General features: G+C 36.9%; 2 protein-coding genes and 1 long non-coding RNA gene across 3 annotated transcripts; all 3 read right to left on the reverse strand.

Annotated features, from left to right (window-relative positions):
• Nucleotides 1-15,665: 15,665 nt before the first annotated feature.
• On the reverse strand, nucleotides 15,666-39,044 carry LOC140819191 (uncharacterized). Its single transcript, XM_073179200.1, is given in 14 exon segments — nucleotides 15,666-16,342; nucleotides 16,550-16,633; nucleotides 17,154-17,224; nucleotides 17,311-17,495; nucleotides 18,606-18,679; nucleotides 18,792-18,891; nucleotides 19,865-19,994; nucleotides 19,997-20,017; nucleotides 20,020-20,029; nucleotides 20,120-20,149; nucleotides 20,151-20,252; nucleotides 36,597-36,868; nucleotides 37,034-37,192; nucleotides 38,828-39,044. Coding segments are annotated over 14 exon segments (1,545 nt in total). The 3' UTR covers nucleotides 15,666-16,252.
• A 1,514-nt stretch (nucleotides 39,045-40,558) lies between these two features.
• Nucleotides 40,559-54,567, reverse strand: LOC140820272 (uncharacterized). The gene is made up of 3 exons (XR_012115397.1): nucleotides 54,385-54,567; nucleotides 54,102-54,260; nucleotides 40,559-40,617 (listed from the first exon to the last, which is right to left on the reverse strand). It is a non-coding gene; the product is annotated as an uncharacterized lncRNA (long non-coding RNA).
• A 1,282-nt stretch (nucleotides 54,568-55,849) lies between these two features.
• Nucleotides 55,850-59,086, reverse strand: LOC140820316 (serine/threonine-protein phosphatase PP2A-2 catalytic subunit). Its single transcript, XM_073180664.1, has 6 exons — nucleotides 58,446-59,086; nucleotides 57,635-57,749; nucleotides 57,027-57,135; nucleotides 56,861-56,938; nucleotides 56,402-56,593; nucleotides 55,850-56,311 (listed from the first exon to the last, which is right to left on the reverse strand). The coding sequence occupies exons 1-6, from the start codon at nucleotides 58,696-58,698 to the stop codon at nucleotides 56,138-56,140; spliced, it is 921 nt and encodes a 306-aa protein (XP_073036765.1). The 5' UTR covers nucleotides 58,699-59,086; the 3' UTR covers nucleotides 55,850-56,137.
• Nucleotides 59,087-72,089: the final 13,003 nt, after the last annotated feature.

A 72,089-nucleotide genomic window follows, 5' to 3' on the forward strand; every position in this document is an offset into this window, starting at 1 on the left:
CTTTTTAGGATCAGAAACTTTGATTTTCCGTCCATCAGCTGATAGGAGAGTCTGCTCTCCTCTACATCAAAAGTTTTCACATCAGAGATACTGGTCAGACCATCAGTTGGCAGTTGAAAGATGTTGCTGAAGGAGTCTTCTTCTATTACCAACAACTGATTATTGACGGTGGTAGTGATATTGCTGTCAGCGGAAATAAATCCATTTGCATAGATATTCTGAATCTCTTTTGGATAGATTTCTTTGGAAGAGAGTCCGAGAAAAGTCTTCAGTCCAGCAGCCTCCAATTTTAGGAACATATTCTTGATATACTCATCTTGGAATGACAAGACTGAATCAAAATCAATTGTCATAGCGTTCAACATGTATGATGGAATTTGATTTTCCATTGTTGAGGGATTGGTTATCTGCGAGAGAGAAAGCTATGTGTATTGATTTGCTCTGTAAACTGAATTGCGCGTAAAGTAAAACTGAAATGAGGCGGGATCAAGTACATATGTATGTGACTTTTCAAATCTTTGGACACATGTCAGTTCAGGATAATTTGAATAAATTCGTGTGTACGTGTGATGAAAACGTGTGTAGAATTTAAATGGACTATGTGGGGCCATGTTTTAAAACACTGTTCATTGAAAGACATGCATTAAATGCGTAATTATCAGTCACATAACTTATTATGGAATATGTATCGATTAATTAGTTAACTTATTGGAGATATCAGTTATGTCATCAACTGAGTGATCAGTTGAAGGCTGAGTCATTTCAGTTGAAGACCAACTGACTATTTTCTTCTCAGTTAACCGTTTATGATCGATATTCCCCCTTAATAAATGCATATTAATAAAATAAAGGGTAAGAGAAGCTTCATATGAATAAGTCAAAGGCTTTCAGTTGACTAGAGTCTCTTCGTCTTCCTCTATTTCTTCAATATCTGTTTTTATATAAATAATACCATTGTCATTAGATGATAACATACAATAATTAAACACAGATGGATAGAGCAAGCAGTTCCAACGTTCTTCTTCCTACATTAACACCTCGCAGTTTGGATAGATTGAAGAAAGATATCGAAGAACTCGTCTTTACAAACGTCATGTCCACTTGGACCAAGATACACGAGCTTCAGACCATTCAACGTGATGGATTAGTTGCTACTGATAAGCAGAGAGCAACTGCAAGAAAGTACAAGAGGCGTCTTGAAGTCATCCATACTTCAGAACTTGGCACTGATGAAATTCTTATTCAGCTGATGCTTATGAAGGAGTGGAATGTGCTTGAAAAGATTTCTTCTTCAGAACGTTTCAGAAGATTTAACTGTCATGAATTGTCTAATAGGTTGTCCCTTTGGCAAGATGCCACTGAAAGGGAACTGAATCGTGTAATCTGGATGAGATTTTATCAATAGATATTTCGATTCATTGTTATTTCCTTATCTACATATTAACTGATATCAGTTGACAAATAGTTAACTTACTGATAGCGACTAACTAAATGGTTATTAAATGATAAATGACTAACTAAATTAAAATTAACAACAACAGACATAAAAACATTAACATTGATACAATTAAGACAAATCAATAAACCAAGAATATTACGAAAATGGAAAAACTTAGTCTCTGGTAGAGGTTTGGTGAAGATGTCAGCTGCTTGTTATTCAGTTGATATGTATTCCAGCCTTATTGCTTTCTTCAAAGCATGAAGTGATGTCTGACATCGATATTCTTGGTCCTAGAGTGAAGAACTGAATTGTAAGTTATTACAATCGTGCTTGTATTATCACAAAATATTGATGATTCTTTAGCAATGACTCCATAGTCCTTCAGTTGTTGCTGGATCCAGATCAGTTGTGGACAGCAGCTTCCGACAGCAAGGTATTCTGCTTCAGTTTTGGAAGTTTCTATGGATGTTTGCTTCTTGCTGAACCATGAAATCAGTATGTCTCCTAGAAACTGACATGATCTACTGGTGTTTTTACAATCTAGCTTACATTCTGCATAATCTGCATCTGAATATCTAACTAAATTGAAAGAAGAATCCTTAGAATACCATAAGCCCATATTTTGTGTGCCTTTAAAATATTTTAAAATGCGTTTGGCAGCTGAAAATGCGATTGCTTAGGATCTGCCTGAAATCTAGCACACATACAAACAGCAAATACAATATCAGGACGAGTAGCAGCTAAATACAATAATGAACCTATTAAACCTCTGTAAAGTGTCGTCTCAACTGATATTCCCCCTTGATAATTGTCTAGTTTGATTGATGAACTCATGGGAGTACTTGCAGCTGAACATGTTTCCATGCCAAGTTTCTTAAGCAATCCCTTTGTATATTTAGTCTGACTGATAAAAATACCAGTTTCTAGTTGCTTCACTTGCGGACCGAGAAAAAATGTCAGTTCACCCATCATACTCATCTCGAATATTTCCTGCATTAACTTAGCAAATTTCTCTTATAATTTGGGGTTAGTTGACCCAAAAATAATATCATCAACATGTATTTGCACAAGTAAAATGTGATCATTTTTTGAAAAGGTACATATTCTTATCAACTGATCCAACAGTAAAATCATGATCAGTTAGGAATTTTGAAGAGTTTCACACCAAGCTCTTGGAGCTTGTTTAAGACCATATAAGGCTTTGTTCAAATGATAAACATGATCAGAAGATAGTGATTAACAAAACCTGGTGGTTGTTCAACATATACTTCTTCCTGTAACTGATCGTTCAGAAATGCACTCTTCACGTCCATCTGGTTGAATTTAAAATTCATGAATGAAGCATAAGTAAGGAACATTCTGAGTGCTTCCAGTCTCGCAACCGGTGCATAAGTTTCATCGTAATCTATTTCTTCTTCTTGCCTATATCCATGTGCTACAAGTCTCGCTTTGTTGCGCACAACTGAACCATCTTCATTCAGTTTGTTTCTATATACCTACTTTGTACCTATAATGATTTTAGAAACTGGTCTTGGAACTAAATTCCAGACATTGTTATGGGTAAACTGATTTAGCTCTTCTTGCAAGGAATTTATCCAGTTAGGATCAGCAAGAGCTTCATCAGTTTTATTAGGTTCTAGTAGGGAAACAAAAGTTGAATGAATAAATAAATTAAACATTTGATTCCGATTTCTTACCGGATCAGATGGATTACCTATCACAAATTCTAGTGGATGTGATTTCTTCCATCTGTACTCAGCATTTGTTTCATCCAACTCAGCAACTGCTTAGGTTGACAACTGAATATTTTCTTCAGTTTTAGTTGTTGCTGTATTAGTTGGTAATTGAGTATAATCATTTTACTCCACCAACTGATTATCGGTAACAGTTTATTGTTCAACTGATTGATCCAACACTTCTGGTTCTGGTATTTGAAGGATATTTCGATTGATGTTATTCTCTTCTTCATTATCATCCTGCAAACTGATATCTGTAAAGCGATCAACTAGCTCAACTAGATCAGTTGGCTTATAAGTTAGCACAATAGACTCATCCACATTCAAAGTGCATTTGTTAAAAACTCTGTAAGCTTTGCTAACTGATGAATACCTAAGAAATATTCCCTCTGCCGATTTAGCAACAAAAGCTTTTAAATGATTTTTGTCATTATCAAGAATAAAACATATGCAGCCGAATATTTTGAAATAAGAAAGCACGCTTTTGCGTCCATGCCAGATATCATACGGTGTTTTCAAATGACTCTTATTAATCATTGATCTGTTCTAAGTGTAACATACAGTGTTTACTGATTCTGCCCAAAACCTCTGAGAAATACCAGAATCAGCAAGCATTGTTCTAGCAGCTTCTTTAAGGGTCTGATTTCTTCTCTCAGCTACACCATCTTGCTAAGGATTTCTTGCTGCTGAGAGCTCATGGTTGATCCCAGTATTTTCTAAAAATTGTGAAATATTTTGATTGATGAATTCAGCCCGTCGATCAGACCTTATTAGATCAATCCCAACTGATTTTTCATTTAATAATCTTTTGAAAAGCTTAATCAATTGTGCAGCAGTTTGATCTTTGGATTTAAGAAAGATAACCCAAGTAAATCTTGACAAATCATCTACGAATACTAAGGTTTATTTCATTCCCCTAAGCTCATGACTGGTTTAGGACAAAAAATATCCATATGTAGCAGTTCTAAGCATCGGGAAGATGATTTGCAACCCTTGTTTTTAAATGAAAATCTTACTTGCTTACCAAACTGACATGCTGAACAAATTTTATCTTTTGAAAAATCTATTTTGGGCAAACTAGTTACAAGATCATGGTTCAACCTCTTATGCCACAACCATTTTTTAGAAGATTTGGAGGCTACAAAACAAACTGGTGCATAAGGTTAATCAGTCCAACTGACTTTGTAGATATTCCCACAACGATTACTAGTTAGGATGAACTCATCAGTTGAGTCTATAACTGAGGAAGTGTGTCTGTCGTACTGAATCGAGAATTTATTGTCGCATAACTGACTGTTACTAATCAAGTTATACTAAAAAATTCTCAACTAGTAAAACATCATCGATAGTAAAATTTTCATGTTTAAGCTTAACCTTACCCATAGTTTTACCTTAGGAGTTGTCTCCAAAACTGATGTTTGGAGCAGTGTATTTGATCAATTGAGATAACAAACTTGCATCCCCTGTCATATGACGTGAGCTTCCACTGTCTAGAAACCAGGTAGATTCTTTGTTTGTACCTGTCACCTGCAATCACACACAATATCGATCTTGGTACCCACATCTATTTGGGTCCTAAACTGATTAGTCCTTTAGGAACCTAGACTTGGACCAGTCTAACTGACTTTCCAGTTGTTGTATTCCAAATATTTCTTCTTGGCTTGTGCGTGCTTGATGTGTAATGTGCAGATAGCAATATTAGCTTTAGCCTTGTTCAACTAATTGTTCCGCCGATATCTTTTCTGAACTGGCTTGATGTTATAGTAATTGGAGTAGCCATTAGAATAGTTCAGGTATTTATTGCTAAACCTTTTTTATGACTGGCTTTGTGGGTCAGTTAAAATTTTTGGGCTATAACCAATACCATACCTTCTAACCTTGTTCTTATTTTCAATAGGCTGTAAAACTTGTTTTCTTGCTCTGGTTATTCTTCTACCACAACTGATTTTACAAAGTGAATATATTTCCCTTTGTTCATGATCAGTTTTGGCTGAGTTTCACCGGTGAAAGTTTTATTTTAGTTGCTGAACCATAAACCATTTTATCAGTAACTGATTTTTTCTTATGTTGTATTTTAGCTAGTGCAACAGATGATTTGTTCCATGCCTTAATAAGCTCAGTTTGATTTGAATTCTCAAGCATCAACTGTTGAATCATAGATTGATTCTTGCTTCTTTCATCATTCATCTAAGCAATCTCCCGTTTAAGACTCAACAGATCAACTGATTCATCAGTTTTGGTTGTATTGTCTTTGAGATCAGTTTGCTTTGCTCTGGCCTTTTCAAAAGATAAGGGAAGCTTGTGATATTCGTTGACCATGTCATGAAGTGTAGAAATAAGTTCATCTCGTGTAAAGTCAGTTGAACTAAAGTCAAATACCTGTTGACTGGTTGACTCCAGTTCTGTGTCATAAGTCATTAGACACTTGACCTCTTCATCATCATCATTGGAGCAGCTCAAGCTTTCAGATTCTGAATCACTGTCACATTCTACCCATTTGGACTTGCTTTCCTCTGCTAGAAGCACCTCATGCTTCTTTTTGTATGATTTCTTGTCATCCTTATTTCTTCTTTTGTGCTCATAAGATTTTTTTCCCTTTTCAGTTGAGCCTCAACTGTCCTTCTTTGGCTTAGGACAGTCAGTAATAAAATGACCAGTTTTTCCACAGTTGTAGCAAGCATTGGGTTCTTCCTTGGATTTATTTCTTTGATATTGTCTTTGGAAGTTTCCTTGATTTCTTCTCATAAATCTTCCAAACGTTTTGACGAATAATGACATAATATCATTACTTAACTGATCAGCAGATTTGTTAACTGCACTAGTTGGTTCCAGTTTGACAGTAGTTAGGGCAGTTGCAGCAGCTGGTGTAGAAGGTTCTCCTTCTCTGGTTTGCAACTCAAACTTGTAGGCTTTTAAATCAGCAAATAAATCATGAAGTTCGAACTTGTTCAAGTCCTTTGATTCTCGCATTGACATGGTCTTAACGTCCCATTCCTTGGGAAGACCTCTGACTACTTTCAGTGCTACCTCTTTATTTGAATATATCTTTCCGAGTGCATTCAGCTCGTTTACTATGCTGCTGATCCTTTCATCATATTAATGCATGGATTCTCCAATCTTCATCTTGATATTGTCAAACTTTTGAACAACAACAGATAGCTTATTCTCCTTGGTTTGCTCATTGCCTTCGCAGAGCTGAATCGGTTTCTTCCAAATTTCGTTTGCAGTTTTTCACATTTTATCTTGCTGAAAGTGACTTTATCCAGTGACGTTGTCTAAGTTGGATTTTCTCTTGTCTTCAGCCGTCCATTCATCTAGAGATTTTTCAATGCGGTGTGGAGCCCCATCAGTCATGGCAACAGCAGTGCTTGCCTTCAATATTTTCATGGGTCCGTCTATAATTACGTACCACATGTCATCATCTTGAACAGCTAGATGAGCCCTGAATTCTAATTTTCCAATTAACGAAATCTTCTCTGGAGAACATTGGAATTTTGTTGAATGAAGACATGGTAATCGGTTTGTATATTGGAATATTCAGGGACAAGATTCAACTGCTCTAATACCACTTGATAAGATTGATTAAAGGTGAAAGAGTGTTTAGAGGGGGTGGGGGGGGGGGGTGGGGTGGGTTAAATAAATACTAACAATTTTCACAAATTTTATCTTTTTTTGAGTCAGTTTAGTGATAAACTGATACTCGGAAATCTTGTCAGTTGATATCAATCAGTTAACAATAAAAGTGCGGAAATAAACTGATTGATATATAGAATAAAAACTGAAATGAGAAGACACAAGTTTTTATGGATGTTCAGAGATTTCAAACACTCCTACGTCACCTCTTCTATCACAAAGATATGATATTCACTAAAAGACTTTGATCAATACAAGCAGTTGTATAAACCCACTTCAGTTTTGGACTTAACAATTTCAAACTAAAACTCTTAGTTACAAAATACTTTACAGTCAACTGGACTGAAATAACTTAGCACAAATGATCTCTTCAAGATCAAGTATTATAACAATAACCGTTTGTTCTTGTAAGCTCGAATTATATCCTTGAATGCTATGAATGTATATAATTAGAGTGAGCAAAGATTTTAGGAGAGTAACAGTATATCAATCGGATTGATTCAGATTCGGAGTTGAGATTCAGAGTGTTTTTTCTCAGCTGCTCTTATCTGCTATTTATAGGCTTTGCCTCCAATGGTAATATTAAATCCGATTAGAAACTTTCTATCCGTTGTTTGCCACATCAACATTCTTCTGACGATCGTACACTGCAACTTTTCTGACATGCGGCTATCCCACTACTTGTTGCAGTCAGCTTTTGTGTAGTTGTTGGTTGAACGTCCTTTTCCTTAACTGATGACGTGTATGGCTGAAAGATCAGCTGATAGAATATACCTGACAAGCTTACAACTGATTGTAGTAAATGATCAGTTCCAACTGATAAGTCAGTTGTCTGCGTAGTTTATTTTGCTAGTAGTAACTGATCAGTCTGTTGTCTTTGAGAAAAATGCGCAATAATATTCAGTATGGACAATCGATAGTTTGCATATTTTAGATCAGTTTCTATCAGTCTTCTTGATTAGTTAGTTCAATCTATTAAACGCTCATTTTTTCAAACTTCCGAAATTCAATTTTTAACAACCCATATTAGAAAATAGGTCCTTAATGTCTCAAACATATTGCAAAGTGATCCTTTTATTTTTGAAAATTGTCAAATGGACCTCAAACCTTTTGAATTAATGCAATTTAGTCCCCAATAATTCGAATCATGTCCAATCTACCCTCAATAATTTCAAAAATTGCTAATTAGTCCCTTAAATTCCTAAATTGACATCATTCATTCCCTAAATTCTCAATCCTCCTCGGTTTAATCCTAGCATGCAGGCTTATTAATTCGAGCAATAAAATGATATAATATGCTTAGATAGCCCGAATACCTGTAATAAGCGTAGTGTCAGGCTCTGCTTGCTCAGCATGCATCATAATGTCAGGCTCTGCTTGCTCAGCATGCATCATATAGCCCTTCCAGTCACGGGCTGCTTCTGTCTCGAGCAATCAATAGCCTTATGCCCGTCTCCTCCGCATCTGAAGCACTCGTAGGTGCCTCACATGCACTTGCCAGAGTGTTGGCGATTGAATTCCTTGCAAAGCGATTGCATTCCTTGCAGAACTGTATCTCGTCAGTTTTTGGGACAGCTGCTCTCTGTGGATGTCCTTGTGGTTTCTGTTGTCCTTGCCGCCTCGATGGTACCGAAAACGGCTTCTTACTCTGCTGTTGTTGCTGTGGTGGGGGATTCTTCATTTGCATCTCCCATTCAATATCTTTCAGTGATTGCTCCACTCTGAAGGACATCGTAATAGCATCATTATAATTCACAGGGTCTCCCAACAGAACATCCCATGCACAGTAGGCCTAAGACCATCCAGATAGTGTCTTAGCTTCTCAGTAGCATCATTAGCGATTAGGTGCACAAAAAGACAACCCCTATCGAACTCTTGATAAATTCCACAACAGGCATGTCCCCCTGTCGGAGACTCATGAACTCTCGTTTCAGCCTGGACCTCACGTCAGTAGTGAAGTACTTCTCATAGAACATCCGCTTGAAGTCCTCCCATGTGAGGGTATTCAGATTCACCTCTCTCTCAGCTCCTTCCCACCACAGACATGCATCATCCTTCAAAAAATAAATGACGAATCGAACCCTGTTAGCATCCACCATGTTCATATAATGGAAGATCACCTCCAACGACCTAATCCATCCCTCAGCATGAATGTATCGGTAGTACCAGAAAAATCCTTCGGATCCATCCTCCAAAAATGCATGTAAATATCATCTGACAATCCCGAGCACCATTCCCAGCATGCTGCTCCAATAAACGAGCCATCCCCCCGAGAACCCCTGAAGCAGCATCCGGGGGTAGTTGAGGCATCTCCTCGCACCTCTCTTCCCACCTCTCATACTTAGTACTCATGGAAATAACACGTCTGGGAGGCATTACTGTACACGACGTCCAAACCACGTAACCAACATACATTTAAATTTAAAAATATGTCTAGCCTCTTAATTCACATATCATAGAAGCATTTATAACTCAGCATATAAATCTTAAAGCAGTAAAACTCACAGACTTGATATGTGACTTCTCGAGCTTCTCGGAGAGGCAGTAACACAACACTCTCGGGATCCTTGGCTCTGATACCAATTGAAACGTTCCTTACTTTTAACTTTAAATTTAAATAAATACTAGGAATTTTTTTTAATAAAAATTTTCTTCTAACTTCAAAACATTTCAACATAAGAACCGATGATTTAAAAACTCAAATGCATAAAAATCCATAAATTGTCAACCACAAAATCGTACGTCGATTTTTTTAAACTAATCCAAAACTAAATTTCAAAATAAAGCATAAAATCTTTAAATAAATACTTCTCAAAATCTTTACTTTAAAATTTTAAATCTTAAGCTAATGTGGAAAATAAAAGTCCATCGGGAGTGTATTGTCGGACCCGATCCACTCAATCGTTAGCACTTCCCTCAAAATCATCATTGCCTTCGACCATACAAACCTAGTAAGTCTAATGAATCAGCACGTTCTAACCAGACGTAACAAATAATATATTTACATGCACATGTAGATTTAAAATAAATCTTTTAATAAAATATGCTGGTGTAAAAATTCGTAATCATATGTCATATCATAAATCACTACATTGTATAGTTTTTCATCATCCTATATCATTTTTGGGTGAAGTTTGATATTTGAAAGTAACTATCATATATCATATCATCATGGTTGACTGATCTGTCTAGCTATACCAAGTATCTGGGCACGGGGCGTCAGCAACTGTCGTCACTGGGTCGTGGCCAAATATGGAAATACGATCGTCGGGCTCTCTCTGGGGCCTTTTCCCGTAAATGGGCTTCCTCTGTGACATTTTTCCTCACGATATCTCTATTATATATTTGGTGTCACAGTCAATTCATATCCTTTAAAATATTTTTCCTTTCCTTTTATTTATAAAATATCGTGTCCTTCAAAAATAGCATTTTTCGGTAAAATCTTACAGCTTTTGCATATATCATAAAAATATCATATTTTCATCATAAGCATTTTAAAAAATCATTTAGCATGTATTATGATTCCTCGGACACTGCCAGACCTTTCGAACTACCCGGGACGTAAAATGACCATTATACCCTTGGACCTTGAACTTCTCAATTTTGAATTTTTCTTACTTTTTTCTTGACTCGAACCTATCCCATAGCATCATATATTCTTATTTTTGACTTCTAATATTTTCTTATACGTAAACCCGAGCCTTCCGATTTATTGACTTAATGGCTAAATAGTGAAACGTTTTAAACCTGAAATAATTCAAAACTCAATATTTTGTTCCCAAATTTTAATCATACTTCATCCCTAAAATACCCCCGTGAACCACGAACCAACCCCCGTGGAGCACGGTTCGAGCCCATTATTTCTCCCAAGCCATTTTCGAACCCTAACCCTCTTCCTAAGCCACGATTTCCCAATTACTCGAGCCACCCTCGTCCAGACCTTGACTAGACCCTAGCGTACCTTCCTGGATCACCCTGGACCCCTCTGCACCAGCCACTGGCCCCGCTCGTGCAGCCCGCAGCCTAGCGCACCGGCACGCACGAGGGCGCCTAGCATTTGCGGCCGCTCCTTCGAACCCACGGGGCCAGCCACTCTCCTACACTTCCTAGCCCCTGGATGCAGCCCTTGCAGGGTCATGACAGCGCCACCCCGAGTCCTTGCCCAACTGCGCCCCTAGACAATCCACTATGACCCAAGAAAACCCTAGGTTCATCCTCCCTTATCCATGCACAATTCCAACCCTCGTTTCGTACCTAAACAACTTCGTTCCCATTCCTTAAACATATTTTAATGGCAGCGTACCCTTTGGAATCCATAACATTACTTATATGATCTTAGAATCGTCACAACTTTGAAAAATAAACATCTAATCGTTAAATTATTATATCTAAATAATTTTCATGCTAGAAAACATAAATCATGCATAATACGATTTGAATGGTGCAAAAATTAAGCGTAGAAGTGTGCCTTTGCGTTTAGAACGCTCGAATAAGTCATGGATTAGGTTGAAAAGAGGAACGAACAGACAACGAACAAACTTGGATTCTTACTCTCGAAGTTTCGAAAATTTTGTGTGTGTGGTGTGTGTAATTTTCGGCCAATAGGAATCTTAGGAGCCTAGGATTTTATTTTATTATTTATTATTTTAGGTGGTTTAAAAGTCTAGAGTTTACAGTTTTTAGGACTAGCTTTGAAAATAATTAGGCACATTAATCCTAGATAAATTAGGTCCAATAAGGATCGTTAAAATATGAAATAAAAGTTTACGAAAATCGTTATAAAAAATAATAACTTTAGGGTCCATAAAAGTCTTTTGTTTGATTAAAATCGGCTTCTCGGATAAAATAAGGTCCGACTCGTCAAATAACTTAGACCCCAACATTTTTAAAAAAAAAATCATCTTATTTTATTTAGCCTTAAAAATATTTAATGAAAAATATTTTTGTAAGGTCCAAGTGCAATAACGTAATTCAACTGCAAGCAAATCTAGGAAAATGAAAAATGACTAATTAAATCATTTAAACTAAATGAATTAATTGTGATAGGCATGTTTAAAATATGGTTTTCTACTAGAATGCATAAAATAGTGTTTTTAAAGGTTATTTGAGACGCGATCAAGGAACGGAAATCGAGGGCCATAAAGAGAAAATATTTTTATTAAATGATTAATTTTAATATTTTAAAATACGACTCAGCGCGTAAAAACATCTCAAAAAAACCTTATTTTTGAAATTCCCATATAAAATATATTTATTAAATGATTATTTTTAATAATTTAATATATGGTATATTTTATATGGGAATTTCAAAAATAAGGTTTTTTTGAGATGTTTTTACGCGCTGAGTCGTATTTTAAACTGGTAATCGATTTTTGATGAAAATAGGAACTTTTTGGGGAGTTGGGTGATATTTTCAAAAATTATCCTAAATGAAATAATTTTCCTACATTCTAATGGGTCCAATGGGCCTATTATACCTAGGTTATTGGTCTTAGACTCCTACCCAATTGTTTATATCAAATTTGGATCTCATAAACCCTAATTTCTACACCATATCTCACGCCTACAAGCTCCAAAGACTCCTGTGGTTTTTCCATCAGCACACACAGCCACACACACACAAATTTTAAAGACCATTCACGTGAATTGAAGAGAAACTTCAGCAAGGTCTTCTCCCCCGTCTCTCCGCCAGGGGCGTCAAGGATTCTTTTTCATGTGTGAAACACGCAAAGGCATGCCTTAATCTTCCTCCACTCATCGATCATACCATATTATATGTATTTAACATGATTGCATTAAAAATATGATATACTTTCTTACATTTTCGTTTTTATGGCATATAAATAGAAAACCATATGGTTTTTCTTGCACAAATCTTCATGTTAATGATGCAAAAAAAATGGGCTGCCACGGTAGGGACATTGAAAGGGACATATTTCAGTAGGTTTAAAGCCCCTAGGTGTCAGCTAAAGGCTGGAACAAGTGAGGATAAGGGCTGCACGTTTATTTGGTTTTAAAGAAGCTAGGGTTTCAGTTTTGGGGTTATGGAAGGGTGCAGTTGCTAGCTACTGTAGGGTCATGTCCAGGGGTTCTAAAGGGGTCTAGTCATGGTCCTAGATTGGCTAAGGGAAGGTTGGTGCAAAGGCTAGGGCTGTGGATGATAAGGGTGGTCGTGCGCATCTTGTAAGTGACGGGTTTGTGGTTGTACTTGCATGGCTAGGTAGGGCTGGTCCAATAGCTTGTTAAGGGATTGAGTATGGTCTTAGAAAGGCTGCATAGGGTCTCGTTGGGTCATTCAAGAGCTAGGGTCGAAGGGTTTGAAGATGGCTTAGGGCTAGGGTTTTCGTACAAGGGCAAGGAAAAATTTAGTAGGTTGTCTAGGCTTTTCAAAGGGTTCTAAATGGCTTGATTCGGGTTGCATATGATATGGTTAGGTGTTAATAAGCTATGGTTAAAATGTTTGGTTAAGTTTTGAGTTGATTTGGGTTAAAACCGGGACATTGGTTCAAGTTTTAAAAAGAATTGAAAAATTAGTCGAAGAGCTTAAGTTTACGTCTAAGAAATGTTTATGGGTGTATTTTAAGGTGTTATGGCAAGTTTGAATGGATTTGGGTCGTCGTTTTAAGGTCCAAGGGTAAATTGGGAAAGCTATGGTTTCAGGGGCAAAACGGTCATTTTAAACCTGAAAAATGTTAGACGTCCTGAAAATGCCCTGAATGCTGTAATGAATGTTAAAATGTTTATTTTAAAAGATTATGGGATTTTATTATGAAAAACGATAATGTAAAAAGATGTGTTGCATGCTTGATTTAAAGGAAAAATGATATATATGCATGAATTTTTATAAGTGACGAATATAATAAAAGGTTATAGGAAGTGACTTGATTGTGACTAATACGAAAGGAAATGATGATATGTAAGGTCAATACTCAATTGACGGGTAAGAGTGTCGATGATGTCCCTTCCGCCTGATACCATGGTTATACGTAGATAAATCCATCGATCAAAAGCTGAAACGAAAGTAACAAGTAATGCTCTGAACTCAATAAAAGGGAAACATATGCGTATATGATGAAAGGAAAAAGGATATTATGAAAAGAAAGAAGTTTAAAGTTTATGCATGTTCATGAAAAGTTATTTTATTAAAAGAATCTTTCGTTGTTTCTTTCAAATGTATATGTATTACATGTTATCATGGTTAAGGTTTGTTGAGTCAATATATTCACTATTTGTGGATGATACAGGTGAGCATGATTTTATTGATGATGGAAGACTTAATGATTGAACTAGCTGGGCTGATGGTGCACATAACCCGAGGACCTTTGCTAGTTTTCCCCATTAGTATGATTTTAAAGATTTTATGACTATTATGCTTTTGAGTGGTTTTTTAGAGAATTTAAGATATTTACGCTACATTTGAAAAATGCTAACTTTAGGTTTGGTTTGACGATTTTACGTTTTGCACCGCGTTCTCATGGATATTCAAATAATATGTTGATTGATTTATTTTAAATGGTACAAAATATATTTATAAGCATAGTATAATTCGGCCGAAGCTTGAAAGTATTTTAAAAAAAAATTCTAGTATATTTTAAAGTAAAACGAGTAGTAGATGTTTCAATTTTCATCTTCATCGTCCACGGTCTCTTTTTCTCGGTCTAATATCGAATATCTGGACAGAAACCTTAATTTTATGAAATCATGCAATTTAAACATTTAATCATATAAAATATATCATTTAAGAATTTAAAATCAGTTAAATAAAAAATTTAAATAATTTGCAAGCATACGGTTTACGTGGACTTTTTTTTTTGGACGTTACATAACCTTGAAAAGAAAACACAAACTGCTTATTCTATGTCGCGATAAGTGCTACAACAAAGTTCTTCCAAAACCAATGTATTCATTTTGAGCTCGAGTTTTAAATCGACAGTGGTGAACACATATTCAATATTTCGTGCTTCATTCCTCATGAGAGGAAAGTGGAGTTCTAGGTAGAGAACCATCCACAGTATCGAAAGGAGTTCGATTGTATCGGAGTTAAAGAGATGTGGTCCCTCGTCAAACAAAATCTATTAAATATGTTCCATCATCAAGATGTCATCAGAAAAAAGAGAGTTTTAATTTGATTAAGTCCTTGTATGATTGTAATATTTTATTTTCTTTCAATGAGTTTGCTTGATATTTGGGTATGGTTTCGTAGACATAGGTTTTTTGAACTACGTTGAAATCATAATGTCATAGTGTTCTTTATTTTATTGTAATAACCATTTATAAAGAACAAGTCAGTAATACCGTAAAATAACTCATTTTCATAATAAATAAATGATAGCATGTTATATATTGAAATTAATTTTAATCAGTAGAAATGCAATGAGTACAAGTTGGTAAAAGAACTAAATAATATAAATTAGTAGACTAAGACGGTAATTAATCAACAGCGAGATAAGATTAAAAAAAATGTTATTCCTATTTATGTTCACTCCTTCAACCCCAGCATGAGGTGCACACCTTTTTCAATATATAAAAACTGCAAAATCACAAGGCACCATAAGGCCAAAATATTCCATTTTCTCCGTCATTTCTCATCACGAGACACAAGTATTGAGTGAAATCTGATAGCTTTATATTTCAAACAAGAATGTTCGTTGGATATGCAACTCGGGTGTTTACAGTTGCATCAACTAGAAAATCTAGAGGTGGTAATAACAAAATAAAAATAAAATCTAGAAGTTGTGTGCCAAGTGATTCATCGAGCCATTCTTGGTCATCGCCATGCGTCCCTTATCAGGCAGAAATAACATCCTCGTCCATACAGCTGAGCAGAGGCTGATAACCTGAAAATATTTCTAAAATTCCACATTTCCCATCACATTCCCTAGACTCACAGAGAATATGGAATGCTAAAACGTTATTGCTATATTATTTTATTGCAAACCTATAATCAAGATCCAACTGTAACCAGTAACCACAAGCAGCGCATCATTGAAACAGCAGTGGACTATATCTAAACCTACTCACTAAGATGGGATGACTTGCTATATTGGACAATTAGTCGGCTACAACAGACGATTCATTTGTAATTACTCTCGTATAATTGTAGAATTGTAAAAATGTCAGGGGTACAAACAAAAGCGCACAACTACTAGTTGGTCACATTTAAGGGAAAATATCGAAGTGTGTAATATGGTTCCATCTATCCTTCTCTCGACCTTCTTCCCCTCTTCTCCTGCTATGCTTTTCCTTCTAAATTCTTTTCTTCTCTCCATTTCTGTTCCATTCTTTAAAATATTCTGGCTTTAGAAGAGTGTGATTATGATCTGATATCGTGAATCCTACAATGGTGGCACAAGTTTGAATTATAACTGATGGAATAAAGTACCTTGAATGTGAGTTTCAGGCATCATATGCAGACTTGGGATCAGGTGCTGTGGTGATTGTTTCAAGTTTTTTGTTGTACTGTGAATGGTGTCTCGCATGACACTTTTGCAAGTGTAGCATCTAATTTCTCTCCAATTAAAGTGATCCATGCCTGAAATTCATCAAGGATGAGACATAAAATGCCATCAGTTCACAGATTGAAACTAAGGAAGAAAACAAAGGCAAGTTGTATGAATCAAAGCAATAAATTCCTGGGAAAGAGATGCATTCAAATATACAAAAAATTTGGAAGGAAATATAGATTAAAATACTTAATGTGGCAATCAACAGAAATAGGCGTTTATTACAAGAAAGAAACCTGGTCTGATGTAGTGAATCCCCGGATTGTGTCACCTCCAACTACTGCAAGTCCTCTGTCTCCGAGAGGTTGCAAGATAACCGCCTAACAGCATAACAATTTTTCAAGACATTATTTCCGTAAAACTGGATCTTATACAGGAAAGAATATTGTGCTCATCCACGAACTAATGTAATGGATTACATAATAATGAAGTTAATATTGACTGTGCAAGCATTCTGAATAGACAACCTAGCGAACAGTAGGGAAAAAAACTTGGGGATGGTTTACAGAAGATGGGAGACTGGTCAAGGGAGAGGCAGGGTGGTCGGCCCCTTCATGCACAATATTTCAACAATATATAACATCCCATGTTAAAAATCCTGGCCCCCCTCTCTATGGTTTCTTGGATAAAACACACACAAGCATCGGTACAAAATTGATAGGGCACAGAAATGGGTTGTGCTTTACTGCTGAATAATCATTTTATAAAGGTTGATTATTTGCTAAAACCATATAAAGAGTTGATTATTTGTTAAGACCATATTAAAAGTTGATACTAAATAACACATATTTATTGACTTTATAGAAGGGCTGATGGGTTTCTACTTAAAAACATTGTCACCTGCGTGTTTGAAGGTAGAAACGGAAGCTCAGATTTCCCAGGATATAGAGATAAGTTGGCCAAGTAACTTTCTGAAATGTACAATAAATGTGTCATTTCAAAACTAAATCAACCAAAACCTGTAGAAAGCTAAGGTGTTTAAATGTAAAGATCTCACGTGTTCCAGATCTCACAGCAGCACTATAAAGTGATCCTTGCATCAATATCTCCGCATCTACAACTATGGCTTCACTTCCATTTGCGTAATTTCTTTCAGCAAACCCTATTTGCAAAATGAAGATGCCATCATATATGACAACTAATGACCTGCAGCATGTAACATCTGATAGAGAATCCCACGCCCTGATAATGATGTAAGAAGCTATCACATCAATCTTATTTTCTGAAAATGGCAAACAATAATTATTTCAGCTCTAAGGTAAACTTAACTGTTTATGATTAGATTCTATTTTACATCTATGAAAGATGAAATATATCATCTCTATGTCTTAATAGTAATCTAATTTTCAATGTTCCATAGGTTCTTAGTTAACTGAGGCAAACATATTTTCCTATCAAAGAATGTAAACATAAAGATGATAATTCTCACAATTTATGTACAATTAAAAAATACAAATGTTTCATATAGCAATATAAGATGTAAACCATCAGAAAACTTTAGCAAAAATCAAGAAAACAAAGTGTGATGACAGAGAATACGGCTTTTTGACGTATAAATTGTAAAGTTCAAAAGTATCAAACTGCTTATCAACTTCAAATTTTGGTTCTCCAAGAAAACCAAATATGTTAATATAGTTAATAGCCAAGAATCAGATCGGCAGCGCAAAACTTATGTACTCTATATCCAATCTAGTTCAGCAACAAAACATCACTTTGCTGGCATGTTTTTAATGAATTGATAGAGTAAAGTAGAAAACTATTAAGTACAATTTTAAAAATAAATAATAATAATAATACTAATAATAAAGTACTAACATCGTAAAAACAGAAGACGTAGTTTTTGAGGAAAAAATTTCCTTTGAAGAGCAAAATGATGGAATGATGTTTCAAAGAGGGCACGGAATGGTAAATAATGCTTGAAATACTTTTTTGTTTTTTTTATAAATCACAATATTTTCAAATCCAACCATCTTTAAAAGAAAAGATTCCAACGAGTTAAATGAAATCCCATCAAATTCAAATTCCATTTTGCCAAACTAATATACTGGTAATTTGTTCCAGATTTCCTCAAGTCCCACCAAATCCTAGGTTGCCAAACAAAGGATAAGTATTTTAACTGTTTATCAACTAAATATCAATTAAAGTGCTCTTAGGTTTCCAAACAGATAGATCACCAAGTATCTGGCAAAAATTAATCAAGCAAAACTTTCATTAAACATTTACTTAAAAAGGCTGAAAGTTGTTACAGAACATATCCTTGTGGAAGTTTACTAGTTGCTTAAAGATCAATACCAGAGTAACTCAGAAACAACAGAATCAGGAAGGTGATTCGACATTCTTCGGCACTCTACCCCATCAGGATTTACCTAAAATCGAAATATCATGACAGAAATGTGCTTCATTCATTCAAACTTAAAACTGAAAGACAAATCCTGATAAAAGTGTATAAACAACATCATGCATAAAATGTTTCCTTACCACAGCTATATATTTTGGACGAATTGAGAGCCATACGAGACCATTCAAAATACTGGTCACGGCCAAACCTAGTGCCAGAAGATCTGCTCTAGATTGCGAACTGCAAGATACAGAAAAAACGGCTACAAGCCATATCTACAACATTCATACTTAATCTGTAATAGATGATTCAGAGATGTAGGTGTCAAACTTTGTACTGTATGTCAAATTTTACATTACTGCAGGTACTCGAGAGGGAAATTCGCCACCATCTATTTCTTTACAACCTTGGTTCTTCCATATACCCATCTTTTTTTTAATATTCATTTTGCATATACTTGTTTCTGAAATTTAAGTTGAAAATATATCAGCATTTAGTAAAATCCCATGCACATTTTCCTGAGTACGATTGGAAATACCATGCTCATTCTATGATAAATTCTGACCATTAGAAACTGTCTTAAACCTCTGCAAACGTCATTAGTAAAAAGCATTTAATTTCCAAAAGAAAAGCTGAAATTTTCAAATTGAAGAACTTGTCATGTACTCCTTATCACTTGGTGGGAACTAAAACCTTTTAGGAGGCACTAGGCAGAAACTTAGGCAATAGCTGGGTGCATTATTTCAAAGTGTTTCCATTCTCCCAAAACAAAATCAAACATATACCTAAATACATTTTTTTAAACATTTTCCTGAAACATGCATGCCATGCTGATATTAACATAAATTTTTCGGAAATATTTCATATAATATTTCTGGCGTGGCTGGACTTGCTCTCCCCAAATGATGACGGGTTCATGCCTTCAAAGTCTAACTTAATTGATTTACAAAAATATTCCCCAAGTACACCTAATTTTGGCCGCAAATCCTAGCTCTAATCCTATTCCCATTAACAAGTTTGTGAATCTCATCCTTGACCTCAACCATCAGGCTCAATCTTATTCATCTTAAAATATCACTAATCAAATCCCACAACTGCGCCAATTCCCAACAAAACTAAGAAGAAAAACACTTACTACCTTCCCACTACACTTCTTAGAAAGAAATAATAGCCGAAAGCTAAGTATACTTAATCTGATGAGTTAATGTACTACCTGCTGGCATCAGCAACAGGAGCAATGTCAGATACAGTTCGATTAAAAAGAACGGCCAATATAGATACGCCACCAACGTATATCGGCAAGCTCCGCACAAGGTCGTCGTTTTTTGACACCCAGTCGGCACCCATTCCCTCTTTGGCTTCGGCCTCTATACCCACCCTGCTGCTTTTTTACAAAAGAATTGCGATAAAATTTCAAAAATCATTCTATTAGCTCAAATTTGGAAACAAATAAATAGCGGAAATGTACCTGTGGACTGAGGGAAGCCATGGTTGAGCGGCGGCGAGCTGTGAAAACGGCGTCGTAGTAGGTTCGCCGGAGTAACCGAACGGAAGAGAATCCCGCTTCCATTAGAGAGATTATATATACGCCACTTGTATTTCTTTGGCCGAATGGTTTATCTAGTCTGAGGTCGAGTTGGTTAAAAGCTTAATTAGCCTAACATTGTATCTTAAATATTTTGATCGGGGCTTTTTTTTTTTATTTTGTAGTCCCTTGAAGTCTTGATTTTCTTTTCAATTCACCCACGTCTTGTAGGACAGATGATGTCTTGATCAGGACAGACGAGTCAGGAAACAACTAATTTTTATTAAAGGATTTGCACACCGTGCTGTGTAAGTTTTTTTAATATTGTGGACTAACATAAATTTACAATTATCGAAAACAAGTATATTGAGTATTGTAATTTAAAAAAAAAAAAATGTTTTTGAAATTTAAAATATAACAAAAAGTTTGCTGTAATTTAAAAAAATAATTAAAAAATGTTTTGAATTTAAAAAAAATTAAAAAAAGAATTTGCACATGAGGGCAAATTGGAAACAAATAAACCATGGAGATCAAATTTTTGTCTTATAACGATTCTAATATATATAGATATCATGTTTGAGCTTTGAGGGTACGATTTTGCCTTTAAATACGTATGATTTTGCTTTAAAATGTATGGATTTGAAGGTATTGAAGAAGCACAACATAGATGGATTCGAGGGCTAGTCCGTAAAGTGAATGGATCATTGATAGCTGTTAATACAATGGGTAAGTTATACATGATATCGAATAGTGAAGAGATTAAGCCAAAGACATGTGTTTTTTGCAATACGTTTGAAAGATGATGATGATGATTCAACAGTACATGTGATTCAAACTGACGATAATTTTATATGCGTTGATGTCCTGATATAGTTATTTGGTATTGGTGTTGGTGTTGGTGACGTGTGGTTCAGTCACATATAGTACCGATATTATTGTCAAAATATCGTTATCAAATATTGGGTATACACAAATATAATATTAATTAAGCTAAAATACTACATAAATTTTATTATAATGTGAATATCACGAAAAAACTGAAAAAATAAGTCATGGATGAGCTAAAGAACGAACACCAATAAATCAAACATTTGTTCATGGTGCATTGGGTATTATTGATACCACAATTAAACTATTTTGTATCCCAAATGAAGACATGAATACTGCATAGTAGCATCATTCGTACTGCTTATAACATAAAAGAACGAAGACCAATAACTCATATATGTGTTCAGATACCGTGAATTGGATAGATGAGATCTTATCTCTGTAGGCAGTATTATAACTTCATTTCAATGGGTAAGATCTTGCCACACATACAATTTCAAAAAAAAAAAGTGGGTCCTATATATGCATGAGTAAATCTTGGTCATTCATCTTATCATGGGGACAATGCACATATGGGTAGGATGAAACAAACCCGTGAATTGGGTAGTTTTGATACCAAAATTTATTTATTTTGTACCCAAAATAAAGACACGAGTACCACATAGTATGACCATCTGTACATCACGATCTTGGTTCGTTCTCACATGTTTATTAGTAGTTGCATTGTTACGTAGTACAATTATGGCAAAATGTGGTACAATTAAGCCTATTTGCAGTACCGATATAGTTAAAAATTTGGTATCATCTATATGTATAAACATCATGGTTTTTGCTTGTTCATATATGTTAGTACCAGTTATATTGTTATATAGTGCTATTGTGAGAAAATATGGTAAAATTAGGCCTATTTTCAATATTTACAGTTTGGTATCCTTTACATATACCAAACATATATGTAACATCATGATCTTGGTTTGTTCACATATGTTGGTAGCAGTTGCATTGTCACACAGTACTATTATAGAAAGACAAAAACTTGTGTGAGACGGTCTTACGAGTCGTATTTGTGAGACAGATCTTTTATTTGGGTAATCCATGAAAAAGTATTACTTTTTAAGCTAAGAATATTAATTTTTATTGTGAATATGTGTAGGGTTGACCCGTCTCACATATTAAGATCCGTGAGACGATCACACATGAGACCCACTCTTATAGAAAAATGTGGTACAATAAGACCTATTCTAATAATCAATATAGTTAAAATTTGGTATTGTCTATATATATTGGTAACATCATGGTCCGTTCACATAAGTTCAATATCAATTGCATTGTACGTAGTAATGTTGTGACAAAATGTGGTACAATTAGGCTTATTTGCGGTACCAATATAGTTAATAGACAGAGAAACTCGTCATCAACCATAATATCATATCGATTCAACCAAATATCTAAACAATTCAACCAAAAAAATAATATTAATTCCAGTAATATAAAGCATCTATTCAACAAAAGACAAAAACTTGTGTGAGACGGTCTTACGGGTCATATTTGTGAGACGGATCCCTTATTTGGGTTATCCATGAAAAATTATTATTTTTTATGCCAAGAGTACTACTTTTTATTGTGAATATGGGTAGAGTTGACCCGTCTCACAAATTAAGATCCGTGAGACGGTCTCACATGAGACTCACTCTCAACAAAAATACAGTAGAAATTCCACCAATTCCACCTAAACTTGCCTCATATCAGAATTTTATCTCTCCAAATCCATTTTCAATAACCCATATTCGTCACTTAGAATGGTTGCAGAATGTGTGCCTTCATGCTGTTTATTTTTCAATAATTCTGATAGTTTCATTTAAAAGGGTCGTCACGGAAGGGCCACAAGAAGTTTGGCTCAGCACTTTAGAAGACGAAACCCTCTGTTGGAAATGAGAGATATCTCCAAAGCCTCTTAAACTTGTCGGACCTATGATATAATTCTTCTACTGTCGATGGTAAAAGAGATTCGTCGGAGTTGCATGCCAAAAGAAAGTGAAGGACTGAGTGCTCGTCGCTTTTCTAGAAGCTATAGTTTGTGATAATGGTGCAACTCAATTTTTTTTTTTTTAAAATCATAAAACTGCTCAAGCACCACGTTTCGATTACTCTATCCAGCAGAAATAATTATTGCACTTAACAATCTCTTTCTTAATAATTGCACTTCTTCGAATTAATGAAAATCGAACTCATGACCTTAGCTCTGATATCAATTGTAGGACCAAGTGCTTATCGCTTTACCAAGAGCTATATCTGGCGGTAACAGTTCAATTAAATCATTTTAAACTTAACAACAGCTAAATATCACATTTTACTTGCTCTACTCAATAAAGATAATCATTGCACTCAATAAAAAGAATAGATGGAGAAGAGAACATAGACGTTGATGGTAAGAGTGGAAGGAAAACGATGATTTTGGGTGGTTAATTAGTGTAAAATGTAAAATGGTTAATAAAAAAATAAAAACTTAAGGGCTTAATGTACCGTTTAACCTCGACGAATGAGCTCTCGAATCTATCTATGTTTGAGTGTGTCTTATGTGAGACCGTCTCATGGATCTTAATATGTGAGACGGGTCAACCCTATCAATGTTTACACTAAAAAGTAATACTCTTAGCATAAAAAGTAATATTTTTTCATGGATGGCCCAAATAAAAAATCCGTCCCACAAAATAAGACATGTAAGACCGTCTCACACAAGTTTTTACCTCTATGTTTTGCTTCTACAATTTATTCAAATCAATACATAGCAAAATCAAACAATCGAGCTCAAACATGACATATACAGAAAATTAGAGAAATCGAAGAGAATAGAAACTCAACTTATTAAAAGACAAATCATTAATATTGAGCTAAAATTTTAAAAAAATAAAAATTTTAGATCGAGATGACGCACCAAATGCATATTATTGTCAAATCCTCAACAACCAACCTTCAAAAAAAAATTCAAAATAAAAATGTCTATGTTGAAAATGTGAAAAATATTTGTGTTGAAAATTATAATGTTGAATGTGAAAATTAGGTGTTGAATATTGAAAATTAGTGTGTAATGATGTATGTAATGATAAATTTATTTTTGATTATTTGTAAAGAAATTCTATAAATAGGCTCACCATTTGTGAAGAAATCACAATTGAGTAGAGAGAAAAATTTTATAAAGTGTGTAGTTTGGTAAATTTTGAGAGATTTTTACTTTTTACCATAAATTTTTACTTTTTCATAACATGTTATCAGCACGAAGCTCTAAAAGTCCTCCATATTTTTTCAAGCTCCAAAACAGAAGAAAAAAGTAACAAAAATAATAATATTTATTTTACTGTTATTTATTTATTGTGTATATATCTAATATATAATATAATGTAATTATATAATAAAGATTAGAAATAATAAAAATAAATTTTTCAAAAACTTGTTATAAATCATGGGAGGATGTTAAGACGACATCTCACACTCTCGGTAAGTGATACGACAAGTATAAAAGCCTATAAGGTTTTTAAACAAAATAATTTATGATACCTCATTATAATAATATGATATGATATACATAATTAGTTGAACATGACTGTAAGTTTAAAAAAATCAATTCAGAACTCTCTATTATCTTGCAACTAGAGTTTACAAGCCTTATATAGAGAAACCTATGTAACAAACGTAGATAACATCTCCCTAAACGATATAACCACTTCCTAAATAATAGGAATGATTGTTACAGAGATCTTAGACTAAATCTACACATAGAACTGTAACAAATAAAGAGAAACACATGTAAATAATGTAAATAATTAAAATAAATAAATTATCTCGTCTCATTTAATTAAAATAAACATGTAAATAATTTTAACTTTAAAATAACGGCGGAAGCAAATATTGTTTTCAACCAACAATTAAAAAAATAATCCAACGTAAACATAAATTTAAAAATAATCCAACGTATTAAAACTGAGTTTGAATAATAAAATGTGCGTAAACTAAATCATGAGGTCCTCGGGTTTACTACTGCTGTCCCAAGATCGCTCACTGGTCTCCGCCCGCGGTCTCGACCTCATCAATACCTACAACAATCAAGTCTAGTGAGTCTAAAGACTCAACATGTATATATCATGAATAACAAGTAATATATATATATATATATATATATATATATATATCATAAAATCGCATGCAACTTAAAAAATAAAGTATCGTAAAGCGTACGGTGAAAATCGTATCATGAATAATTATAACTACGTGCATATCTGAAATTTCATACGTAAAAGCTTTGCTCAATAGAGCTTTGTCATAACATATCATAATTTTTCTGGTAGAGATAATGTTTCTAAGCAAGTGGCACATAACATAGCGTAAGCGCCTGATCAGACTAAACCACAGTATACTGGGCGGTAGAGATCAATCACAGTCCTTGGACTAGATGTCCGTACCCATACATAATCGTAAACTGAGAACTCCTCGGTTGCGCCTACCGACTTCCAAACCCATAAGCATAAGGTGGCCACAAGACATATAGCATATATATCAAAAATAAACATTTTATATTTTTATGCACGTAATATAATTATAACCTTATTTTTACCGGATGAGTTGAATCGTTCCCAAACTTGCTGCGACTTACTTCTAATATGTGACACATGTAATAAATCTTAACTTGACAAAAATTTAACAATAGAACCAAAAAGAGACGATTCAGACCAACAACTTGATTTTTAACCATGGCTTCGTACCAACCCGAACCAACATTAAACAGACGTTTAACCATGATTAAAAATACCCCAAACATACTGTAAAATATGCATAATAATTGTAAAACACGAAAATAGGTGAAAGGAATCCAAAAACATAAAACACTCTTTCGAGAGTCATTTTGGCACATTTCACCGTAAATTCTCGTACGACCTCTAAACTCGACCAAATCACAAACGGCCAAAAACATGACCTTCCTAACTCATTTAGGTACTGTCCAGTCCAAGGCCATGGGCTAAAAGCCAACCAAGAACTCAAACCACACCAAAAACCGAAGGTGAAAGTTGCTGTCAAAAAAACCAGCAGTGGCAACTTGGGTGTTTGTGATGTAAACTCTAAAATAATTACCATGGGCTTGAACCACCGCCCAAGGAGTCTTACCGACATCCTAAGGCATGGCTTGGACCGTGGCTAAGGGCTAAAAGTCAACCACAAACCAAGCAAACAATTAGGACACTCACAGCTCCCTACCGAGAGCCTCACTTGCTGTGTAGTGTGCTGTAATGAATTATTTTACTGCCTTGTCTCGCTCCAAGGGCCATTTTATCAACCACGGCTCGATCTAGACATGATAAAGTGTGGTATGAACCATGGTTATGGGCTGGGAGCCAACCATCATCCATACAACACACCAAAACCGAAGTATACTCACACAGCAAAAGAAGATAGCCGAATTGAACTTGTATTGTTTTGGTAAAATTTTTATGGATCTGTGAACCCAGCTTTAAAAAAATGATTTGATCACATCCTAGACATATTAAGGAAGGGTTCGAACCATGGCTACGGTCCTAGGACAGCCAAGGTTCGAACTCCCCACTTAAACAACTCAATGACAGCAACCAAGGTTCATTTCTGCACATAAGAAGAACTTGTTGTCATTTCTTTGTTCTTGGGTGTATGGACCGAAACAATTGTGCCAAAAACACTCTAACACATTCTACTTAACGCCTAGAAGCATCCATGGAAGCCTGGAACCGAATATCATCTTGTACCCAACAAAATTACAGTAGCCGTGAAGCACCATAAAAAAACGAAAAGTTGTACAGCTTTCTTTCAAATGTTTTGCTGTCAAATTGTGTTGTGTCACTTCATATATGAACATATACTGATTTAAAATATCTACTATGACTTGATTGAAGAGCAAAGGAGTAATATATACACGCCTGGAATTTGTTTTGACAAAAACAAATCAAAACGACAATACGACGCGACGGAACGAAGTTGTTTTCTCTTCTTTGATTCAGCTGCTGATCTCGATTTTTAAGCTGCTGTTTACTCTAATATTTTCGAATGGTGAGGGTGTGGGTTTGCTAGACACTGAATAGTTGTGTTATAAGAGGTGTTAAATGGATATTGAATTGCATTTAGTTGAGAGTTACAAGTGCAGAATTTGAATGGAGTTTGAATTGCTCTTCATCCCCTTGCTGCCGTTGTTTTTCACGATTTTTCTCAGCTGATTCTTTCTGATTTTTCGAGTATCTGATTGTAGGACATGTGGGTAAGGAAGAGGAATGTCATAGGTGGTGTTAAAAGGTCATAATATACATTAAAATGGGAGTTACAAGTGAAGGAGTGGATTAGTTTTGAATTATTCTTCTTCTCCTTCTAGCTGCCGTTGGGTTTTCTTCTTATTCCTACTGTAATTGCACGTTACTTTGGTTAGATAATGGTTTGAGGAAAATGATGTGGATTATGGTATTTGAATTTACTACTACTTAGGGAATAAAAAATGGGGAAATGAATACACCATGAAGTGCAATTAGAGATGGTTTGAATTGAGGGTTACCAAACCTTTGAAATATTTAAGAATGTTGGACCAAAATTATTACTAATTTGCATAATACATTTTTATTTAATCTTGCATTTTAATTGTTTAAGATTTTAAACCTCCCTTATATATATTTTAATGCATTAACAAATTTGTTTAGTTTAGAATCTTGCTTAGAATATTGTATGCCATACGTGACTTCAAATTTAAATATTTAAATGCTATGTTTGATTTCTTGAATATTTTATACCTAGATTTATTCATCCTCATTTGTTTACCCCTTTTAATTTAAGCTTTAATTAAATATTGAATCTAATAGAATTTATTTACTAATTTGACTCACATTAATTTAATAAATCCTAAAACATTCTTTTTCTTCAAATTAAATTATTTCTTGACTTAAATTAAATTTAGGAATATTTGTTTTATTATTAATCTTATCTCAAATCTCCAAACTCCGGTCCGGCCTCGCGTATTTATCCTGAAAAGATAAAACTAAACCTCTACCTTTAAAATAAATAATCATGACTTAAAATTTATTAAAATAATTCAAACACTTCATATTTATATAAAATATTCATTTTTAATTTAAATAGTAGCAATTATGCATGGTTTATACGAAATCTGATTTTTCGGGTTCTACAACTCTACTCCCCTTAAAAGAAATTTTGTCCTCGAAATTAAAACTTACCGAATAACTCAGGATAACGACTCCTCATCTCCGGCTCAGATTCCCACGTAGCTTCCTCCTCCGAATGATTGAGCCACTTGACTTTCACTAGTCTGACCATTTTGTTCCGAAGCTTTTTCTCTTGTCTGTCTAAAATATGCACTGGTATTTCCTCATAAGACAAGTTCGGAGTGAGCTGCAACGGTTCGAAGTTCAAGACATGCGATGGATTCGCCACATACTTCCTCAACATAGAGACATGAAACACATTGTGTACTCCTGCCAGATTCGGCGGAAGAGCAACACAATAAGCTAATGTTCCAACTCTGTCGAGGATCCCAAATTGTCCAATGAATCTCGGACTGAGCTTTCCTTTCTTTCCGAACCGCATGACACATTTCATCGGTGCAATCTTCACGAAAACATGGTCACCAACAGCAAACTCCAGATCTCTCCTTCTCTAATTCGCATAACTTTTCTGTCTACTCTGAGCGGTCCTCATCCTGTCACGGATCTTGAATAATACATCAGCAGCCTGCTGCACAATTTCCGGACCCAACTCTGATCTCTCCCCTACTTCATCCCAATGAATAGGAGATCTACACTTGCGACCGTACAATGCTTCGTATGGAGCCATACCGATAGACGACTGAAAACTGTTGTTATAGGTAAACTCCACCAACGGTAGCTTTGATTCCCAACTCCCGAAGAAATCGAGAACACATGCACGAAGAAGATCCTCCAAAATCTGGATAACTCTCTCGGACTGACCATCTGTCTGTGGGTGAAAAGCTGTGTTAAACAACAACTTCGTACCCATAGCTGAATGTAGACTTTTTTAAAATGAGGAAGTGAATCTAGGATCTCGGTCAGACACTATAGAAACGGGAATACCATGAAGTCTAACGATCTCCCAGATATATAACTCTGCATACTGGATCATGGAGAAAGTAGTCTTAATAGGCAAGAAATGAGCTGATTTCGTAAAACGATCAACAATAACCCATATAGCATTCGACCCTCTAACTGACTTCGGCAAACCGACAACAAAGTCTATGGTGACATTCTCCCACTTCCACTCGAGAATAGGAAGTGGCTTGAGCAAACCTGCTGGTCTCTGATGTTCCGCTTTCACTAGCTGACACGTCAGACACTCGGATACAAATCGTCTGATATCCCTCTTCATTCCTGGCCACCAATATAATAACTGCAGGTCTTTGTACATCTTCGTACTCCCTGGATGTATGGAGTACGGCGACATATGGGCCTCAGATAAGATATCTGATCGAATAGAATCGCTGCTAGGAACTCATATTCTGTCTCGATATCTCACAATACCGTCTCTAACTGTGTACAAAATACTGTTCTTGGCCTCATCTCTCTGTCTCCACTTTGCCAACTGCTCGTCTGCTAACTGTCCACTGCAAATACGGTCTAGAAGAGAAGACTGAATCGTCAAAGTAGATAGACGAGGAACTCTACCTCGAGAATACGTCTCTAGATGAAACCTCTGCATCTCAAACTGAAGGGGTCTCGAAATCACCAAATGAGCCATCCCTGCTACCTTCCTGCTCAACGCATCCACAACTACATTAGCTTTGCCAGGATGATAGCTAATGTCACAGTCATAGTCCTTCACTAACTCCAACCAACGCCTCTGCCGCATATTCAACTCTTTCTGTGTAAAGAAGTATTTGAGACTTTTGTGGTCGGTGAAGATTTGACACTTCTCTCCGTACAAATAGTGCCTCCAAATCTTCAATGCAAATACTACGGCTGCCAACTCTAGATCATGGATAGGATAATTCTTCTCATGAATCTTCAACTGACGAGAAGCATATGCTATCACCTTCCCATGCTGCATCACTACCGCGCCTAACCCGAGTTTTGAAGCATCGGTATACAGAAAAAAATCTCCGGGTCCTGAAGGCATGGCCAATACCGGCGCCGAAATAAGAGCTTGATTCAATGTATCGAAGCTCTTCTGACATTCCTCGCTCCACACGTACTTAACATTCTTCTTCGTCAATGATGTGAGTGGAACTGCGATGGAGGAGAATCCCCGAATAAACTTCGATAGTATCCTGCTAGTCCAAGGAAACTACGGATCTCTGATGCATTTTGCGGCACAACCCAATCTCTGACTGCTGCAACTTTTTCCGGGTCTGCCTCAATGCCACTGCTAGACACGACGTGGCCTAAGAACGCCACCTTCTCTAACCAAAACTCGCACTTGCTGAACTTCGCGAATAGCTTGTGTTTTTGTAGGGTCTGAAATACTGTGGTCAGATGTCTGCTGCGATCCTCTTCATTCTTTGAGTAGACAAGGATGTCGTCTATGAATACTATCACAAACTGATCAAGATACGGCTGAAATACGTGATTCATGAGATCCATGAAGATCGCTGGCGCATTCGTCAAACCGAACGGCATCACCAGAAACTCGAAGTGGCCATATCGAGTCCTGAAAGCAGTCTTGCAAACATCGGCGTCTTTCACCCGTAACTGATGATACCCAGAACGCAGATCAATCTTAGAGAATACGGAAGCTCCCTGCAACTGATCAAATAAATCTTCAATCCTCGGGAGTGGGTATTTGTTCTTCACTGTAACTTTGTTCAACTCCCGGTAATCAATGCAGAGCCTCATCGACCCATCCTTCTTCTTCACAAATAAGACTGGTGCGCCCCATGGAGAAAAACTCGGGCGAATGAACTCCTTGTCAAGAAGTTCTTGAATCTGTTTCTTGAGTTCTGACATCTCCGTCGGTGCTAATCGGTATGGTGCTTTGGAGATCGGAGTAGTACCGGGCATAAGCTCAATAGAGAATTCTATCTCTCTCACAGGTGGTAAACCAGAGACGTCGTCGGGAAAAATGTCTAGAAAATCCCGGACAATAGGAACGTCGGATGCTGACTGCTTGGGCTTATCGGGAACAGATACAAGAGTAGCTAAAAATGCTCGGCATCCTCGATGCATGAGTTTCCTAGCCTGGACGCAAGATATCATACGCGGTAAATTAAAATACCTATCTGGCTCGAATAATTCCATCCCAGGTGGTCGGACGAGAACAGATCTTTGCTGGAAGTCAATCAAAATTCGGTTCCTCAGTAGCCAGTCCATCCCTAGAATGATATCAAATTCTGGCATCGGCAGAACTATCAGATCCGCATACACAAGATAACCGTGAAGTTCAAGGTCTATAACCCGGATCACATTAGTAGCTGTCATCTCCTCTCCCGAAGGCAATGCTACTGAATATGCTATGTCTAGCCCAATTGATTTGATCTTTAGAGAATTTGCAAAAGTTTCTGAAATGAACGAATGGGTAGCCCCTGAATCTATCAAGGCTTTCGTAGCTGAACCGGCTATAAAGATTCTCCCTGAAAGATTGGAATATTATGCTAAACCCAATAGTTTTACAAGAGCTATGCTTATAGGCATGCAAAGGTCAAATTTCTTCTAACCTAAATTCCTGTAGCTAACACTGATTAGAACATGCAATCCTATCATAAATTCTAAGTTCCAAAATCTTAACCCCAAACATTAAACTTCAAATAAAACTTAAAGATTTAGGATACCTGTCATCAGCATCGTCTCTGGGTTAGTCTCCGCAACATGGAGAGCAAAAACTCTGCCTTGGGTAGGCAGATTCTTCTGTGGGCAATTCTTCAATATGTGGTCAGTACTACCACATTTGTAACACTTTCCCGAACCATACATACAAGGCCCAGCATGACTGATGTGAGCACCTGGCACAGACTGGATACTCCACTGTCCTCGAGACTGATCGTCCCTGTTGTTGCTGCTGCGGCCCTATGTTCCTGGGTGGACCGTGGAAAGGTCTCTTATTCTGATGTTGCGGCTGAGGGGGACGGTGTGGTGCCTGAAATGGTCGCTTACCCTGGCGATCGCGCTCAATATCATTATGGTCTTGCTCTGCCGCTAGAGCTCTGGAAACAGCCACATCATAAGTAGTAGGGCCAGCCACCCTAACATCACGGCGTAAGATCGGTCGCAGACCATTCAGAAAATGCCTCAATTTGGCTTCAACATCATTAGCAATCAGGGGTACAAAATGACATCCCCTCTCGAACTTACGGATGAACTCCGTAACTGTCAAATCTCCCTGCCTCAGGGTCATGAACTCCGTGGTCAATCTGGAACGCACCTCTTCAGTAAAATATTTAGAGTAGAATACCTCGGTGAAGCGCTCCCAGCTCAAAGTGGTCAAATCCAAAGCCACTGATGCTCCTTCCCACCATAGGCGAGCATCTCCTCCGAACAGGTAGGTCGCACATCGAACCCTATCTCCGTCTTCAAGCCCCATAAACTCAAAAATAACCTCAAGGGACTTAATCCAACCCTCGGCTGCCATAGGATCGGATGTCCCTAAGAATTCCTTTGGTCGCATCTTCATGAACCGCTCATAATAGCCTCCGGTCCCGGCTGTCTCGCTCCCACTGCATTGTTCCCCGCAAACTGTGCGAAGAACTGAGTCATCCCTGCTAGCATCTGGGCATTCATGTCTGGTGGAGGGGGTGGTGGTAAATCTCTCTCCTCGTTCTCCCCTTGTCTCTGACTCTCACCGTCCTCATGACGGCGCTCATCATCACCTCTTGGGCGTCCAACACGGCGTCTAGGAGGCATGTTGTTCCATAATTATAACCCATACGTAACCAACATGCATAATTCCATTATTTCTATAAATTCAAATAAATGATGCATAATCGTAATCTTGACATAAAATCTTTCATGCAATCATGATGTAAAAATATTTCGAGCTTTAAAATAAATGCGTCATCGTAAAACTTACAGACCGAAGACGTGACTTCATGAGCTTCTCGAGAGCAGTAATAGTACAACTCTTTACAAGATCATAGGCTCTGATACCAACTGTAAAAGCCCGTATTTCGTATTCATAATTTTGCGGAATTATTAAAAATTTTCTAACTAAATAAATTATCTCGTCTCATTTAATTAAAATAAACATGTAAATAATTTTAACTTTAAAATAACAGCGGAAGCAAATATTGTTTTCAATTAACAATTAAAAAAATAATCCAACGTAAACATCAATTTAAAAATAATCCAACGTATTAAAACTGAGTTTGAATAATAAAAGGTGCGTAAACTAAATCATGAGGTCCTCGGGTTTACTACTGCTGTCCCAAGATCGCTCACTGGTCTCTGCCCGCGGTCTCGACCTCATCAATACCTACAACAATCAAGTCTAGTGAGTCTAAAGACTCAACATGTATATATCATGAATAACAAGTAATATATATATATATCATAAAATCGTATGCAACGTAAAAAATAAAATATCGTAAAGCGTACGGTGAAAATCGTATCATGAATAATTATAACTACGTGCATATCTGAAATTTCATACGTAAAAGCTTTGCTCAATAGAGCTTTGTCATAATATATCATAATTTTTCTGGTAGAGATAATGTTTCTAAGCAAGTGGCCCATAACATAGCGTAAGCGCCTGATCAGACTAAGCCACAGTATACTAGGCGGTAGAGATCAATCACAGCCCTTGGACTGGATGTCCGTACCCATACATAATCGTAAACCGGTCGTAAGTCACCGGGTGGAGAGGTCCTCGGTTACGCCTACCGACTTCCAAACCCATAAGCATAAGGTGGCCACAAGACATATAGCATATATCTCAAAAATAAACATTTTATATTTTTATGCACGTAATATAATTATAACCTTATTTTTACCGGATGAGTTGAATCGTTCCCAAGCTTGCTGCGACTTACTTATAATATGTGACACATGCAATAAATCTTAACTTGACAAAAATTTAAGAATAAAACCAAAAAGAGACGATTCGGACCAACAACTTGATTTTTAACCATGGCTTCGTACCAACCCGAACCAACATTAAACCGACGTTTAACCATGATTAAAAATACCCCAAACATACTGTAAAATATGCATAATAATTGTAAAACACGAAAATAGGTGAAAGGAATCCAAAAACATAAAACACTCTTTCGAGAGTCATTTTGGCACATTTCACCGTAAATTCTCGTACGACCTCTAAACTCGACCAAATCACAAACGGCCAAAAACATGACCTTCCTAACTCATTGAGGTACTGTCCCGTCCAAGGCCATGGGCTAAAAGCCAACCAAGAGCTCAAACCACACCAAAAACCGAAGATGAAAGTTGCTGTCAAAAAAACCAGCAGTGGCAACTTGGGTGTTTGTGATGTAAACTCTAAAATAATGACCATGGGCTTGAACCACCGCCCAAGGACTCTTACCGACATCCTAAGGCATGGCTTGGACCATGGCTAAGGGCTAAAAGTCAACCAAAAACCAAGCAAACAATTAGGACACTCACAGCTCCCTACCGAGAGCCTCACTTGCTGTGTAGTGTGCTGTAATGAATTATTTTACTGTCTTGTCTCGCTCCAAGGGCCATTTTATCGACCACGGCTCGATCTAGACATGACAAAGTGTGGTATGAACCATGGTTATGGGCTGGGAGCCAACCATCATTCATACAACACACCAAAACCGAAGTATACTCACACAGCAAAAGAAGATAGCCGAATTGAACTTGTATTGTTTTGGTAAAATTTTTATGGATCTGTGAACCCAGCTTTAAAAAAATAATTTGATCACATCCTAGACATGTTAAGGAAGGGTTCTAACCATGGCTACGGTCCTAGGACAGCCAAGGTTCAAACTCCCCACTTAAACAACTCAATGACAGCAACCAAGGTTCATTTCTGCACATAAGAAGAACTTGCTGTCATTTCTTTGTTCTTGGGTGTATGGACCGAAACAATTGAGCCAAAAACACTCTAACACATTCTACTTAATGCCTAGAAGCAGCCATGGAAGCCTGGAACCGAACATCATCCTGTACCCAACAAAATTACAGTAGCTGTGAAGCACCATAAAAAAAACGAAAAGACTTTCTTTCAAATGTTTTGCTGTCAAATTTTGTTGTGTCACTTGATATATGAACATATACTGATTTAAAATATCTACTATGACTTGATTGAAGAGCAAAGGAGTAATATATACATGCCTGGAATTTGTTTTGACAAAAACAAATCAAAACGACAATACGAAACGACGGAACGAAGTTGTTTTCTCTTCTTTGATTCAGCTGCTGATCTCGATTTTTAAGCTGCTGTTTACTCTGATATTTTCGAATGGTGAGGGTGTGGGTTTGCTAGACACTGAATAGGAGTGTTATAAGAGGTGTTAAATGGATATTGAATTGCATTTAGTTGAGAGTTACAAGTGCAGAATTTGAATGGAGTTTGAATTGCTCTTCATCCCTTTGCTGCCGTTGTTTTTCACGATTTTTCTCAGCTGCTTCTTTCTGATTTTTTGAGTATCTGATTGTAGGACATGTGGGTAAGGAAGAGGAATGTCATAGGTGGTGTTAAAGGGTCATAATATACATTAAAATGGGAGTTACAAGTGAAGGAGTGGATTAGTTTTGAATTATTCTTCTTCTCCTTCTAGCTGCCGTTGGGTTTTCTTCTTATTCCTACTGTAATTGCACGTTACTTTGGTTAGATAATGGTTTGAGGAAAATGATGTGGATTATGGTATTTGAATTTACTACTACTTAGGGAATAAAAAATAGGGAAATGAATACACCATGAAGTGCAATTAGAGATGGTTTGAATTGAGGGTTACCAAACCTTTGAAATATTTTAGAATGTTGGACCAAAATTATTACTAATTTGCATAATACATTTTTATTTAATATTGCATTTTAATTGTTTAAGATTTTAAACCTCCCTTATATATATTTTAATGCATTAACAAATTTGTTTAGTTTAGAATCTTGCTTAGAATATTGTATGCCATACGTGACTTCAAATTTAAATATTTAAATGCTATGTTTGATTTCTTGAATATTTTATACCTAGATTTATTCATCCTCATTTGTTTACCCTTTTTAATTTAAGCTTTAATTAAATATTGAACCTAATAGAATTTATTTACTAATTTGACTCCCATTAATTTAATAAATCCTAAAACATTCTTTTTCTTCAAATTAAATTATTTCTTGACTTAAATTAAATTTAGGAATATTTGTTTTATTATTAATCTTATCTCAAATCTCCAAACTCCGGTCCGGCCTCGCGTATTTATCCTGAAAAGATAAAACTAAATCTCTACCTTTCAAATAAATAATCATGACTTAAAATTTATTAAAATAATTCAAACACTTCATATTTATATAAAATATTCATTTTTAATTTAAATAGTAGCAATTATGCATGGTTTATACGAAATCTGATTTTTCGGGTTCTACACAATATCTGGACGTGTATGTGAGAGATGAATCAGCTTGCCCACTAGCCGTTGATAACTGCCCTTGTCAACCTGTTTGTCATCTGAGTTAATAAACAATTTCAGATTTGCGTCAATTGGAGTATCAACTGGTTTTGAGCCCAACATGCCAGTGTCTTTCAACAAATCGAGAGTGTACTTACGTTGAGATACTGAGATGGAGTCTCTGTTCCTAGCAATCTCCATTCCGAGAAAAAATCTGAGATTACCGAGGTCTTTCATATCAAATTCCTTTGCTAACTCATTTTTAATTCTCTGCATCTCGAGTTTGTCATCCCCGGTTAGAACAATATCATCAACATATACTATTAAAATAGTAATACCGGTTGACTGTCGTTTGTAGAACAGCGTGTGGTCAACTTGAGCCTGCTTGAAACCATGGCTTTGGAAAAATTTCATAAATCTCCCAAATCAAGCTCTGGGTGACTGCTTGAGTCCGTATAAGGACTTCCTCAACCTACACGAATTACCTTGGTTATTGCTTCTGTTGAAACCAGGAGGTAGATCCATGTAAACTTCTTCTTCTAATTCCCCATTTAAAAACGCGTTCTTCACATCAAGTTGTAGAAGTGGCCAATCGAGATTAACAGCAAGAGACAAGAGAATACATATGGAGTTTATCTTAGCCACTGGAGCGAAGGTTTGTTGGAAGTCAATACCTTGAGATTGTGAGATCCTTACCAGGAACCGGGAGTTGTGCTTGGTCATGAGAGGTGTCTGGTTCTTCTATTTGCTGCAAGTCTTTTCTTCTCTCATAAAATCTGTCATACGGCTGTATTTTTGTAGTACTCATGGGATTTGAAGGAAGTTTTTTGGAGATTTCAGGGGGTTGATTTTGTGGGATTTGTTGGGTAATATTTGGTGGAGTTGGCGCTGATATCGGAAAAACAGGAATGTCTTCCAGTAGAAACTCTCAGTCCACTGTTGGAGAGTGATTTGAATCCCAAAAAATGTCATGATCTGCTGCATTTTCCCAGAAATTTGTGACACTAATTATCCCCACCCTGAAGCTGATTTATGGGATAAAATGCTTGATTTTCAAAGAATGTGACATCTTGTTAGATAAAGTATTTTTGTTTAGAGGGACAAAACACACGATATCATTTTTGTGTGGAAGAGTATCCTAGAAAAATACAAGGTAAAGCCCGGGGGTTAAGTTTGCTCTTAGTGGGACAATTATTGTGGACAAATGCCTTACACCCAACTACTTTAAGGTCTAGTTTTGAGTATATACGTGAAGTTGGAAAGGATCTAAGAAGTGTTGACAAAAGTGTATTGAAACCAAGGACTTTTGATGGTTGGCGATTAATAAGATAGCACGCAGTTAAGATGGCGTCCCCCAAAAAATGTTTAGGAACATTAGCAGTGAATAAAAGTGTGCGTGCAAGTTCAAGAAGATGCCGATTTTTATGTTCGGAAATTCCATTTTGTTGAGGTGAATCAACACAAGAACTTTGATGCAATAGACCATGTTTTGTGATAAATACATTCATTACAGAGTTGAAGTACTCAGTGTCATTGTCAGTACGAAGGACTTTAATGGTTGTGTTAAATTTATTTTTTACCATGGAATAAAATGAGGAAAAAATGTTTGGAACTTCCGATTTTTGTTTAAGTAAATAAACCCAAGAGACACGAGAATGGTCATCAGTAAACGTAATAAACCATCGTTTGTTTGAGTGAGATGCAATCCTCGACGGATCCCATAAATCGATATGAATAAGAGAAAAAAGGGTGTGAGGGCTCGTAAGGTCGAGGAAAAAAAAGAATTTTTTGTGTTTTGCAAGTTGACAAATGTCACAATCAAATCGTTCATTTTTTAAAAATAATGCAGAAAACAATCTTTGCAAATATTGAAAACTTGGGTGACCTAAACGATAGTGAAGGAGCTTTATTTTTTGACGCCTAGAAAGAGTAGTGGAGGATCCAACAGCCGCCAGATGTTTATTTTGATAAGAATCACCTTGCTGGAAATAGTAGAGACCCGAGCTTTCCTCGGCATTCCCAATCACTCGGCCCGATCTCTGGTCCTGAAAAAGGCATCGTGAAGGGGAGAAAATAGCATTACAATTCTAATCCATTGTTAGCTTGCTGATGGATAATAAATCACATGAGAAACCAGGCACATAAAGGACATTTTTCAAGCATAATGAGGGACTGAGAGAGACTACACCAGTCCCGTGAATGCACAATAAAGAACCATCAGCAATCTAAACATTGCGAGGACAAATGCTCAGAGAATAAGTAGTAAAAAAAATTTCTACCTGTCATATGATCGGTGGAACCTGAGTCAATTATCCATGGAGCTTTTGATGGAGTAGAAATGGAGTTTAAAGGGTTACCAGTTGAGGCCATAAGAGAGGCAGTAGGAGTAGAGAAAAACTTGCTCAATTGATCAAGTTGAGCATCAGTGAAGAGGGCAGGAGGCGGTAGAGCCGTTGCGGACTTCGTAGATGCCGTGTGACCGGAAATGTCGCGCATATGCTTAGGAACCCAGTCGGCTGGCTTCCCATGTAGTTTCCAACACTTGGATTTTGTGTGATACGGTCTGTGGTAGTGATCACACCAAGTTGTTGGTTTCTTGCCCTTCTCACACCTGCCCGAGCCGCCATAGCCGATGAATCAACAGGTGAAGGCTCGTTGGGGTCGATCATTACAGATTTGCGAGGTTCCTCTCGACGTACTTCAGCAAATTCGACCGCGAACTTCATCCAAAGTGGGATTCAGACCAGCAAGAAAATCATATGTGCGCTCCTTCTCTAGCATGCGACGATGGAGACGTGCATCAGCCGGTTCTTTCCAATCAGACGATGGAGACGTGCATCAGCCGGTCCTTAGAGCGAACATTTGAGATAAGTCTTCTGGGTCTGAATAACCCAGTTTGACAGCGTACCAAATGGCAGAGGCAGTCCCGTACATGAGATAGAGTTCTCCGATCCGGTTTTCCATGGAGTTGATGATCCAGGACATGACCAGAGAATTCTGAATGTCCCAGGCAACAAACGAAGGGTCATCCAAGGGTGGGGAAGGGATTGACCCATCGAGATATCCGAAATTCCCTTTTCCAAGAATTACCATCTGAACCGATAGAGACCAGGGAACAAAGTTTCGACCATTAAGTTTGAATGCAGTGATGGCGCCGGAAAAGGAATTATCAGAGTGAGGGATAATGGGGGCTGTGAGATAGGTAGGTATAGAGGATTCCGATCCTACCTCTGAGTTATTACCTCCCAATACTCCAGCCATGAGTGCAATAGAATGCATTTTTTTCTCTACTCGATTAAACCGCAAGGCTCTGACAACCATGTAAGTTTAAAAAAATCAATGCAGAACTCTCTGTTATCTTACAACTAGAGTTTACAAGCCTTATATAGAGAAACATATGTAACAAACCTAGATAACATCTCCCTAAATGATATAACCATTTCCTAAATAATAGGAATGATTGTTACAGAGATCTAGACTAAATCTACACCTAGAATTGTAACAAATAAAGAGAAAGACAAGCTAACAATAACTAATATTATATACACCATATTATTACCAAATTACACAAATACATACATTTATTTTTTTGTACACTAACGGTCATAAAAAATAACAAAACGGCTAGTTTTTGCCCTATAAATATGATCTCACAAACATATTCAATCACTCCAACTTTCTCTTCTTCTCTAAAAATTATTCTTCATCAAATTTTTCGAAGAAAAAAAAAGATGGCTTTCTCAAGGTTATTTTTAATTATTTTGGTTATCATACTCACGAGTGTGGGGTCCCGGACGCTAATCAAGTTCTTAATCATCATTGTGACTAATTAATCAATTATAAAACAGGGTCTAAAATTTTTTTTTTTAAAGTGCGGAACGTAGTGAAATCAAGGCATATATATACATATCAGTATATATAAAATACACATCCTGTATTACAAACATTTATTCAAACTAGGGTTTAACAACTACTATCGAGTGTTCAACCCTATCTCTAGTCCAAGTCCGGTGCCACCACACTAATCACGATCTCTCTCTTCATCTCCTGGACCCTGATCCTGTCCCACCTGTTGTCAAGTACACATACAGACAAGACAACAGCCGGATAACTCCGGTGAGAATAAATCCCAGTATAAATCAACGAAACATGCAATCATATAAACAAATATAAAGCATGTAATCAGGTAACAGAATATGTAACAAATCTGAAACATAATCAATATCATGCTGTCGACAATACTCGTAGATCTACAATTCAGACTAGACTAAATCCTAGTATAGGGATCCCGGTTTCCAGATGTGGTATTCCTATATCGAATTCCGTAAAGGATGGAACCATAATCTCTATTACTCGATATAACCAGTGCCCTGGTATTCCTATATCGAATTCCGTAATAGAAGAATTCCAATACCCTTTACTCGATATAACCAAATATGGTGTTCCTATATCGAATTCCGTAATATATTCCATTACTCGATATAACCAAACATCCAGTGTCCTGACCTAACCGTCAAGGACTGTAGCTCTATTGCTAATATCCTATCTTGAGACATCGTGCAATGTGCCGTGGCGATACCACCACTATCCGGCACTTCTGTCACAAGATAACTCGTCTAATACATGTCATCTAAATTCAAGAGAACAAGTACATTAGCCAATTTAATGCAAATATCCATGCAATAAAATAAAGTATGTGATTTAGGGAAACCCAAGTCTAAACCGACTCAAGTCCATCTCCCAATACCACATTGACTTATACCTTTCTTTCGTCGGTTCCTGGCTCAGTCGATATCCTGAACTAACAATCTGTCTGGTACTGACAATATCAATAATCTCATATCAATATACTAGTCAATTCCATAACAATCTGATCAATCTGGATTTAATTCCAAATCCACGGTATAACGGTACAATTTCAGTATCTCCGTCAATACAAAATTCTCATATCACAGTTACAATCCATAACCCATATCCAATACAATCCGTAATCCAATCACAATTCAAATTTGTCTGTTATAAATCAATATACCCTAAAAATTCATAACAATTCCATAATCAGTCTGTTTTCTGATCTGACTTCGATTCTACGATGTCTAACATATCCAGAACATCATATATGAATTATATCAAATTCCTACAACATCATATTTTCAAATGATGATAAAACTAAATGAAACTTACGTCCAGTTGTAGCTGTCGACGAGAGGATCACGGTATTGTATCCGGATTAAAAATCTAATATACGGATAGTGTATAATCACAATTCGAAGCAAAATGGAGATTCGAGCATTCTCTGTATCTTTTCCTCGGTTTCTCGCTGGAAGAATGAAAGGAATACTAACTTTATATATCAACTTGCATAGCTAAAGGACAAGTGTCCACTTAATCCATTAATCGCATTTTAACCCCTGGATTCTTCACTTTTTGCAATTCAGCCCTCAAAACTCTTTTTAATCCCATTTCAATCCTAATTAATTACCAAAAATCATGGAATTTAACTCCTCATTCCAAAATTCGTAAATTAAATAATCTCGGATTAAAATGATATAATCTCGGGCCTTACAATTCTCCCCCTCTGAGACACGATTTCGTCCTCGAAATCTCAAGCAATCATCTCCCAGGCAATCATATCAGAAACTGAAATAGTAAACTCACATCAGTGGAATAACTCTGGGAATTCCTGTCTCATATCAGATTCAGTCTCCCATGTAGCTTCTTCAACGCCATGACGAGTCCATTGAACTTTCACCAACGGAATCATCTTTGTTCTGAGCTGTTTTTCTTTACGATCGATAATCCGGATCGGCTTCTCGACATAACTCAATGTCTCATCCAGCTCAGTCTCGTCTGGCGGAATCACATGAGAATCATCAGGGAGATATTTCCGCAGCATAGATACATGAAAAACATCTTGTATCGCAGATAATGAAGGCGGCAATGCGAGTCGATAGGCACGATCTCCTATCTTTTCAAGAATCTCATAAGGACCAACGTATCGTGGTGACAATTTCCCTTTCTTGCCAAATCTGACAACACCTCTGAAAGGAGAAATCTTTAGGAATACTCGGTCTCCTACCTCAAATACCAACGGTCGTCGTCTGAGGTTGGCATATTTGGCTTGTCGGTCTTGGGCTGCCTTCATTTTCTTCTGAATTAATTTCACTTTCTTAGTCATATCTCTGATCATATCAGGTCCAGTCTCAGGAACTTCAGAGATATCATCCCAATATAATGGGGATCTGCATTTCTTTCCGTACAACGCTTCGAATGGAGCCATCTCAATACTAGTCTGATAGCTATTGTTGTACGAAAATTCACAAAGTGGCAATGCTTCTTGCCAATTAGTGCTAAAATCCAGCACTATAGCTCTCAGCATATCTTCCAATGTCTGGATCGTACGCTCTGACTGTCCGTCAGTCTGTGGATGATATGCGGTACTCAAATGTAACTTCGTACCAAGAGCTTGCTGCAAACTCTGCCAGAAGTGCGAAGTAAACCGAGGATCACGGTCTGAAACAATCGACTTCGGCACTCCGTGCAATCTAATCACTTCTCGGACATAAACATCGGCCATCTGGTCATACCTGTAGGTCATTTTGTATGGAATAAAACAAGCAGATTTGGTCAATCGATCAATCACGACCCAAATCGCATCACAACCTCGTGAGGATCTCGGCAACTGCGTCACAAAATCCATGGAAATGTGATCCCATTTCCATTCAGGAATGGACAAACTCTGTAACAATCCTCCTGGTTTCTTTCTTTCAGCTTTCACCTGTTGGCAATTCAGACACTTGGCTACACATTCAGTCACATCAGATTTCATTTGTTTCCACCAATACTGTGTCTTTAAATCATTATACATTTTCCTGCCACCAGGATGAATGCTAAAACGACTGTTGTGCGCTTCTGTCAGTATTCGCTGTCTCAATTCTGAAACATTTGGCACAACAATACGATTATTCACATACAAGACATTGTCACGAACCTGATATTCCGATTGATGTCCAGTTTTGACCATCGCAATAGAATTCTTTACATTCTGATCAACTTTCTGAGCTTCTTTAATTTTCAAAAGTAGCTCTGGTTCAGCTCGATCAGCACACAATCTCAGAGGCTGACGATCTGTCTTAAATACTAATCCAGACAAACAGCAATCTTCAATCAAATTCGATACACCAATCGTCGATAAGGATAGTGCACATACCTTTCGACTCAGTGCATCAGCTGCTGCATTGGACTTCCCTGGATAATACTTGATTTCATCGAAGTCTTTCAATAAATCCAGCCATCTTCTCTGTCTCATATTCAATTCAGATTGTGAAAACAGATATTTCAAGCTTTTGTGATCAGAATATATTTCAAATTTCTCACCGTAGAGGTAATGTCGCCATATCTTCAATGCAAAGACTATGGCTGCCAATTCAAGATCATGAATTGGGTAACGGGTCTCATGTGGTTTCAATTGTCTCGAGGCATAGGCAATGACATGCCCTCGCTGCATCAGTATACATCCCAGTCCTCTATGAGATGCATCACAATAAACCACAAAATCACCAGTACCTGAAGGAATCGTCAACACAGGCGCACTGGTCAATCTCTTCTTCAGTTCAATAAAACTGGTCTCACAGTCTTCAGACCAATTAAACGGAGCATTCTTCTGAGTCAACTGCGTAATCGGTTTGGCAATACTCGAAAAATCTTTAATAAATCGACGATAATATCCTGCCAAACCCATAAAACTGCGGATTTCCGGCACAGATGTAGGTCTCGGCCAAGAAATCACTGCCTCAACCTTACTGGGATCAACTGATATACCGTCTCCCGATATAATGTGACCCAGAAACACAACCTGTTTCAGCCAAAACTCGCATTTTGACAATTTAGCATACAGTTTCTCTGCCCTCAAAATTCTCAACACCATCCTCAGATGATTAGCATGCTCAATCATATTCTTCGAATAAATCAATATATCATCAATGAATATGATAACAAAATCATCCAAGTATTTCTGAAAGACGCGGTTCATCAATCCCATAAATACCGCCGGGGCATTCGTCAAACCAAATGGCATGACAATAAATTCATAATGTCCATACCTGGTTCTGAATGCTGTCTTTGAGATATCAGAATCCCTGACTCTCAGTTGATGGTATCCAGATCTCAAGTCGATCTTGGAATACACCGATGAACCTTGCAACTGATCAAACAGATCATCAATACGAGGCAATGGATATTTATTCTTTACCGTTGCCTTGTTCAGTTGCCGGTAGTCGATACAAAGTCTCATCGACCCATCTTTCTTCCTCACGAACAGTACTGGAGCACCCCAAGGAGATACACTCGGTCTGATATATCCCTTGGCCAGTAAATCCTCCAACTGTTCTTTCAATTCTTTCAATTCGATCGGTGTCATTCTGTAAGGAGCTCTCGAAATAGGAACGGTTCCTAGCATCAATTCAATGCTGAAGTCTATCTCTCGAATCGGAGGCAATCCAGGAATCTCGTCTGGAAAGACATCAGTAAACTCGCACACCACTGGCAAATCCGCCAATGTTGGGCTCGTTTTCAGTAAGTCAACTGAATATACCAGGAATCCATCCGCTCCCTTCTGCAATAATCGAGTCATATTTATTGCAGATATCAAAGGAATTCTAGCCCTAGAACCCTTACCATAAAATTTCCACTCCTTAGCTATCTCAGGTCTGAATCGAACTATCTTGTGGAAACAATCGACTGTAGCCCGGTACTTGGTCAACATGTCGATACCGACAATACAATCAAAATCAGATAAACCAAGCACAATACAGTCTAACTCAATCGTATGCCCATCGTACTGCAGTATACACGATTTCACAGATTTCACCGATATCAAACCTGTTCCTAACGGAGACGTGACAGATACTACAGTAGCTAAGGACTCAACAGGCAATGAATGCATTAAAGCAAATCGCTCAGACATAAAAGTATGTGATGCACCAGTATCAATCAGTACATAAGCAGGATAACCAGAAATAAAACAGTTACCTGCAACTACATCATCAGGTGCATCTTGTGCCTGCTCCTCGGTCAAAGCAAAAACTCTGGCCTGCTGTCTCGGAGGCTGGCTCGCGATCTGGCCCCCTCCTGGCCTCTGCTGTGACAGAGTAGACGGTGCTGGCTGAAAGGAATGAACAGCAGAAGATCGTCTCCCTGTCTGAGCCGCTGATCCAGACGACTCAGCAGCCTGTGATCCCTGGGCACTCCTCTGGGGACACACTCGGGCAAAGTGTCCCTGCTGTTTACAGATACGACAGCTGCCAACTACTCCTCGGCACTGGTCTGTGGAATGTCTCCCTCCACAAGTACCACAGTATGGTCCTGCATAGCTCTGGCTCTGACCGGTCTGTCTAGAGCCACTCGAACTGGACGAGGTAGTCCCTGATTTCTTGAATTGCTTTCCTCTAGCCTTCAAGAAATCCTTCTTCCCGGTACTACCGCTGCTGCCACCTTCAAATCGAGGAGGTGGTTGTTGTCCCGGTGCTGGAAGCACAAACGAAGCCTCTCTCTGCCTCATCAGGCCTGCCTCAGCTCCCTTGGCTCTGTTTAGGGCATCGGTGAAGTTGTTGGGCCTCCCAGTATTCACCAGAGTAAAAATTTCAGGATTTAGGCCATTTATGAACTGGTCTGCTACGGCCTCATCACTTCCTGCCACATGAGGGGCAAATCGGAGCAGAGTAGAAAACTTAGCCACATAATCCTCAATGTTCAACTGGCCTTGTTTCAGGTTCGCAAACTCGGCTCCCTTGTCCTTCCTATAAGAAACTGGAAAGAACCGTAGATAGAATTCAGTCTTAAACACATTCCAGGTAATGGCCATACCTCTCTGTTCCAATGCCCTTCTAGTCGTGATCCACCAGTGTTTAGCAACGTCATGCAACTGGTGTATTATCAGTTTCGCCCTCTTTTCCTCAGTATACTCCAAAGAGTCAAACAGTGATTCAATATCGTCCAACCAACTTTCACATTCCACGGAGTTCTCCGTTCCTTTCAAAGTCGGTGGATGAAATGACTGAAACCGTTTCAGCAATTTCTCCATTGCTGTAGGTGTCACATCCATGGGAGGATTCGAGGTACTCCCCTGTTCTGGCATTCTCCTCGGAGGCATATCTGATAACCAAAAGGGTTAGCAGTTCCAACAATAATCCTATTTCAAGCCTCCCTGGATCATCTTACAGCTGATCCATTCCAATAATACACAATACCATATCAATAGCAGATAAGTCAGGTAACATGTATTAAAACAGGAATCATGCTAGCAATCTAAAGCAGGAAAGAAAACACATTCTACCCCGCTCACTATCTCCTATCTCAATCTCAAGGATCTATCGCTCTGATACCACCTGTTGTGGGGTCCCGGACGCTAATCAAGTTCTTAATCATCATTGGGACTAATTAATCAATTATAAAACAGGGTCTAAAAATTTTTCTTTTTAAAGTGCGGAACGTAGTGAAATCAAGGCATATATATACATATCAGTATATATAAAATACACATCCTGTATTACAAACATTTATTCAAACTAGGGTTTAACAACTACTATCGAGTGTTCAACCCTATCTCTAGTCCAAGTCCAGTGCCACCACACTAATCACGATCTCTCTCTTCATCTCCTGGACCCTGATCCTGTCCCTCCTGTTGTCAAGTACACATACAGACAAGACAACAGCCGGATAACTCCGGTGAGAATAAATCCCAGTATAAATCAACGAAACATGCAATCATATAAACAAATATAAAGCATGTAATCAGGTAACAGAATATGTAACAAATCTGAAACATAATCAATATCATGCTGTCGACAATACTCGTAGATCTACAATTCAGACTAGACTCAATCCTAGTCTAGGGATCCCGGTTTCCAGATGTGGTATTCCTATATCGAATTCCGTAAAGGATGGAACCATAATCTCTATTACTCGATATAACCAGTGCCCTGGTATTCCTATATCGAATTCCGTAATAGAAGAATTCCAATACCCTTTACTCGATATAACCAAATATGGTGTTCCTATATCGAATTCCGTAATATATTCCATTACTCGATATAACCAAACATCCAGTGTCCTGACCTAACCGTCAAGGACTGTAGCTCTATCGCTAATATCCTATCTTGAGACATCGTGCAATGTGCCGTGGCGATACCACCACTATCCGGCACTTCTGTCACAAGATAACTCGTCTAATACCTGTCATCTAAATTCAAGAGAACAAGTACATTAGCCAATTTAATGCAAATATCCATGCAATAAAATAAAGTATGTGATTTAGGGAAACCCAAGTCTAAACCGACTCAAGTCCATCTCCCAATACCACATTGACTTATACCTTTCTTTCGTCGGTTCCTGGCTCAGTCGATATCCTGAACTCACAATCTGTCTGGTACTGACAATATCAATAATCTCATATCAATATACTAGTCAATTCCATAACAATCTGATCAATCTGGATTTAATTCCAAATCCACGGTATAACGGTACAATTTCAGTATCTCCGTCAATACAAAATTCTCATATCACAGTTACAATCCATAACCCATATCCAATACAATCCGTAATCCAATCACAATTCAAATCTGTCTGGTATAAATCAATATACCCTAAAAATTCATAACAATTCCATAATCAGTCTGTTTTCTGATCTGACTTCGATTCTACGATGTCTAACATATCCAGAACATCATATATGAATTATATCAAATTCCTACAACATCATATTTTCAAATGATGATAAAACTAAATGAAACTTACGTCCAGTTGTAGCTGTCGACGAGAGGATCACGGTATTGTATCCGGATTAAAAATCTAATATACAGATAGTGTATAATCACAATTCGAAGCAAAATGGAGATTCGAGCATTCTCTGTATCTTTTCCTCGGTTTCTCGCTGGAAGAATAAAAGGAATACTAACTTTATATATCAACTTGCATAGCTAAAGGACAAGTGTCCACTTAATCCATTAATCGCATTTTAACCCCTGGATTCTTCACTTTTTGCAATTCAGCCCTCAAAACTCTTTTTAATCCCATTTCAATCCTAATTAATTACCAAAAATCATGGAATTTAACTCCTCATTCCAAAATTCGTAAATTAAATAATCTCGGATTAAAATGATATAATCTCAGGCCTTACAACGAGTCTTGTATTTATTGGAGAATATCCTCCTCGTGTGTTTTCTTTATTTTATGAATGCTTGTACTTGTTGTTTATCCATTACTTTGTATTGCAATATTAGTTAACTAATAAAATGCATCGTAATTTTTTTAGTACCACCATGACAAACTTGGCAAAGCTCGAATTCATTGCTCTTGATATTACAAGGAAAAATTATATGCCGTGGACTCTTGATATAGAAATGCATCTTGAGTCATTAGGTCTAAGCGAGACCATTAAAGAAAATGGTATATCTTTATCACAAGAAAAAGCAAAAGCTATAATATTTTTGCGTCGACATCTTGATGAAGGTTTAAAATGTGAATATCTCATCGAAAAAGATCACATGGCTCTGTGGAAAGGATTAAAAGAAAGATTTGAACATATAAGAGAAGTTATACTTCCGACCGCCCGTGATGAATAAAATATGTTAAGATTCCAAGATTTTAAGAAAGTTAGTGATTACAATTCATCGATGTATCGAATAATCTCGCAGCTAAAATTTTGTGGACATGAGGTTACAAAATTGGAAATGCTTGAAAAAACATTTTCTATGTTTCACACATCAAATATAACTCTACAGCAACAATATAGAGTACGTGGATTTGCGAGATATTCTGAACTCATCGCCTGTCTTATTATGGCGGAAAAGAACAACGAGCTGCTAATGAGAAATCATCAGTCTCGACCACTGGATCAACAGCATTTCCAGAAGTAAATGCTGTAAGTAAAAATGAATTTAAACCTGGAAACCAAAATTAAATTCAAAGACAAGGTTTTGGTCGAGGTCGAGGGCATGGTCGTGGACGTGGACGTGGAATGGTCGTGGTCGTGGTCGAGGCCGTGATTTTGAAAACAATCGAGATAATTATTTTTATAACTCATCTGAAAGGGGCGTCACAAACCACCCACTGAAAAGACATCATGAGAACATGAGTATTAATGAAAATCACTCGAAAAGATTTGAAAGTTCTTGTTTCAGATGCGGCACTCCAGGACATTGGTCTCGAATTTGTCGAGCCCCCGAGCACCTTTGCAAGCTCTATAAAGAATCGATAAAGAGGAAAGAAAAAGAGACCAAATTCACTGAACGCAGTGACCGTTTGAATGATTCAACTCATTTTGATGCTGCTGATTTTCTGAATGATTTTTCTGGAAATGATCAATATGTTGGTGGGATAGAAATGAAAAATATTGATGCTGCAGATTTTCTCAATGATTTCTCTGAAAATGAACAATATAGTGGTAGAATATAAATGTACAATAATTTATGTTTCATGTATTCATATGATAATATTTTATTGTACAATTATGATATGTGTTATATTTACATATGTATTGTCAGTAATTTTTTTTCGTTACATATTTTTGAAGTTCAAATATGGAAAATGCCATGAATAAAGCTAAACAAAGAACTAATCCCATGGAAGTTTGCATACCTGATAGTGGTACAACGCACACTGTTCTTCAAGATAAAAGATATTTCTTGGAACTAAAACCAACAAAAACAATAGTGAATACAATATCAGGTCCTGTAGACTTAATTAAAGGATGCGGTAAAGCAAAATTTTGTTACCTAATGGTATAAATTTTTTTTATCAATGATGCTTTGTATTCACCACAATTAAAAATAAATTTGTTGAGTTTTAATGATATAATCTCATGGGTATGATACTCAAACAATGAATGAAGGGAATGAGAAATATATGTGTCTTATTACATATAAATCAGGAAAGAAATATGTGATTGAAAAACTACCAATGCTCCCTACTGGATTGCATTATATACATATAAGTCACATTGAATCAAACATGGTAGTTGATAATTCTTCAATATTAACCAATTGGCATTATCGATTAGGACATACTGGTTCAACGATGATGCGAAGAATTATAGAAAATACACATGGTCATCCGTTGAAAGATCAGAAGATCTTTCAGAATAATAAGTTTCAATGTAAATCATTTCTTCTTGGAAAACTTATTATAAGACCATCACCAGCCAAAATCCAAACTGAATCACCAATGTTTCTTGAACGTATTCAGGGTGATATTTTGGACCAATCCATCCACCATGTGGACCATTCAGATAATTTATGGTATTGATTGATGCCTCCAGCAGATGGTCACATGTATGTTTATTGTCAACTCGAAATGTTGCATTTGCAAGATTACTTGCTCAAATAATAAAATTGAGGAATCAATTTCCCGATTATACAATCAAGAAAAATAGACTTGATAATGCTGGTGAATTTACTTCCCAGACTTTCAATGATTATTGTATGTCTATGGGAATCATTGTTGAGCATCCCGTTGCTCATGTACATACACATAATGGATTGGTTGAATCATTGATTAAACATCTGCAAATGATTGCTAGACCAATGATTATGAAAACAAAGCTCCTCTATTTCTATATGGGACATGCAATTTTACATGCTGCTGCATTAATTCGCATAAGACCAAGTGCATATCATAAATACTCCCCATCACAGCTTGCATTTGGTAAAGAACCGGACATTTCTCATCTGAGAATTTTTGGATGTATGGTGTATGTGCATATTGCACCATCGCAACGAACGAAAATGGGACCTCAAAGAAAGATTGGAATTTATATCGGTTATGATAGTCCATCAATCATTCGATATCTTGAATCTCAGACAGACGACGTGTTCACAGCACATTTTGCTGATTGTCATTTTAATGAGAAAATCTTCCCAATGTTAGGGGGAGAACAGAAACATACCGAAAAGGAAATTACATGTTATGTATCATCATTGTTACATCTGGATCCAAGAACAAAACAATGTGAAAAAGATATACAACAAATTGTGAACTTGCAAAGAATAGCAAATCAAATACCAGATGTATTTGCAGACACAAAAAGGGTACCTAAATCATATATACATGCTGCAAATGCCCCTACTCGAATTGAAATTCCGAAGAAACAAATTAAAGATACTCATGATGTCATTAAACACCTGAAGCGTGGAAGGCTAGTCGGTTCCAAGGATAAAAATCCTCGAAAAAGAAAATTCATAGAGAAACACGATGATCACAAAATAGAGAATGATGTTCCTGAAGAAACACATGATGATGAAAATGTTCTGTCAGAACCACAAACTAATGAAAATCGTGAAATCTCTATCAATTATATTAATACTGGAAAAATATGGAACCGAAAAGATATAGAAGAAATTGATGATATATTTTCTTATAATGTGGCAATCGACATCATAAATGATAATGAAGATCATGGACCAAAATCTTTTGGTGAATATAAAAATCGGCAGGATTGGATAAAATGAAAAGATGCCATCCTAGGTTGAATTAGATTTGCTAAATAAACGTAATGTCTTTGGACCTATAGTCCTTACACCTGAAGGTGTAAACCTGTTGGATACAAATGGGTTTTTATTCGAAAGCGAAATGAGAAAAATGAAATAGTAAGATATAAAGCTCGACTTGTTGCACAAGGTTTTTCTCAAAGACCTGTAATTGATTATGAAGAAACGTATTCTCCCGTGATGGATGTAATTACGTTTCGGTATTTGATTATCATGGCGGTATCTGAAAATTTAGAAATGCGTCTTACATAGATGTTATTCTGTGAAATTACACAGATCATTATATTGGTTAAAACAATCCGGCCGAATGTGGTATAATCGACTAAGTGAGCACTTGATGAAAAAGAGATATGTAAATAATTCAATATGCCTTTGTGTTTTTATTAAGAAAACAACATCCAGATGCGTAATTATTGTTGTATATGTTGATGATTTAAATATTATTGGAACAAATAAGGAAATTCAAGAAGTTGTGTCATACTTGAAGGAAGAATTTGAAATGAAGGATCTTAGAAAAACAAAGTATTGTCTGGGCTTACAAATTGAACAAAAAGAATGTGGAATATTTGTTCACCAGACAAATTATACAGAAAAGATCCTTAAACGTTTTAATATGGATAAATCAAATCATTTTAAGTACTCTAATGGTTGTTAGATTATTAAACATTATTAAAGTATCCATTCCGTCCATGTGAAGATGATGAAGATATTCTTGGTTCAGAAGTACCATATCTAAGTGCTATCGGTGCCCTTATGTATCTTACAAATTGTACAAGGCCTGATATATCTTTTGTCGTAAATTTATTGGCAAGATTTAGCACATATCCAACAAAAAGACACTGGAACGGAATTAAACATATATTCTGTTATCTACGAGGAACAACAGACTTGGGACTTTTATATTCAAAAGATGCTAATCCAAGCATAATTGGGTATGCCGATGCTGGATACTTATCTGATCCACACAAGGCAACGTTCCCAAACTGATATGTATTTACTCGTGGAGGCATTACAATTTCTTGACGTTCACAGAAACAAACGCTCGTAACAACTTCATCAAATCATGCCGAGATTATTGTATTAACTGTGGTTAAAATCAATGACCCAACATATCCAAATCTCATGCGGATTATCATTCGACAAGAAGCCTGCAATACTATATGAAGATAATGCTGCATGTGTTGCTCAAATGAAATAAGGATACATAAAAAACGACAGAACTAAACATATTCCTCCTAAGTTCTTCGCATTCACCAAGGAGCTTGAGAATAATAAATATATTGATGTTCGTCACATTCAATCAAGTAAAAACTCATCAAATCTCTTCACAAAGGTACTTTCTACGACAATATTCAGAAAGCACATATATAATATTGAGATGTGCAATCTACGAAATTTATGAAGAATTGTTCATGTCAACATGAGAGGAGAGTTTATGTGACTGCACTCGTTTTCCCTTACTATGGTTTTTATCCCAATACGTTTTTCCTAGTTTTAACGAGACAGTATAAAAACACGTAATGAAGACAATCATTGTATTATGATCATCATCACAAAGGAGAGTGTTGAAAATGTGAAAAATATTTGTGTTGAAAATTATAATGTTGAATGTTGAAAATTAGGTGTTGAATATTGAAAATTAGTGTGTGATTATGTATGTAATGATGAATTTATTTTTAGATTATTTGTAAAGAAATTCTATAAATAGACTCACCATTTGTGAAGAAATTCACAATTGAGAAGGGAGAAAAATTTTATAAAGTGTGTAGTTTGGTAAATTTTGAGAGTTTGAGATTTTTACTTTTTGTCATAAATTTTTACTTTTTCATAATAATCTCGAATATATCCATCAGAAGAAAAAAATTATCATACCTGCATTGTAACAAACTTTTTTTTTTAATAAAAAAAACCTATAGTCTACAAAAACAAAGCTCAAATGAGCTCAAATATACAAAACGAAGCTCAAATATGCACACAATTAAACTTAAAATAACCTAAAAATTTACATTACCTCGGAAAAGAGAAATGACACTTAATCGAGGAGAATGCCTTCGTCTTCAGTAACATGTCGTCGATCCAAGACTTTCTCCTACACAGGTCGTTGATCGGATATTTTCTCATGTTCTTCTCTCTAATTTGTCGTTCACAAATCCAAAACGAAGCTCCCGATCTGATTTTTTTTAATCAATGAGATTAAATTATTTAATGGTAAGATAATGAATTTAATTATTCATTAGACAGATTTAGAAGTTTGCTTAGCCTATCTAGGAACGGCCGTCGGAAGTTTGTCTCACCGATTTTGAAGAAAAACTTGTTGTTGGAAGGAGAAATTCCTTGATGCTTTAGAAAGATGAAGCCCTCAATTGGAAAAGAGAGATATCTCCAAAATGTCTGAATGATCCCGTCGGTGGACGAAAGTCACCGCCGAAGTGAAGAGCTTGCCTGAAGAATCGATGGAGGGAGAAAAACTTTGATGGTCACGGGTGGCACGAAAAAACGGAAAGAGTTCTTAATTAATTAAAATTTTAATGCAAAAAAAATTAGAAAAAATCTTAATGAACAATTTAATTGCAATGGAGAGTTAGAATTAAAAAAAAAAATTGACAGTAGGATGTCCTTGATATGAAAATCTGCTCAGAGGACTAATTAAAATCATGATAGTATGCCCCAAGATTTTAGGGTTAAAGGCAAAAACTTATGTGAGATGGATCTCTTATTTTGGGTCATTCATGAAAAAGTATTACATTTTATGTTAAGAGTATTATTTTTTATTGTGAATATCAGTAAGGTGGACTCATCTCATAGATAAAGATTCGTGAAATTGTCTCACAAATACATACTTTTTGGTTAATTTACCCTTGGTTAAACAATGAAACATAATTTTTTTATAAATTGATCAATCATATTTGTTTAATTTATGTTTTCTTTAAAAAAAATTCTAAAATAATCATCATAATCAAATAAAATGAAGACAAAAAAGAATTTAAAAATTATGAATAGTATGTCGAATATTAACCGAATATTTTTATCCAATGAATTTATTTCTTACAAAATAACTTCAAATATCTGCTACAACAAAAAATTATGAGTGAGTCTCATGTGAGACCGTCTTACAAATCCTAATATGTGAAACGAATCAACCCTACCCATATTCACAATCTGCTACAACAAAAAAATTATGAGTGAGTCTCATGTGAGACCGTCTCACAGATCTTAATATATGAGACGAATCAACCCTACTCATATTCACAATAAAAAATAGTACTCTTAACATAAAAAATAATAATTTTTCCTCGATGACCCAAATAAAAAATAATCTCACAAATACGACCTGTGAAACCGTTTCTCATACAAGTTTTTGCCAAAAATTATAAGCTAGAATATTGATCAAATATTTTTCATCAATCCCGAGTCCACTAACCATCAAATTTTGAAAAACTCATACTCGTACTTAAACATATACTCAATCCGAATCATACCCAAAATTTAATAGATAACATATATCTCTATTTTTTAAACAATGCATTTATAACAAAAATTAAACAAAAAATTCAATTAAAATACCCAGACCAAAAAGATCAGAACCCTTTACATCTGATCCGTAGTCATTCCTAATGAAAATAAATAATTGTCAAACCAATAAGAATGAAATAAGTCAAGCAAACTAATTAGTGCAATCAGTTCTATGATAACCCAAAGAAGGCAAGCCCAAGGGCACAGCACAGTACAGTTCAATGAAATTATGATCAGTTGTCAGGATAAAATTGGAAACTACTTCCCCCATCCTTTATAAATTACACAAACACACAATATTATCAAGTCATTTTTTGCATCTATTTTTCTGGGGGGGTGGGGAAGAAAGAAATATACAACCCAAAAAATCCCCTGCCGCCATTACTTCGATCTATGGAGTACTTATGTGAACTCCCAACAGAAGAATGATGAAGAAAATCACTCCCCGACAAACAATTACTAGTCTCTTAACACACATCAACATTGGCAGAACTGCAAATGAGTATCACAAACGGCTGAAAAGAGGTCTCGGGTTCACAAAAAATAATCTGGAGTTTTGCGAGTCATATCAGGTTCAATCTGCCGAGGAGCTGGGTCGAACTGGAGGAAATTCTGATCCATGTTCTCCCCAATTTCGAGTATGGCAGCCATATTTCCACAACGATAACAATAATTTGGAGCGCTAAAGACTGTTACTACGTTCTTGTCCTACAATTACATGAAAGGGATAAATGAGTGATGATACTGTTGTTAGAAATGAAGGTTGATGCGATTGTGTGATTCAGATTATTAGCATACCTGGCACCAATTGAAGCCCTCCATGACAAGCTGGTGAGCTCTTGAAATTAGGGAGAGGCCATTGGTGTGGTTGAATTGAGCCGCGATATCTTGACCAAAAGTGTATCCAGCGCCACGCGGCGATATGCCCCAACCACATCGGTCATCCGGATCAGACCATAAGAGATCGCACATCGGTCCTTCGTGAGGAACCTACAAGCCAATCAACAAGCATGTAGATCAAGAACATGTTTTGGAAAATGACTCACAACACACAGGAGCATAAAGATGTCAAAGAGGCAATCTCTTAGCTTGGAACAAAAATAGCAGTATAGCTCAGGAGAAGGGACAGTGACCCGCAAAATATCAACTCCAAACCAAATCGCCTCGTACAACCAAGGACAAAATATACTAAAAACAGGATATACTATACATTACCAAAACGATAACAAAGCGAGCGAAAATAAAAATTCCCCGTACCTCCTGTATACGGTCCAAAGCTCGGATATTGTCTAGTGTATCGAGAGATGGTGAAAGACCTCCATGCAAACAAAATATCTAGAAGGAAGCATTGCAAGACGTCAGACATAAAGTTATTCCATTGACAAAATCAAAACGGAGAAGTGTGGCAACTTATAATCCACACCTGACTCTCAATTAGTGCAGTCAAGGGTAGATAATCAAAAAGATCCGTGAAATACTTCCAGACGTTGGCATTGCCATACTTTCTCAAGCATTCATCATAGAAACCATATCTAGCAAAGAAAAAAAGGTGAATTAGTAAAACTGGAAATTATCAAATTAAGAAGAATATAGTCTTCAAAATTTGGAAATGCTCAAGAACATATCTAACTTTAATTTTCCATCTAAAAACATTCAGTGAGCAGATCTGATATCAAGGAAAAAGTTCATTCCATGTAAAGATATGATCTCTAAAATAGTAATGATGCCCATTTCCTCAGTCAATTTTGGGTTATAGTGTAAATTGCGCGTCTTTTCATTACGTTTATGCATTTATACCAATTTAACCATTAACTTATTTTGCTAACCATACAGATAGTATTTGGCAGTCTTTTAAAAATACAGAAAGGATGAACAATGTGCTTCATACAGCACTAGTGTGTCAGTAACAACATATTTTATCCAGTAGAAACAAAAGCCAATGCAGCAAACTGGTTAGCAGATGAGGATAATTTATGCCACTTCAAATGATATCTATCAGTAAGAGCATATGGAAGAAAGTAGAGGTCTTACACTTGAGTGATTTGTCGACTTTCATGATTCCCTCTAAGAATAGTAATTCTATCTCTATAACGAACTTTTAAAGCAACTAAAAGTGTAACGGTCTCCACTGAGTAGTACCCACGGTCTGCATTACACAAAATGTATTATTAGAGAACTGCTAAGATGCCCTTTCTGACAGGCCAGTAAATAATAGAACTCTATTATCTAAAGAAACCATAAATATTGCTCATCACCAAGGATCATTCAGATGCAAGAGTACCACAAGGATACACAAGATAAAATTCATTATTAGTGAAGCATGATTCAATAATTGGGACCAAACTCAAACACCTAACAAAGGAAATGTTGGAAGGATAGGTGTTAAAAGCTTCCCTCAATATGAAAGAAAACACAAGTGCGAAAACTCCAAAATTATAGTCATTCCTGTAAGCAATGTAAAATTCCATAAAATGTGATAAGGAATCAGCTCTAATTCACACCTCGTTGATTATTCTTCCAGGATATGTATATCTCTGGAACAATCTAGGCATCACAATTTAATGCTCATAATTCAATTCACTTCCCACAAGCAAATACATCGATTATCCAATTTATTTTTCTAGCCTAGACTAGAAACATCTATAAAGTAAAAAATTACTTACCTTCCCAAAATACCAACGATGGACACTTAAAGCAAGAAGAAAACCCATCTACGATTTATCCAAGTTTCAAAAATTAGCTAAAACTTCCTACAGATCCAGTTCATATGCATCACACAAATAACACAAACCAAGATAAGCTTCTCTTCCATAAAATTACCCAAAATCCATGTAAAGCTCACCAACATAGTCTCCCATAAAGAGGTAATTAGTATCGGGAGCGTTTCCACCTATTCGAAAAAGCTCGATCAGATCGTAAAACTGTCCGTGAATATCACCGCACACTGTCACGGGGCATTTCACCGGCTGCACATTCCATTCCTCCACTAAAATTGCTCGCGCTTGCTCGCACAGAGACCTCACATCCACCTCCGACAGCGGCTTGCACTCCATCAACTGATCTATTTGCCTATCCAAATCCCCATGACCAGGCATTTTTTGTATAATTATTATAAAAAAAAATATACAACCCCCCCCTTTCCGTTGTTCAAATTTTAAACCCTTAGATCTGAGAATTGAGTTTGAACCCAAATTCAAATTTACGAAAATATAAACACAAAAAAAGGAACACCAGATCACCGCAGATCTAGATTTGTGACAAAATTTGGCGTAAACTTCATCATCGGGTCTCGGTGATCGAGATTCGTCTCTACCACGGGAGAATCAATGCTCCATAATCTACAGAATTGTGGATGGTTTTCGAGGAGATTTTCCGCCGATATCACGTGTGGTAAATCTTTGGCGGAGGGAAGACCATGAAAAAGAAGAAATGGTAAAATGCCAAATGAAACTCAAATTGAGATGCAAAAGAAGACAAAGTTGGATTTCTCTAGCTATTTTACTTCACTCAGTGTGTGTGTTGTGTGTGTATTTAAGTTTGGGGAAAAAAATTGAGTCATTAAGTTGGACAAATTTGGGGTATAATATTTGTTGTGATCGAATGATCAAGAAGGAAAAAATTTTTGTGCGACGATCTCACGTGTCGTATTTTGTGTGACGAATCTTTTATTTGGATCATCTATGAAAAAATATTACTTTTTATATTGAGAATATTACTTTTATCGTGATTATTATTTGGATCGTCCATGAAAAATAATTATTTTTTATTATGAATATTGACAGGATTGACCGTCTCATCACTAAAAACTCGTGAGACCATATCATAAGAAACATATTCAATCAAAAAATCTGGTTTGAATTTGGTTGATATATTGTTTTTACTTATTTGAATGACTTACAAAACATTTATTTTATATTATTAATTAAGATTTGAAGATGTTTGAGTTAAACTTTATAGATATAACATTAGCACACAACACTAACACATCAATAGAGCTGTTAAAATAAATTGGGCACATCTCGACCCCACTTGATGAATTGTGGGTTGTAACGAGTTGTACTATAACAAACTTCATTTAATATTTAAAATATGTGGAAAATAAAAATTTTCTATCTAATAAAATCTATAACTCTTATTTTTTAAACTCAATAAAAACATATACACCTTTTTGAAAATCGCAAACAAATAAACCTAATATTCAAAACTTAAAAAATATGAAAAATTCAAATTATGAATATTTTGAGACGTAAAAAAAGTTATCCACGTCGACATCCATAAAATATTTTTAAAACATTCAAAGAAATAATTTTTTCCCAACCAAAATGTAATAAAATAAATTAGAGTATTAAATAAGTTTTAACATGCATAAAGCTCATAAATTACAAGGTCATCGGGCATGCACTACTTATGGTCCGAGCCTGCTAACTGGTAATCACCTACAGTCTCATCAACAACGTCATCTGCATCAATCAAGTCTAATGAGTCTAACGATTCAGCGTGCATAAAATGTTAATAACAAATAATAAATAATACAAATTCATCAGTTTAAAAATACTTGATACATAAGTTATCTAGGCATAAATATATATGACGTGGCTTTCCTGCATAAACATTTTCATAAAATATGTTTTGCTACACATAACAAATTTAAACATTTTGCGTAGAGCTGCTAATAGAAATGTGGCACCATAAATAATTCGTTTGATCAAACTAACACCACAACGTTTGGCCGGCAAGGATCACCACAGCCTTTGGACTGTATATCTATTACCACTCATAAGATAAGTTGGAAAGGTCCCCGAACACGTTCTCCGGTTTCCAGACCCGTACATTGATAATTTGGCCACAAAACAACTTACATACCTAAAAACAAATATTTTTTCACGTTATATTTATTTAAGAACATCGTATACCTAGTTGGATCTACCTCTAGACCCACTACCACCACTTAAAACTTACAATTCAAAGCATTCCATAAACTTGCGTCTTACTTGTATGACTCCCGAATAAAATAAAACGAATTGCGACTTACCCCCACGACTCGTGACTTGAATCAACCTTAACCAGCAACCTAACACACTATCCATAGCCTTATAATCACCTTTGGAACATCCCCAAACCATCCCGAAACAAGACAAGCAACTCTAGGCTCTATTCGGCCGCTTCTGGACACGTTTGGGTTCTATAGGGCTCCAAACTTACCACGGCTCGAACCAGCTCTTAACCAAGCCCTAGACCATGACCTTAGACCCTAACCAAGCCACTGATTTTGTCCTTACCAACTCAGGTCTTATGTGGACTTCGTGGAGCAATCGGTCGTGACATGCCTTTGCGCGCACGACCTTTTTGTCTCAAACAACTTTCCTACCTGACTAGCCCACAAATGACCAAGACCAGACCCACCTTATCACCCTAATACATGGTCCATACCCTATCCACGAGCCCTAGCCTAGCCCGAACCTGCCCCAACAATCTGAACACTGAAAATAGCCCCAACACGCACACAGCGGCAACTTGCGCTCCACCTTTTTTTCGTGCCACCAGACAACTTCTGACCCTTCAAGGAATGATAAATAATATCTAAACACATCCTAATACATCCCCAGAGACAGCAGTAACAGCCCGGACGATCTACACAAAGCCTATGCATCAAAAACTCATGAAAACTTGAAAAATCATGCGCATAAAAATTTCAGCATGCAAATTTATGTTTTGATTCAGATATTTCATTTATAAAAACGTTTTTCATGTATATATATCATCAAACTACAGTATATAACAAGATTGATGTGTCAAAAAAATTTTAGAACATGCCTTTGCGTTTAAACGCTCGAATAAACGAATACCAGCGCGAGGGAACATAAAGGATGAACGAAGTACAATTGCTAGATGTTTTCCTTGCCAAAAACTTGTGAAAATTCACCAAAATATTATAGCTAGATGTGGAGAAGTGGAATAATGTCAAACTCTGGCCTCGAGAATACAATAAGATCAGCATAGACTGTGTGGCCCTGTAGCTCGAGATCCATGTCTCTGACCACATTAGTATCTGAAATTTCTTCCCTAGATGGGTCTATCATAGAATAATTTACGTCGAACCTAGTGGGCCGGATGCCCAAACATCTCACAAAGTTTTTTGATATAAATTACTTCTTACTTGGCTGTTGAGGTTGATGATGAGGTGCTGGATAAGGCCTCTTGCCCTGCTTGTCATTCTCAATGTCCCTTTTATCCTATTCGGCTGCTAAGACTCTAGTCACAGCAACAAAGAAGGTCAAAGGACCAGCCACACGAACATCACGACGCAAGATCAAACGCAAACCATCTAGAAAGTGCCTGAACTTCTCTCTTGAATTATTTGTACTCATGGGCACAAAGTGACACCCTGCTCGAACTTCCTCACAATTTCCGCCACAATGCATTCCCCCTGCCTCATCGACATAAATTCCCTAGTTAGACGGGAGCGGACATCATTAATGAAGTGCTTTAAATAAAACACTTCTTTGAAACCCTTCCATATAAGGGTCTCAAGGTTCACAGTCACTGATACTCCTTCACAACACAGTACAGCATAATCCTTCAGCAGATAGGTGGTGCATCTAACTCTGTCAGCATCCTGCAATTCCATAAAAGTAAAGATCAACTATATGGACTTAATCCAACTCTCTGCCACCATAGGATCCGTCGTCCCCACAAAGTCCTTGGGGTCCATCTTGTGAAAGAGCTCATAAACTGCTTCCGGTATCGTCCTCCTCCCCACCTCAAAATTGTTCATAGCGAGCTGTGCCAAGAACTGGGTAATGCCAGCAAACATCTGTGCCTGAAGATCTGGTGGTGGATGTGGAGGGGAAGCTTTCTCCTCCTCATGATCCACATGATTCTCACGATCAACCACATGTCTGGGAGGCAAACTATTCCACAACCCAATCCAACACGTAATCAACATGCATAAAAATAATATTCATATAACATACTAAATGTTATTAAAAACTTAAACACACAGCAAAAGAAAATCGTACTTTAATACTTATTACATTTAAAATCGTAAAAACTTGCACACTTTAAGCATGACTTCCTAAGTTTCTCGCAACCGACAGTAGGCACAACCCTTTATTAGTACCTTGTTCTGATACCAACTGTAACGACCCTCACATAATACTTAAATTGTAACGTCTACAAATTTTTTAATGCTAGTAAATTTTTTTTATAAAAAAATAGCTCACATTTCAGAAAATAAACATCTAAATGTTTATTACATGCAAGCAACCCTACTGAAAAATATATCATTTAAAAATAATCATAAATATTTGACAATTTAAAATTGTGCAGTTTAAAATGAACAAACTCGTCCAACAGAATATGCGTAAATATAAACGAGTAAAAATTCTAATAATCATCAACATATCAAGACCAATGTACAAAAATGTTCAAATCCTCTCAAATCTCATAAAACCGTGATGTGCGGAAGAAATGTGTTCATCGGGTTGTGCGCGCACATCCAGTCATGCCTACTCAGAATTCGGCACCTCCGGTCCCCTACTGACACACTCACCTGCATTATTCACACCTAGTGAGTCTAAAGACTCAACACACATGTACTGGAATAACAAGTACATATACGTAGCACACAGCGGTGAAAAGTATAAAATAATCAACATACCTTTCATGAACTTAAAAAGAGCAAATGTAAACGTGTCATATGAAATCATAACATGTCAAAACAGCTCATCGTATCATCATATACTTATATATTTACATTAATTAAATTCAGTTCATTAGTTGTGACCTTCGTATCAGCTTTATCGTTTCATCATTATACGATGGATCCATCTTCATAAAACAGTGGTAACCGGGGGCTGTCGGACATCAGCGACAATGTTACCCATCCACTATGCCTAGGTCTCATTATTAGCATTTTCATATACATCATAAGCATTTACATATACATCGTTAGTCACAACTAACTCTCATCCTTCAAAACATCATCATTTTCATCACTTAACAAAATCATGCATATACGTAAATTTTCTTAAAATCAAACATGCAACGTAATTTTCATAATTTCATAAAAATCATAATCATGATGCATAAAAATTTTAAAGCATGATAAATTTGTGCTCAAGGCACTGCCAGGACCAAAAACTCACCCCGGGTGCAAAATGGTCATTTTCCCCTGGAAGCCCGAAATGACCGTTTTACCCCTAGACCTCTAAATTTCAACCCGAAGCTTACCAAACTCCTTAAAACATCCCAAAATATATTTATAAGCATTCCTTAGACGTAAACTTGAGCATGTTTCAAAACTTACACGATTCGTTTGAAAACATGGACAGGGGTCCCGGTTTTAACCCAAATCAACCCGAATTTCAACCAAAATTTTCCCAACATGAGATATGACTTAAACCTACATGTCCATCCTAAAAACCAGTTATTCCAGCCTACTTATAACCCTTGAACCAACCCCGATATGCTTCTGGAATTTTACTTTACGTGCTAACTCAAGACCCTAGTACACCAAATGTTATACACCTTAGATCCTAGCTCGAAACCACATGGACCAGCACCTCACCAGCTATACTGGGACCATGTTTGAATCCAAGAGGCTCTCGTGGACCAACCCTAGCTAACCCCACTGCCCAAAGCACCAGCCCCGTGCATCACTTCCCTCCCGAAGCCACGCCGCAACAAGACACCGAGTCACCCCTAAACCTAACCCCTTCGACCAACTCCTTACCCACAACCATCTGTCCTTGGCCCCCTTACAGCCTTGTCACACCAAACAGGGTCAGCTCCTTGGCTGGAAACAAACCATGCACGACCACGCAGCCCACATCCTTCAATCTCGCCCAACCCGAGCACATATGTGCTAAACCTCGATCGGCCCTCCATGCTCGCCCTTTAGCCACTCCAGCCCCTTACTCCCTTGGCCCCTGACGTTCTCCGCCCCTAACACAAAGATCAGCAGTACCCCTTGCACGATGGTAACCAAAAACGTGAGTTACAAACACATGTATGCATTTATTTTCATGTAAACCATGCAAAAATGAAGCTACAAGATGGACCAATGTTTTTCCTCATGCAATAACACATAAATCAGCATATAAACATGGTGTGAATGATGATAAAGGATATGGTGTGTCTTAGCATTTATATGATCAAAAGCTTGAAGATACACGCCTGGGACGTGAAACAGAGAAGCGGGGAGAAGTTCTCTTGAAGAACAATCAATGTCCGAGACTTGCTGGAGTTTTTTGATGAAGAACACGTGAGAGAAGCTGCTGAAAGGTGGGGTGGTGGCTGCTAAGTAGAGGAATAGGTTTAGGGTGGCTTAAAGGGGCTTTTAAAATGATTAATTAAGCACTAATGAGCCTAATATGAAAATTAAAGGATAAAAAGGGTTTTGAGCCCATCAAGCTTAAAAATAAACCCAAAGGGTCCAATAACACTCCCAAAAAATATTTCATTTTGATAGTTTTTGAAAATATCGCTTGAGCCCCCAAAAAGTCCTCTGATTCGACGAAATTTACGTACCGATGAAAAATACGCTCCGGCGGGTAAAAATACCCAACAAAGCCTATTTCTTAAAAAATACACTTAAAACACCTTTTATTAAGTAAAAATGAAACGTCCACTACTCGTTTTGTTTAAAAAGTACTAAATTGTTTTTTTTCTAAACCCTCACAAATTCGGCCGAACACATACAAAAATATATAAAATATTTTGACACCATTTTAAAAATAAAAAAACTGAATATATTTGAAATTCAAAGGAAATAATTCAAAAAATAAAATCGTCAAATGTTTTCAACTCCCAACTTAGCAATTTTGCTAAAACTAACAACCTCTCAAAAACCACTCAAAAGCATAATCAAAGTCCTAAAATTATATTTAACAAACTTAAAATCCTATATCATAACCATAAGTGCGGTAAACTACTAGAGTTGATCATCGGGTTGTGTGCACCTTCTGTCCAGTCAGATCAAGTATCAAGACCTCCCTTATCATTATTATCATATTCACCTGTATCGATCACACGTAGTGAGTCTAAAGACTCAACACACCATATTATTGATAACAAATAATACGTATACAGATCACAAGCAACGGTGAAAATACTTTTACGTAAAATATCATTTTCATTATCATCCATAAACTTAAATATTTTCTATATCAACATAAACATATTCATATTCATCGTATACGTACATGTAAAGTGAGTGTCTCGCAAGTTGGCATCTTGAGTCAAGCCAAGTCAATGGTTGGGTTTCAGTTATACACAACAGCTAATTGGGATAACAAACCAACTGCCATGTATAACAGATAGGCTTCTTAATCGATGGCAGGCAGGAATATAAAAGGAGATGGAAGGCTTGTGAAAGAGACACAGATAACAAAATAAATTACAGAGGAGAGTTTCAAGAGAAGGGAAGAAGAGAGATCTGGAAAGCTAGAGAAGATTGTATTCTTTGTTCTTGATTAGAAGCTCTGTAATTGTAAGTGTAATCGGGTGCATTGGTTCATTCAATAAAAAGAATGGTTGCTCTCCCATGGACGTAGGCATTTCTTTGCCGAACCACGTAAATCTCTTTGCATGTGTGAATATTGTTGTGTGTGTGTGTGTTGCTGTAAACGCATATCCAAGAAGAACGAATCCTAACAAGTGGCGCCGTCTGTGGGAATCTACGAGGATGGGTTCGTTAAAATTCGACATTGAAAAATTCTCAGGCAAAAATGATTTTGGCTTGTGGAGGATCAAGATGCGTGTGATCTTGGTGCAACAATGACTTGTCGAAGCCCTGAATGGAGAAGCAAATATGGCTACAACCTTGAAGGACACAGAAAAGGAAACAATTCTGGAGAAGGCTCATAGTGCAATCATTCTCAGCCTTGGAGATAAAGTCCTTCGTGAAGTTTCGAAGGAGAAATCTGCAGAAGATATATGGAAAAAGCTGGAAAAGTTGTACATGGCCAAATCTTTGGCCAATCGCCTATACATGAAGCAACGCTTGTACTCCTTCAAGATCAGAGATGAGAAAAATCTCCTGGATGAAATCGATGAATTCAACAAGATCTTGAATGATCTGGATAATGTGGACATCAAACTTGAAGAGGAGGACAAGGCTTCGTTTCTGCTAAATGCACTCCCTCATGCATATGACAATTTCAGAGAAGCCATGTTGTATGGAAGAGAAAAGACAATCTCGCTTGAAGAGGTCTTATCAGCCATTCAAGCGAAGGAACTTCAGAGGAACCATCAAACAACAAAAGAACCCCAAGGTGAGATATTTTATGTGCGAGGAAGAACAGAAAAGAGATCGCAAAAGGGGCCAAGAAATCGATCCAGATCAAAGAGTCAAACAAAGTATAAATGCTTCAATTGCCATCGTGAAGGACATTTTAAAAGAGATTGCCCAGAAAAGAAAAGAAGATACCAAGAAAGGCCCAAACAAAATGATGAAGTAGCAGCTGTAGTTGATGGATACGAATCAGCAGAAGCTCTCATGATCTTAGATCAAGATCCTAATAATGACTGGATTCTTGATTCGGGATGCACTTTCCACATGTGCCCTATGAAATCTTGGTTTGAAAGCTTCACAGAATCTGATGAAGGATTAGTGCTACTGGGAAATAATAAGCCATGCAGAATTAAAGGTACTGGCTCTATCAGATTGAGAATGCACGATGGACAAGACAGGTTACTGAACCAAGTGAGGTATGTTCCTGAATTAAAAAGGAATTTGATCTCACTAGGGACTCTTGATAGTGATGGTTTCATGTTTAAATCTGAAAATGGAACCATGAAAGTGATGAAGGGTTCATTAGTTGTCATGAAAGCTGTAAAGAGGAACTCACTGTATGTACTTCAAGGAAATACAGTGGTAGGTGGGGCTGCTATGGCACAAATGACAGCCAATAATGCAAGTCTTTGGCATTTAAGGCTTGGCCATGTGGGAGAAAAAGGGTTGATTGAATTATCAAGACAAGACCTGCTGTGTGGGGACAAAATTCAAAGCTTAGAATTTTGTGAGAACTGCATATTTGGAAAAGCAAAAGGGTGCACTTCGGATGTGGTAAACACACAACAAACAAGCCACTAGATTACGTTCATGCTGACCTTTGGGGCCCCTCAAGGACAGCAACTCATGGAGGAGGAAGATATTTTTTGTCCATAGTAGATGACTATACCAGGAGACTATGGGTTTACATATTGAAAACAAAGGATGAAGCAGCACTGAAATTCAAAGAATGGTTGCAGGCAATCGAGAATAAACTGGACAAAAAGTTGAAGCATCTCCGAACAGATAATGGATTAGAATTCTTTTCTGAATCATTCAAGGAACTTTGCAAGTCAAAGGGAATCACAAGACACAGGACTGTTGCTTGAAACCCACAACAAAATGGGGTAGCAGAAAGGATGAATCGTACACTGTTAGAACGAGTGAGATGCATGATAATAAGTGCTGGTTTACCTAAATCTTTCTGGGGAGAAGCAATACATACAGCATGCTACTTGATAAACCGATGCCCTTCAAGTGCTATCAATTTTAAAACACCAATGGAATTGTGGAAAGGAAGCCCGACTGAATACTCACACCTTAGAGTATTTGGTTGTTTGGCATATGCCCATATCAAGCAAGATAAACTAGGAGCAAGGGCTTTAAGATGAATCTTTATTGGTTATCATGATGGAGTCAAAGGATATAAAGTATGGAACTTGGAAGCCACTGGTCCTAAATGTTTTAATACACGGGACATCACTTTTGATGAAAGCAAGATGGGCTATGGATGGAAAGAAGGGTGCACTGTGATGAGCAAAACAGGTTATCAAGAAACACCAATTGAGGTGGAGCCAATTCACAATACCCCACAAGAGTCTGTGGTAGAAGAAGGAGATGAAGTTTCCACAGGAATTACAGATCATCATGCTACTGCCCAAGATCAACAGACACACATTTTAGCAAGAGACAGGCCGAGAAGAGAAGTCAGACCCCCTAAGAGGTATGCACATGCAGACTTAACATGGTATGCTCTTTCTGTAGCTGAAGAGGTGGAGTTCCTTGAGCCAACAACCTATGAGGAAGTTATCACTTGCAGCAAAAGAAAAGAATGGCAAGAAGCAATGGATGATGAGCTTCAATCCCTACTGAAAAACAATACGTGGCAGCTGGTAAACAAACCCAAGGGGCAGAGGATACTAGGATGTAAATGGTTGTATAAAGTAAAAGAAGGGCTGACAGAAGCAGAAAAATTTAAGTACAAAGCAAGGTTGGTGGCGAAAGATTATTCTCAGCTGGAAGGATTAGACTTTAATGAGATTTTCTCCCCGGTTGTCAAACACTGCTCTATAAGAATAATACTCGCTTTAGTAGCCCACTTGGACATGGAGCTTGAACAACTCGATGTAAAAACTGCATTCCTCCATGGAGAACTCGAAGAAACCATTTATATGGAAAAGCCTAAAGGATTTGAGCCAAAAGGGTCTGAACAGAAAGTTTGTCTCCTTAAAAGATCTCTCTATGGACTTAAACAAAGTCCAAGACAATGGTATAAGAGGTTCGATGTGTTTATGTTAAAGATCAACTTCGAAAGGAGTAGTTATGATAGTTGTGTCTACTTTAAACTCGGAGACAATGGAGTGATGACTTACCTCTTACTGTATGTGGATGATATGCTCATTGCAAGTGTGAGCAAATCTGAAATACAAGCTTTGAAACAGCTGCTTAGTTTAGAATTCGAAATAAAAGACTTGGGAAAAGCCAAGAGGATATTAGGGATGGAAATCACAAGGAAAAGGGACCACAATATTCTGTTTTTGAGCCAAGAGACATACATAAAGAAAGTGATCAAACGTTTCACTATGCATGATGCTAAAACAGTAAGCACACCATTAGGACACCACTTCAAACTCTCCCTGGTACAGTCACCAACAAGTGAAGAGGAGAGGATGAAAATGATGAATGTTCCATATGCTAGTGGTGTGGGAAGCATCATGTATGGGATGGTTTGTAGTCGACCGGACTTAGCCCACACAATAAGTTTGATTTCCAGGTTCATGGCCGATCCGAGGCAGCCTCATTGGGAAGCGCTGAAATGGACTCTAAGATACTTAAGGGGCACAGTGAATGTGGGATTAATGTTCAATAATCAACCTGAAATCACAAAACAAGCTCTTGAAGGTTTTGTGGATTCTGATTTTGCAGGGAACATAGACACAAGAAAGTCCATAACAGGTTATGTCTTTACCTTATTTGGTACAGCTATTAGCTGGAAAGCTGCATTACAGTCAGTAGTAGCTCTATCTACTACCGAAGCAGAGTTTATAGCTGTCACGGAGGCAATTAAGGAAGCAATCTGGCTTAAGAGACTCCTAGCTGAGCTTGGAATAAAACAAGAACATGTGGTGGTCAACTGTGATAATCAAAGTGCGATCCATCTGTCAAAGCACCTTGTATTCCACAAACGATCGAAGCATATCGATGTCAAGCTGCATTTTGTAAGGGACGTCATCTCTAAGGGAGAAATCAAACTTGAGAAGATAGCAACTGAAAACAATCCTGCAGATATGTTAACAAAGTCACTACTTTATGTCAAGTTCAAGTCCTGCTTGCACTTGATTAATACAGTGACTGCAGAGTAGATCAAGGTGGAGAATGGAGATTAGCCAAGCTTGGAGACAAGGTGGAGATTTGTAAAGTGAGTGTCTCGCAAGTTGGCATTTTGAGTCAAGCCAAGTCAATGGTTGGGTTTCAGTTATACACAACGGCTAATTGGGATAACAAACCAACTGCCATTTATAACAGATAGGCTTTTTAATCGATGGTAGGCAGGAATATAAAAGGAGATGGAAGGCTTGTGAAAGAGACACGGACAACAAAAGAAATTACAGAGGAGAGTTTCAAGAGAAGGGAAGAAGAGAGATCTGGAAAGCTAGAGAAGATTGTATTCTTTGTTCTTGATTAGAAGCTCTGTAATTGTAAGTGTAATCGGGTGCCTTGGTTCATTCAATAAAAAGAATGGTTGCTCTCCCGTCGACGTAGGCATTTCTTTGCCGAACCACGTAAATCTCTTTGCATGTGTGAATATTGTTGTGTGTGTGTGTGTTGCTGTAAATGCATATCCAAGAAGAACGAATCCTAACAATACACGTATCCCTTTTCGTTGAATTCAAATCGTTAATTGTGACTTTCGTATTCGTATTGGACGCGATGAATCCATCTACATGTAACCACAGCACTGGACGGTGGGGACATCAGCGACACTCTCACCCGTCAACTGAGCCTTGACCTTACGTATTAACATATCATTGTATTCGTATTAGTCACAATTACTTCACATCCTTCAACATTTCATATTTCCATCACTTTATAAAAATTAAAGAATGCATATATCATTTTTCTTTTAAACTAAACATGCAACATATCTTTTAACATTAACGTTTCATCATAAAATTTGATAAACATTTGAAATAATCATATTAACATATAAAACAGCATTCAGAGCACTACCATGACGTTTACTAATTTTCAGGTGTAAAATTACTGTTTTACACCTAGACGTAAAATTTCACGATTTTGACCATTTTTTATTTCCGTTAACTCTAGACCATCCCAAATAATTATTTAAGATTAGATAAATTTTTTTGTATTTTTATTTAGCTTAAATCGATGGTTTTTTTATTTATTATTTAATTATAAATTATTATGGTGTTTTAATCCCGTATTAATTCGAATTTTAAGATAAAATTCCCCAATTTAAAAGATAGACTTTCAATATTTTTTTTGCCATTGTGAACCATGATTTGACCCCCATTGAACCATGATTCAAACCCTATCCAAGAAAACCTTAAGTTCGAACCATGCCAAGAAAACCTATGAGCCAACTTATGTATTTCCGTGAGTCATGCTCGAACCACCCTGAACCATCTTCGGACCAGACCTCCCCTGGACCCTCATGAACCCTTAGAACCCCTAGCACTTGACCCTAGCTCGACCGAAGCAACCCATAACAGCAGAAAGCAGCGGCCGAGTAACCCTTAAGCACTAGGACTCTTCGATTTATTTGCTAGGACCCCAATCACCGAGCTAGCCCCTGACTCAGACCCTTGTGCCCCCTCTCGGGGCCCTAGAGACCTAGCCTAGCCTAGCTCTAAGCCCCATGGCCGAGCTACAAACCCATGAGCATGCTGCAACCCCTACGCGCCTTGGCTCAAGAAGAGTCCAAGCTTGCTAGGACTTCTTCCCAGCCACCGTACTCGAGTCCTAGCATGGTTAGGACTCCTCTCCTAACAAACCATGAACCATCCCAGCCCTGGTCGCACCCAAGTCGAACCATGCACCTTGGTTTCCCTCAAAGTCGAAGCTTGACATAAAACACACCCACTTGATTCCATCTTGTTCGTGTCTCTTTTGCAGCATATTAGTGCATCCTAGGACTCTTTAAATCGTGTAAATACAACCCATAACAATTCCTAATCATGGCAGCCCCTT

The sequence above is a fragment of the Primulina eburnea genome, chromosome 18 (genome assembly GCF_022965805.1).
Source record: "Primulina eburnea isolate SZY01 chromosome 18, ASM2296580v1, whole genome shotgun sequence".
In the NCBI taxonomy this organism is placed as follows: domain Eukaryota; kingdom Viridiplantae; phylum Streptophyta; class Magnoliopsida; order Lamiales; family Gesneriaceae; genus Primulina; species Primulina eburnea.

Coding starts and splice junctions, on each gene's coding strand:
- LOC140820316 (XM_073180664.1), bottom strand. CDS start 58,698: ATGCCTGGTCATGGGGATTTGGATAGGCAAATAGATCAGTTGATGGAG. Junction 57,750..58,445: donor CTTTATGGGAGACTATGTTG/GTGAGCTTTACA, acceptor TGTGTAATGCAG/ACCGTGGGTACTACTCAGTG. Junction 56,594..56,860: donor CTTTGGACCGTATACAGGAG/GTACGGGGAATT, acceptor ATTGGCTTGTAG/GTTCCTCACGAAGGACCGAT.